The sequence below is a fragment of the Coptis chinensis genome, chromosome 3, assembly GCF_015680905.1.
Source record: "Coptis chinensis isolate HL-2020 chromosome 3, ASM1568090v1, whole genome shotgun sequence".
NCBI classification, from domain to species: Eukaryota; Viridiplantae; Streptophyta; class Magnoliopsida; order Ranunculales; family Ranunculaceae; genus Coptis; species Coptis chinensis.
Genome location: NC_141458.1, coordinates 4,144,197 through 4,216,285, shown reverse-complemented (window position 1 = coordinate 4,216,285; position 72,089 = coordinate 4,144,197). Strand labels below are relative to the sequence as shown.

At 36.3% G+C, this 72,089-nt stretch overlaps 3 protein-coding genes and 3 long non-coding RNA genes across 10 annotated transcripts; 3 read left to right on the top strand and 3 right to left on the bottom strand.

The window, feature by feature from the left end:
- Positions 1-34,289: 34,289 nt before the first annotated feature.
- LOC147507390 (uncharacterized) lies at positions 34,290-39,671 on the bottom strand. 5 transcript variants are annotated; one of them, XR_015217638.1, is made up of 6 exons: positions 39,132-39,671; positions 38,946-39,037; positions 38,709-38,804; positions 36,246-37,046; positions 36,092-36,148; positions 34,290-35,424 (listed from the first exon to the last, which is right to left on the bottom strand). It is a non-coding gene; the product is annotated as an uncharacterized LOC147507390 (long non-coding RNA). The 5 variants fall into 5 exon arrangements; XR_015217639.1 differs by lacking the exon at positions 34,290-35,424 and adding an exon at positions 35,542-35,931; XR_015217641.1 differs by lacking the exon at positions 36,092-36,148 and having other exon boundaries at positions 36,794-37,046.
- On the top strand, positions 39,358-42,722 carry LOC147507389 (uncharacterized). Its single transcript, XR_015217642.1, has 4 exons — positions 39,358-39,429; positions 40,433-40,488; positions 41,456-41,513; positions 41,612-42,722. It is a non-coding gene; the product is annotated as an uncharacterized LOC147507389 (long non-coding RNA).
- A 13,595-nt stretch (positions 42,723-56,317) lies between these two features.
- On the bottom strand, positions 56,318-61,196 carry LOC147507388 (putative uridine kinase C227.14). The gene is made up of 6 exons (XM_086596270.1): positions 61,164-61,196; positions 60,684-60,757; positions 60,343-60,429; positions 56,729-56,793; positions 56,614-56,642; positions 56,318-56,477 (listed from the first exon to the last, which is right to left on the bottom strand). The coding sequence occupies exons 1-6, from the start codon at positions 61,194-61,196 to the stop codon at positions 56,391-56,393; spliced, it is 375 nt and encodes a 124-aa protein (XP_086452396.1). The 3' UTR covers positions 56,318-56,390.
- Positions 61,197-65,473: 4,277 nt separating this feature from the next.
- LOC147507387 (protein FAR1-RELATED SEQUENCE 5-like) lies at positions 65,474-66,067 on the top strand. Its single transcript, XM_086596269.1, has one exon. The coding sequence runs from the start codon at positions 65,474-65,476 to the stop codon at positions 66,065-66,067; it is 594 nt and encodes a 197-aa protein (XP_086452395.1).
- Positions 66,068-66,439: 372 nt separating this feature from the next.
- Positions 66,440-67,801, top strand: LOC147507386 (protein FAR1-RELATED SEQUENCE 5-like). Its single transcript, XM_086596268.1, has 3 exons — positions 66,440-66,774; positions 66,959-67,641; positions 67,725-67,801. Exons 1-3 carry the CDS (start codon positions 66,440-66,442, stop codon positions 67,799-67,801), a joined length of 1,095 nt encoding a protein of 364 aa, XP_086452394.1.
- An 899-nt stretch (positions 67,802-68,700) lies between these two features.
- Positions 68,701-70,501, bottom strand: LOC147507385 (uncharacterized). Its single transcript, XR_015216189.1, has 3 exons — positions 70,393-70,501; positions 69,106-69,226; positions 68,701-68,919 (listed from the first exon to the last, which is right to left on the bottom strand). It is a non-coding gene; the product is annotated as an uncharacterized LOC147507385 (long non-coding RNA).
- Between the last annotated feature and the right edge of the window lie 1,588 nt (positions 70,502-72,089).

Here is a 72,089-nt window from a genome sequence, read left to right as displayed (position 1 = left end):
AAAAACAATTATTCAACTACTCAGAATTATTTATTCCTCTCCAAAAGATTCTTCATTTGCTTGATACTCTGCTGTCCTCATCACTTTACTCTTCATTTTTTTAGCTTTCTTTGATGGTCGAATTTCTTCAGTAATTTCTTTGGAAATCTGCTGCTTCATTTTAACATAACAATATATTGGTTATTTATTTTCTTAAAAATAGTAAATAAAATATTCAGAAGAGGAATTGTAATAAAATTTGAACATACCTTAGCATTTTCTGTCATTGATTCAACATCTTTATTATCTTCAGTTACCATATTTGTTATGGTAAACGATGGAAACTTTTCATGCATACTATATTTATTGAGTTTGACTTGAAATATCCAATGACTACCAGTATTTTTTTCAAGTTCTTTTCGAATGTCATCGAAATCTTGACCCTGCAAATTATATAATAAATAGTTAATAATAATTTAATATTGAAATAAAATTAAACGTGTTTATGCTTTACTTGCCTTTTTCTCTAAATCAAGAACTTTTGCAATTGGTACTTTCACAATATCTTCTCGCTTTGTTACCAAAAAGCTCTGGCCGCAGCCATTTCAGTTTTCATCCTCAACCCGTAGTTTTAAAAGGTATATCAGAAAATTAAAACATTTAGAATATTTGTACTCAATATCCTTTTTATTAGACATTTGTTGGAAGACTTACCTTTTTTTTTGTCTTAAATATTTGGCTCCACAATCTGTGCATGTATGTTCTGAACCACTATCAACGTGTTTTATAGTACATTTAACGCAAGTTTAAGTAGTACCGTTGGTCCCTAACAACTTAACAAATTTTCCTCTGCATGTGAAGACCTTTCCTGTAAAAGTCATAGATTACAAAACTAACTATATAAATCATATGATATTGAAAATATATGACAAATAATGTAATAGTAAATGGCTAACCTGATTTGTTGGTTCCATCCCATATCTTATGAGTTCTTCTATTGTTATCCTGTCCTTGCTCATTTTTCCTCTAATGAAATTGGTTCTTAGTTGTCTTTTCTTCTATTCCAATTTTTTTTTATCGGGGTCTTCAAATCTTCACAATTGAAAAAGAGAATCATTATAGAAAATATGAATAATTGAAAATTTTGTAAATAAAACCCGATCATAAATTACCTTTTTCTCATTTCATGAACATATTTTAAATCCAAATTTATGTAAAGCTTTGTTGCTGATGAGACACATACTTGGAATTGCACTATTAAATTGGAAATAGTTTAGTATGATAAGAATTATTTTGGAAACTAATACAAAGATGATGTTAAAGCTTAAACTTACTTCTAATCTTTTTGAGAAATAGGGATGTCAGAATGACAATAACATTTTCTTCCTTATTGCTTATATTAGCAATTGTATCGGACATTTCTCCCCATAAAGCCACGGTCTTCTCATAACCCCTGTAGATTATCTCAAATTGTCAAATACAATTTAATAATAGAAGAAAAAATTGTGTACTTATGAATTAATGTTTACCTTTAGGTCTACCAAAGTAATTTCTCTCGAAACCTTGTGGTTTTTATTACCAATTTTTTTTCAAAATTGTTATGATATCTGTATTACAAATATTGTTAGATCATTCAATATGCATTATTAAAATATACAACGATAATAAGTTTATAAAATACCTTTCAAGTCACATCTTTGAGGCATCTTCTCATTTGCAAGGAATTTTTCAATTCAACAAAAGTGAACTTGTAATTTTCAATACTCTTGTCATCTTTTCATTGGTAGGAGTTACTATAGTTGCTTTTGTAAACAAAATTTTGCAATTAAATCGCATGTGACGGTAACTCTTGTCTTCTTTGTCCACTTCAAATTTCTCAAAAGTATAAATTTTTCCCTCTTCCAGTTTTTTCTCTAAATTTGTCTTTTAGGTCATCTCCAGACCTTGGCATGGATTTGATCTCCCTATGATTTCAAAATTAAATTATTAAGTAAAAAAAGTGATTATTAATTAAATGTATATTTCTGACCTTTTCATCAATGAGAAGCATGTCTATTCCAAAAAGTTTGTTTTCTCGTTCAACGGATTAAAGGGAACCACAATCTCGCGACACGTGCTTTCACTATACACTTGTCTTTTTTGGTTGAGCTCGGCAAGTCCTGTGTATTTATTTTCCATAGTGTAATGCCTGCTAAACAATATTATAACATTGTGAATTAGTTCCTTAACAAAAAAATATCAATATATATTGATTGAGAAATTATTATGTAATAAATCACAAATAGACACTTGGGCACCGCCATCTTGAAGTTTGATGACGGCATAAGATTCACGCCCAGTTCAAAAAAAAGTATTATTATTGTTTAGTGCTTGTGCTAAGGAGTTAAACAGCTTGACCATAGGGGAAAGTAGTCAAACGGATTGAGATGCGTGGTCGCATCACCGTAAGAGATTGAGCTAATTATAGTTGAATCATCATCGATGGCGGAGGGTATGGGGAAGGAAGGAGTAGGAGTTTACCCAGCCAGGTATGCGAACCGACCGTGTCTTGCTTGCCCGCGATCTTCGATAAAACTCACCGCTTCGGAACTGCAGCGGGATTGATGTGACTCCTTTTACGCTTGATGTACCTTCAAAGATCTGCATCGATGTGCCCACGTTCGATTATTGAAAAAGCCGACACGTTCGATTGGGCCTTAATTTGATATTTCTTTTTAAGCCCACACGCTTTGTAAGAGTGGCATAAACTACTAAGGTTCTCGCTCTTAAAATCGGTCTAGGTGGTCTCTTGGCTAAGCGGTGTCCAACCGACTTCGCCCTATGCCCAAATCATTTAAAAATTGGTGGACCGATTCGGTCGGGTCTAGGTCGACTGATTAGGCATAAGATATATCAGAAATATCGAAATGGCGGCATACTCTTTGAGTATTGCTCCTCTGATGCCGATCCTTCCGTCCCCCCTATCATATAACAGGGGTAAGTGTTTGGAGAAATACCGTAAAGGGAACATCAAGTTCTTGCATGCTTTGCTCCCTTTGAGACCTTGACTCAACTTCGGATCCTTTCTTACAATCGTTCATTAATCCTTTCTTGAAACCGCAATGCATTAATCTTGCTGATATTACATGTGTTTTTAATTGTTTTATTTGGTCTTCTCACTGCTAATTCTCATTGTGCCAATGCAGAAAGATGTTCGAGTTTTTCATATAATTGTATACTATTCTCACCTATCCTTTGGTGGTAGTTTGAGAGCACATTGCAGGATTGCAGGAGCACTCAAGGCCCCCGTGGGGAGGTCGCAAGGGTGTCTCTCCCAAAGGATTACGAATCCGATGCTTTGAAGGGGTATGTAAAAATTTTCCTTGTGATTTTCTTGTTATGAGATATTATTTTGACTACAATCTACACTTGCAATGGTGGCTGTCGCGTGTAATTAAATCTAGGAATGATACAAAGCGTTAATAATAATATATTAAAAAATATTCAGATCTATTAGAAATTTAAAATAAGTTACATATCCTATCCTAAATAAAAAAAGTTACATAGAAGTTACATAAACAAAAGTTGAAGAAACAAAAGAGGAATATGTTACTTTATAAATTTTGTAAATAAGAGGAATATGTTGTACCTGTATGATTGCTTGACTTGAATTATAGAATAGCCTGCAATATACAATAGAAGAACCTTTGTTAATTTGAGGAGAGAAGCTTTGTAGATTAGTGGAGTATAGTTTTTGGTTGTGATTTATAGTTGTTTTGCTGGATAAACATCGTATTATGTATGGTTGTGTTAGTTTTAGACTTTTAATTGTATAAGAATTCTAATTGTCTAAGAACTGAGTTAGCTTTAGACTTTTAAATGTATTAGACTTCTTAAATGTTTCCTTGGAAATTATAAGCCAACGACCCAACTGAGGAGGCGAACGTACTCTCTTCAATTACGATGATAAAATTTAGGACAGCTTTCGAAGCATTTAATGCATTATTTTTAGGAAAGTATTTGAGTAAGATAAGAGGAATATGACAGCTTTCAAAAGCTAGAGATGGACAAATGTGAAATAAGAATGCCCTGGTTTTTCTTATAGAGTATAGGCAGTTTTTTACTCAGCTGTGAGGGAATGGTCTGTTGATGGGATGAATAAGGGCTTTAGAATGGTTTGCTGCTCTAGGCGTTGGGATTGTTTAGGGTTACTGAACAAAAGGAAGCTCAACTTTACAACTTTACAAAGTCTAGAAGAAATTATAACCTAATGACCCAACTGAGAAGAGCAATGTATCCTTTGCAATTACACATATCAAACTAATGAAAAATTTCAGCCACGAATAAGATGAACAAATTTATTACGATTAGAGAGCTAGGTTATTGGTTAGAGTAACTAAGAAAATAAACAAACATTAAAAAATCAAGTGCACTCTCAAGTCGAAACACATCGAATCCCAGAAGGGCTAACGCCATGACAAAGGATTCTACATAAAACCAAGGAATTTCAAGAACTTGTTCTCCTGCAGGTACTCGAGATAGTATGGGGATACTTGAGCACACACATACATAATGTGAGATGAGTAAAAGAAAATGAAATAAAAAAGATATGTGGTCAAGACTGGCTTTTCCTCGAGCTTGTTATGACAAAATATAAACAGACGGGCATCAACATTTTCTGACAAACTCACAAAAGACCTTGACATGATGATCTTAGCTGCTGAAAAACTTCTTAATCAATATACTTCACAATCAAGTACCTATTCAAGTATATATTATAGTTTCATTATTATCAGGAAGCTCATTGAGATCAAAGTTCAGCACCACACGGTCTGTCTGTTTTGGTTCAATTGATGTCATAACCAAGCTAGTAGGGATGAAGTCAACTTTAGAGTGCCTATGGAACTCCCACATGTAGCAGTTTTATTGGTGATGCGCACAAAACATGACAGTAAAATATAAAGTGAATCCACCAAGATAAACATCGAAAAAGAAAAGTTTACATCATATGCAGTTCATATGCATGTTGCATTGATAGGTTAAATTACAACATTAGGAACTACATGAAGCTCTGCAGGCTCACTAACAATTACATCTAATAAACCTATGATATAATAACTTCTCTATGAACTCTATTGTAAGTACTCATAACATCCCTCCTTGCTCTACCTTCCCAACCCCTGAGTAAGCTCTAAGGTCCGATAGATTGATTTGAGCCCCCGGGTAGCTCTTAGTTTGTTCTTGGCTGAATGGCTATAGCCGTGGGGACCCAAAGCGGAAGTCCTTATAAGTCAATCGATTCGAGTTTGTAGCCACCGGGCGGCTTATAAAAGGGCCATTCCTTACCTGCTTGCAAGGTCTTTCCCCGGTTCCTTCTCCGGTCTGCTGCTAAAGGTCGAAGAGCTATCAAGCCCGATAGAAACGAATTGGTTTCTGGTGAAGTACCGAAGGTCGAGCTTTTCTCTACTTCATGATCTTTCCTTCACCATCCCTAGTCCAAGGAAGTTTAACCCCTGGTGACTGCCTTACATAGGGGTCTTGAAGAGCCTAAGCACCCACTCCTGCCCTTACCGATTCGGTTTCTATTGAAGCGAAAGAGCTAGCCAGCAAGTAAGAAGTCGATTATCGCTTCAAGGGCTTAAGTCAAGTAGCCGGAGCTATATCCAATTCCGTTCCTTAAGGTTAAGGAGCAGGCCCATTCAATCGTTTGTTATCGGCTGAATCGCCGAAGCTGTCTGTCTACTAATCCTCCTCTTCTCCTGCTTTACCATCCCCTGTTATGTCTGCGAAGGGTCGCCATGTTAGTCCCGGCAATTCTGATTCTATCAACCGTGACTTCTTACTTTATAAGGAATTAAGGATTACAAAGAGCATAGCAAATCGAGATTGTAATAGAAGTTCATTTTACTGCTCAACTTTAGTGCTCAACTTGTTAACAACAGCAACAACAACAACAACAATGTGGCTAAGTAAAATACTCGAACTAAATTATTGACAATGAACCAATACATTCCAGCAAAGATGATGAGGTGTGTGGTGTAAACATTTCTACTACTGGGGTGTAAATCGTCTCCAAAATATATATTCATAAATGTATAGTGTTATGCATAGGTATAAACAGATTCACTTATTAATTATTAAATGAATTATGTTAATGTGTTTGGTGTTAAAGCACTTCCAAGTTGCCCAAACCAATATTTTTATGATAACTATAGAAGATAGCAACGAAGACCTTTAAATGTTGATGTCCAAAGGTGCGTTAGAAGAGGATTAGCATATGTATTGAAGGACTGCAAACTTAATAGTTTAGTTTTAACAGACGGGCATCAACATTTTCTGACAAACTCACAAAAGACCTTGACATGATGATCTTAGCTGCTGAAAAACTTCTTAATCAATATACTTCACAATCAAGTACCTATTCAAGTATATATTATAGTTTCATTATTATCGAAGCTCATTGAGATCAAAGTTCAAAGACCACACGGTGCAATGCGCTTTGGTTCAATTGATGTCACAACCAAGCTAGTAGGGATTGGAGTCTCGGACAACTGGCCAATCGACTTCGGATCACCTACCTGTGTTGTCATTGCCCAAGTAGTAGTGGTATAACTTTCAAACACCGTTGGTGAAGGCGGTGACTTCTTTTATGACCTCCAAGAGCTTGTCTGTATCAAATGACTTGCCACACACTTTGCAATCGGGTGACTGCCTCTCCCTTTGAATTAAGCCCCACTTCATCACTTCGTTGATGGTTCATTAGTCAAGGTTGCAGAAATTTCAAGATGAAGTTATCTCTGAGAGCAATCCTTGCTTCATAGCTAATAATAGTGTTCCTTAGTATTATTTAATGAACAGTCAAATAAAGTAACTTTTCATGTTGCGGTCCTTAAACCATGTTTATCATTGAAATGCAGATGTGGTCAAGCAAATGACAGCTCTTTTAGAACGTAATTATAAAATAACGGGTTTTACATCACCGAACTTGTCGAATTGTATGAAGAGATTTTGTGCTGTCTTGGAGTTTGTGAAGGCTTATAGAAAGGTCAGGTTATTGTTTTGAGATTGGGTTTCTTAAACCCCTAAGAGAACTAATATAATTGATTGTGTGCAATTGAAGTGGGTCATACCTTAAGGAATATGCGTCATTGAACTTCTGAAGAAGCCTTGTAGTATAGTTTTTCACTTTTTCCTCAATTACATACAACTTATATCTTTTACCCAGAAAAGAATACTTCCAGTCCCATAATTGGTGGTGTCGGGTACCTGGTTCCCATTTCTCAAGGTGATAAAAATAAATTTGGAACAGATATTGAGCTTAATCCTAGCAACATAATGTTTTCAAGGAATTATGATTTCTTTATCTGGATCCTACATAAACATGTACAGCAAAAATACCTGATATAAAGTGCCTCCTGACTAAATGTCTCACGGTGACTTTTAAGCATACACTCATTTTTACCACTCATAAAGTCTAGAGCCCAGACAGTACATGACAAATGGACCATGGATCACATTCTCATACTTTACATAGAAGAGGAATAAGATTCCCCATGTGGAAACTATGGGTCAATGATGTTCCTGCTGTTTCTTGGCTCTTCCGTTTACTGTGCTTCACCGCTTCAGTTGTTGTATACAGTTGTTTGTTATGTGGGTAAAGTGATTGTCCAAGTTAATAAAAGCGTCAAATTTTAAAGCAATAGGTTCAAACATGATATATAATCATTTCGTTTCGTATGCGTTTACAGGCATTGGCATTGTTTATTAGTTTTCTCTGTTTGCTTAATTACATGGATATGCACATTATTAATTGTTTTACTATTTTTTTTTACATTGTTATTAAGATTTGGAACCATATTTATGTAACTCTTACTATATCTATTAAGGTTTTGGCGACGGGTGTCTGGCTTACCACAGATATATAAGTAATTAAGCATCGTTTGATGCTTAATAAACATTTAGTTATATGCTTAGAAGCTTTATGGATTTGTTGGTACAGTTGGTCCAAATTGACAGGTTTTATGGGTTGGACTTTGTAATTATTATACTTGAAACATTAATTTAATCTGATGAAACATCTAACTTTTTTGCAGGAGAAGGCTCAAAGCGGAGGGGCCTTGAGTAGGCAAAACAAAAAGGGAGAAGAAGCTTTCCTGAAAAAGTATTATTATCTACTTGGCGATAACTTGGTATACTAAGGTAACCAAGAGTATTTTTTTCAAAAATATTTTCTACTTAAGGTATTTTTTTACTGTTCATTTTTAAAAAAAATTCGTTCTAAATCGTTAAGTGCAGATTATGAAATAGGAACATTATTCCTGTATCCAATATGATAGAATACACAAACTTTTAAATAGGCACACACAAACTTTGGAGTGAGTTATCCAAAGTAGAAAAGGGGAAAAATCTAGTAAATTCTTCCCATACTTTTATTTGTGATCAGACAATGTCACTACGGGCCATGAACTTGATGCCTAAATGTAAGCAATGACAGACAGACAAACAACAAACATGTAGTAAAACAGCTTCGGTTGTCATAAGAGACGATCAATCTAATTCCCAGGAGATCTGCTGCTATGCCATTGTATCATGCAAGAAATTAATATATATTTATTTAACTTGTTTTTATTTTTATCTTGTATGTGATTTATCTTGAATGTAAAATAGCTAAATTAGGACATACCTTGAGTTGATATCTTCATATTGAATTGAAAACTTCTTTATACACGATGTTCTTTGTGCATCCTTCGGGTTCATTTCCGTCCTTTTTTATTAGGAATTTCAATCCCTTTCTTGAGGTGGTTTCCGAGACAAAGAACATACATATAACTGGCCATGTGTGAAAATTGGTCTTGGTAAATAAACACCAACCTTATCAAAAGTTTGACCTTGACTTTTTGTTTATAGTCATAAATGAAACAAACTTTGACAGAAACCGTTTCCTCCCTCAAGGCGAAAGGCCATTTTGTGTCACTTGGACATATAATCATTCGGGAATAAAACTGGTTCTCCTATCTTTGTTCCAAAATAATTGTTGCTTCTATGACTTTTGGAGCAATATTTGTCACTGTGAGTCTAGTACCATTACAGGTCCTTCACTTTGATTCATGTTTCGCATCGGCATAATAGGGACTCCACGGCAAGCTTGATTGTGGTTGGGTACTCGGAAAATTCCAAAATTTGTTTTAAAAATTCTGTTGGATACAAAACATCTTGTTCTCACTGCGACTTTCCCCCGGGATTGGGCATAGAGAGTCCGCACTTAAAGTAGCTTTTAAATCTCCGGAAATTTTTTAACAATTGCAGAATTTATTTAGCCTCTTTGTGTCGTTCTTTGGTGCTAGAATACTCCTCTCTTTCAAATTAACTTCTGTATACTTATTCACCAAATCTGGATAAATAGTCTTGGTGATGATATCTTCAACCGAGTTGTCACTTTCTCGAAATTAGTAAGTCATCGGTATTTTGATCCAAGTCGGCTCTATTTCTTCGTTCATCGCCTTTGCGGAAGGTTCCCATCTCCTAGATCTAGAACCCATCCGCTAAATTCATCTACGAACTAACAAAGTGTCATAGTCCATCACGCCACTCTTGAGTCTCATGTTTTCACTTCAAGTGAAAAACTTGGCGATTTTTCCAAAGTTTTGATTTGTTAATGGAAGCTTTAACAACATCAATTCTTTTTACCTCTTGGTATTATTGGCAAAATCTGCAGAAATCGCCACCCATGAGAAATGTCTTTCCACCAAAATCTCTAGTATCTGGTTTTCAATAAGTCTTTCCGATACGGTCAACGGCCTCAAAGCCGTGCCTATGAGTCATTAGACTTAAGTCCCACACAATAAGGTCAGCTTTTGAAATAAGCTTGTGTAGTTTTGAACCATGAGAAATGTCACAACTTGTGGTCTCATCTGTAGGTATCATAATTTTAAACACGGAATCTTGACTTAGTCCACCCTAAAAGAAGTGATGCTATTCCCGAAGAAGCAACTGCAAGAACAATTTTACTTCGAACGGAGTTTTGAAATGATAGTCTTGTAGAGAGGTATGTTTTCCCAGTTCCCCACTTCCGTAGACAAAAAAACACCTCCAGTTAAGTCTCAAATGCATCGATTACCACAGGTTGTAAACATTTTTCTGTTCATTGTTGAGACCAGATTATAGAGGTTGATATGTTCGTTGCGGCAACTCTAGCGGTTGTAATCCAATTCTTCAAAGAATCAATTTGTTACCATAGGATGCTTGTGAAGAAATATTGAATTTAGGAAAACCTTCAATATCGTAAGTGTTTTTCCCCTACGAACCATGATATTTTCAATCTCGCAAAAGAGTATCATTCTTTTATCCGGTCATCACTTAGCCGAGACTCGGTTGTGGTTGGTTTTTCTAGAAAACAAAATATCTTCACCAAGGCTTTTCTGATGATTTTCAAAAGTATTTACGGAGATGTAACCTCCCACAAGATTAAAAGTGACAAAAAGTTCTCTTAAAAGAAGCCGGATTTGCCCACTGGCCGGGCTTCATAGCATCATTCCATTCACCGTGTCTCCTCCTCTAGCAAACCGCATGCCTCGTAATCCAAAATGAAGGATTACATAATATAAAATGAAAACTTGATAATCACATTTTAATTATCGCCAACATTACATTATCCTTATGTTTAGTATCTGAAAGGTCACAGCGATGAGATCTTGGCCCGATAAAACAAATAAATTAAGGCCATGCTTCTATTTAGTATATTATCTAGTTAATCTTTTAAGGATAAATGTAACAGACCAAGTTCAAGTTGAGATATCAAAATATTTCTAGCCGCCATTAGCGGGACTTAAAGTAGACTCTTTAGGAATGGCACATCTCGAGGCGTGAAAGCAAGTAATATTTCGCGATGAAAAACTGCCCGGTGCTTTCCTAAAAGCGTTTTTGGGGTACCCTTGGTGCATGATAGGGTTAAAGACTGCTCATCTCATTGACCTAGTTGACAAAATAAGGAAGATAGCTACAGGGTGAGAAGGTAATGTACTTTTTTTTTTCAAGGGAGAGTTGTGTTTGCTAAATCTGTTTTTTCTAAATAACCATTTACAAAATGTGTACATATATGAATTGCCAAATAGCTTGATAAAAAAATGTGAGATGATTCTAAGGTATTTGGTCTGCGGTGTTGACAAATAAAGTAGCACTGAAATGGGATTCATGTTCCAAACCTAAGGGGGGTGGGAGGAAATATCATTAAGTACGACAGAATATATATTCTGGTGTCAAATGAGATATATACTATGTCACAAAACAGTTGTTAGTAGTAGGTGGACAATTGAAGTAGTTGAAAGATTACCTGACACGCTGCTTTAAAAGTTGGATGTGGGGTTCCATTAACTGTACGAATATCTTCATAACTCCTAGGTCCTTTAACAACATTAAGCAACATTCTTAAGTAGAACCTTTCCCCTGATGTAGGATGTGCGTAGTAAACTCGTCCAACTGATATTCCTCGTTTTCTTAGAGTCCACTTATTATACTTTTTTTTTCCAAACAAATTTAGTTGGGGAAATCAACATACGTAAAGTGTCCTAGCTAATTCATACTCTTCATTTGCCTTGAACCATTCTGTAAACTTTGTTTTGGGCGCTTTTTTTCACGGCGCTTTCTACTTTTTTGGATCATCTTTCTCCACCGTAGTATACAATATTACGACCTTCAAGATGGAATGGCAAACGCCGACACTCGGATTTCTGCTTGTATATCAAAATTTAAAGCCTCCAAACTCTTTTTTCGAAAAGAAAGAAATCGGCGATCTAAGAAGTTTGATATTTCATCAACATCCCCGACAATTTGTTCCTTAAATTGTATTGTACTACCACACATTCTCAACAATCATTGCAGATGCTCTATCCTTTTCCCTTTGTTAATATACTTGAATAGGTACTTGATTGACCTTGCTTTGTTGCGGTGTTCAACATTTATGTGGGCTTGGAACTTCACAATCAAGTCCACATTGTCAATGGAATGACCCATTTGTTATCAAAGAGTTATTCCGTCTTTTTTCTTGATTAGACCATTGTCTCTCCTCATATATAGGCTGAAGTCATTTTTAAAATCAATCGTTGTCTAAGCTACGGAGGAATGGTTTCGGATAGAGTGCCTAGAACATTTTTTGATTCCCATCATCAGTTTTACCATGCAAGGAGAATCTGGTTTTAGGACCGCCACATGGACCCGTGAATCATGAATTCCACAACTGCATTATCACAACTTTGTCGGAAGTCGGACAATTCAGCAGATATAACTCTGTTGACTTGTGAAGGGGTGGAAGGCTTTTCTTTGAATTTTCCAAAACAGCAAGATATGAGCATGGGGCAATCCTCTCTTTTGGAACTCTATTGTGTAGAGCTGCAATTAATTGGAAGTTAGTATCGATTTTCATACTTTAATAATATAATATTTACTAAAAGTTAATAGTAAATATAAAGACTTTGCAACAAATTGTTTACGATGTTATGTAAAAATTTGCAAACTAACGAAAGCAATGGAAATAAACTAAGAAGTAGACCACTTCACCACTCTTTGATTGAATGTTCCTTTTGGTATATTAGTTTCAAAATGATTAATTATTCTGATTATAACTTAGCGAGAAAGCTACCACCATCATGGAGAAAAAGTTGGGACCATATAGTGGCGGAACGGCACATTGGCGAAATTACTTACAGGTGTGATCACAAGATCAGTATCGGTTCGATAGCGAGGTCCGCGTAATAATACAGGTCGTATGCAAAATACGGATTCTGAAAAGCTACCACCATCATGGAATAATTTGGCTTGGAAGCGGTAGCGGGTCCGTATCAATCGGATGTTGAAAAGGAATAGGAGGGAGTAGTTCGATATCGTCGGTTGACCTTGACCTTGCACGCATTTAGCGATGATCGTCGATAAGTGCATCGAGAACTTAGGCTCGCTGAAGTATTCGTCATAACTTTTTGTAGAGCGTGGTCGCCGGTTTTGCATAAGAACCGCAGACGGTGCCAATTATGTTTCGACCAAATATGATCAAAACACCAAGTGTTGATGAAAAAGACGAAGAACGTAGAAAAGTAATTAGAAAAATGATGGTGATCGGGAGAATGATGAGACTGTACCTTGCGGTTGCCTACGTACCCAAATTATCAGTGGGATCAAGTCTCAAGAACGTAGTTCTTTATGAAAAATAGTTTTGTATTTATATGTGTAGAGTAGAGATTTCTTGTAGCTCAAGTAATCGTAATTGAACATAACTCTTAATTGATAATTATCTCATTGATAAGAAAATGAATCTAGACATAAATTAATGTACATAAGTGGCAAGCCATGTGGCTAAGGTTGACCTTAGACACATGAGTTAATAGGCACGTACATTGATCAATGATATTGCGACCGGGCTTTAGCCCTGTCGGTCGCGAATAAAGTGGAGACCCTACTAATGGGCGTTTGCCGCGTAGGTGGGGGTGAAACACCCTCCTTTGGCATGCGAACAAAGTTCATATGGCAAAGAAGAAAGAAAAAGGCGGAAATGTATAGAAATTAATCGATGCGAAAAGAAATAATTCAAAAATTGATTTGAAAAAAAAATATAGTGAATTATCGGAACGAAATAATGTCAAACTAATGTTATCACGGGATGTATTGTAGTTAAAAATGGCTGAAAAATGCACGAAAAAAATTTGAGCGAAATTGATTGCTGAAAATCATACCGAGCAGCGTCAACGTAATAATACAAAATTTGAATTTACGATGCGTGCCAACGGAATAGCGATACTTGGATTATACCTTTGAAAATTAAACGTAGGGTAGTTTTAGTAATAATAATAATAAAATGAAGTTAAATACAAATTGGACTCAAAGTGTTGGATGAGATAAGAATTGGGATTAGAATTGAGAATAGATAAAATTGGATTAAATAAGAATTCAACCAACAATGTAAAACTAGATCTAAAAAATATTATATAAGTGCTAGCTAATCTCCATATGCAAAATAGTAGGCGTAAAAAAAATATATACAAGGATGCATGATATTGTGGTCGTGGCAAGGCGACATGCCACGGAAAATTGGAAATCAAATTTCAAATTGGTAGAGACGTTTATGCACGAGATAACGAAAAGGAAAATGTTAGTAGAACAATTTGATCGATTGATATTGTGCCAACATATTTATTCTCGTTTATCAATTAGTGGGATTCGGAGAAGATGCAAATTGAACTTTCTACCGATGATAATTGGAAGTCAGTAGTTGATAAATCAACCGATGCAAATGCCTTGCTCATCAAAGTTGTTGGGATGTTTAATGTGTTAATGAATGAAAGATGGATGACGGGTGTTGTGTGTACAAGCTTTTGATTGCGTATTAAAAAGAATAAAAAAGTAACACTTATAAGTTGGTTCATATGTTAATATGGGATGTTGTTATTCTTTTTTTGTATATTTGAATGTTGACCGATCAATTTGAGGTATCGGTACTTTTTAACTTATGTAAGTGAACCCTTCCTCACATGTAACGAAAAAAAAAATTGAGTTTTTATAGATAATGATTTCTTGTTGGAACACGATCGGTCGATCTCACAAAAATTTTTAAATCGGATTTTTTTTGTTGCGGAAGGTGTTTAGGTGTTTGCTCTCAATTTTGTTAGACTTGTTTGGTATGAAGAACTGATTTTTGACAAAAAGTTTTTTTATGTTTGTGATTTGTGCCACGGGTGAAACGACCGTATTATACGGGCAAAGATAATCTAGAATAGTAAAAATCGATGGCGATAGTAGATTTGGTGAGGTGGAAAGAATTGGTGGCGGATATAGCGAATACAGAAAGGCTGCGGCATAATCTAGCTCCGGGATCGGCGGCTTCAAATGGATTGGCTAGGATATTAAGCTTAAATTATTGAGTTTCAATAAAAATTAAATTTGGCAGTCGAAGAAGGCGAAGAAAACGGAGAAAATCACGGAGAATATGACAAAGCGGTGTTAGGAAAACCGATATGTTAGTATTTTTTTATTAGTTATCGTAAAATTTTGGTTAAGTCCGAAGAGACGACGAAAAGTTTATTCTTGTCGTCGCAGTAGAAACGGCGGCATGCGGCGGAAAAAAATTCATGAAAAGACCCATGAATAAAAGTTTAAATCTCCGCGATGATCTCAATGCCTTGGAAAAAATAAATAAGGTGAAGATAATTTTCAATCCATTCGGAAAGTTAACGTAATCACGAATTTTTTTGCATGCGGAGAAAACGGTTAGTAATGCGAAGGCAAAATATATTCACAAGGAGTCGGCGGAAAAAAGTTTTAGCGTAACAAGGTGTCAATTAATGTCGTAGAAGAATGAAAAGAAAAGCTGAAAGAAGTTTAAGTTGAGAAAGATCAACTCAATGTCTTATAAGCCCCATGAAAATAAAGTTTAACTTCGGAAAAGATTAAGCCGAAAAATCGGCTCAATGCCTTAGAAAAAAAAGAATGAAGTTGATTGAGAAAGTTTTACTTTCGGAAAGTTAAATTTCGGAAAATTTTGCTTTCGGGAAGATTGGCTCAATGAAGTCACGGAAAGATTCACTTTCGAGAAAAGATCGTCCGTTGCCTTAGACAAAATAATGAAACCGGCCGAAAATTTTTGCTTCGGAAATTTTTTTTCATTAGAAAAGATCGGCACAATGCCTTAGAAAAATAATTAAAATTTGTCATATAGTTTAGCATGAAATGGAAAGAGTTAATACGAGTTGTATAAGCAAAAAAGCGATAAGGAACCATTGGCTTTTCCCAAACCAATGAATATGTGATTGTGTGAATGTAATATCATAGAGCTAAAAATTCTTGTGATGAAAATAAAAATAAAGTATGTTTTGGCAAATGAATATAGTTGCGATGTCTGATAACATACCTGTGTAAAACTGACAATGTTGTTGGTTTATATATATGACACGAAATAGAATGAAACTCCCCCAATGCTAACTTTAAGTTTGCAAAATTAGATTAAAAGCGAAAAAATGCTTCAACGCCAGAACTACCCGAAAAACGAAGCGGGGTAACTTCATCGATGTTGTCATAAAGCGCGAAGTAACCGACTAAGCGGCGTAAAATCGTTCAATTTAGATTGACGCGAAATTAAATGTGGTAATTTAGCCAGATTTTGTCGAGCGATAGTATCGACTAAAAGCTTAACGCTAAAGCGTTCGACTTAGACCGACGAAATTAAACGTGGTAATTTCGCCCGATTTTGTTGTAGTGATAGTAACGATTAAGGCGTAAAAGCGTTCAACTTAGACTAGCGAAATTAAACGTGGTAATTTAAGCCATATTTTGTTATAGTGATAGTAACGACTAAGCGCGGCGTAAAGCGTTCAACTTAGACCCATCGAAATTAAACGTGGTAATTTAAATTGATTTTGTCGTAGTGATAGTAACGACTAAAGCGGCGTAAAAGCGTTCAACAGGTGACGAAATTAAACGTGGTAATTTAAACGATTTTTTGTAAATAGCGATAATAGTAACTAAGCGGCGTAAAGCGTTCAACTTAGACGGGCGAAATTACACGCGTGGTAATTTAGCGGATTTTGTCGTAAATAGCGATAATAACGACTAAGCGGCGTAAAAGCGTTCAACTTAGACGGCCTAAATTAAACGTGGTAATTTCGCCGGATTTTGTAAATAGCGATAATAATGACTAAGCGGCGTAAAAGCGTTCAACTTAGGCGAAATTAAACGTGGTAATTTAGGTCAAATTTTATCGTAGCGATAGTAACAACTACTAAGCCGTAAAAGCGTTCAACTTCTTAGACCCATTTAAATTAAACGTGGTAATTTAATCAGATTTTGTTGTAATAGCGATAGTAACGACTAAGCGGCGTAAAAGCGTTCAACAGGCCGACAAAATTAAACGTGATAATTTAAATTCGATTTTGTCGTGCGATAGTAATGTTGCGATGGAAACAAAATTATAACATTAGAACTCAGGTTTTCGTTCAATTTGTTAATTTTGTCCGCACATTTAGTAAAATAATTTGTTCGCGACGAGCGAAAACGAACAACTGTCGAGTATCATCGAAATAAACCAACAATGTCAAGGCCCCATTTCGTAAATGACCAAGGTTTATGGATTGGATGACGCTTCGTCGCGGGAAGTTGACCCATATCATATATCATGTGTTTGACAAGGCATACACTTCTCGGACAAACACTTAACATCCTTTGGCATGTATGGCCACCAATACCATTGGGTCATTGCTATGTGAGCGAGACTTCGCCCCCGGGAGTGGTGTTCACATAGTCCTGAATGAATTTCTTCGAGGCCTAGTAAATTGTTCGTTCTGCCCAAACAACGAAGGATAGGATTGAGACTTGTGCTGCTGTGATAAAGTTTTTATTCATTAAGAATTCCTGAGCATCGTCAGCTGCATGATCGTCGTCGGTAGATACCGAGACATTATCGATACCAAGCTTCGTTGGAATCATCTTACGGCATAAGTGGTTAATCGGTGTTGTCATAACAGTGGCGACTTGATTTTCCACGGATAAGTATCGCGATAGAATCGGGGATGCCTTTACATCATAACGCGGATCTTTGTGCGGTAATGATAGATATAAAATTTCATGCAATTCGTTGAACGAAGTTTAAATAAACGTTCATTCTATCATTGCGAGCCGCATATTATCATTCAAATTGGCTAACAACTAACTTAGAATAATTAATCGTAACTTAGTCGCCCCAAGGTGAAGAGTTGTGCGTATACCACAAATGACAGTTTCAGACTCGGCCATATTATTTGACGTGTCAAATCCCCAATGTAGAGACCTCTCAATTATGTCTTCATTCAGCTTCAAGATGACACAAACAAGACCGGAGGCGGACTTACTATGCGAACTATCGGTGTAAATCTAGCAATTAGCTGATATATCCGATATATATTTCAAGTCATCGCCCCCGGGAGGTAATGACAATTAGAGATCGACGTTTTCCTCATCGAGTAATGCTTTCGACATAGGAATATCATCAATAAGAAAATTAGTCATTAGCGAAACAAAAGTTTGTCTCTGTTTAATTGTATGAGTGTCAAAGACATTGTTGTAAACGCTAAGGTAACTTTTCCATTCTGTGACTCTATCCGTAGACGTTGCGAAAAAACTTGCGCAGCGGATATTCGACAAGTATAAATCTTCGACTATTCCTTCTTTGAAATAAACTTAAGGCGTCCCCGACAAACATGAAACAAGGCCGGTGTAATATTTTTAATACAAGAATGCATCGAGACATATGACGGACATTATCCATAATGGATGACCGAAAAGAATCGTCGAGGCAATAACCGTCTTTGAATAATTTGGCTTTCGGTGGAGCGGTAGCAGAGGTTCGTATCTGTCGGATGTTGAAAAGGAATAGGAGGGAGTAGTTCGATATCGCCCGGAGTTGACCTTGCACCGCACATTACTTCATGATCGTCGGTAAAGTGCATCGAGAACTTAGGGCTCGTCGGTATTCATTATAACTTTTGTAGAACGTGATCGTCGGTTTTGCATAAGAACGCATGACGGTGCCAATTATGTTTCGACCAAATATGATCAAAACACCAAGTGTTGATGAAAAAAGGCGAAGAACGTAGAAAAGTAATTAGAAAAATGATGGTGATCGGGGAATGATGAGACCAGACCTTGCGGTTACCCACGTCCCAAATATCGGTGGGATCAAGTCTCAAGAACGTAGTTCTTTATGAAAAATAGTTTTGTATTTATATGTATAGAGTAGAGATTTCTTGTAGCTCAAGTAATCATAATTGAACATAACTCTTAATTGATAATTATCTCATTGATAAGAAAATGAATCTAGACATAAATTAATGTACATAAGTGGCAAAGCCATGTGGCTAAGGTTCACCTTAGACACATGAGTTAATAGGCTTACATTGATCAATGATATTCTTGAATTGGGCTTTAGCCCCATCAATTAAACGAATAAAAGTGGAGACCCCTACTAATGGGCGTTTGCCCGCGTAGGTGGGGGTCAAACACATCCCAATTTATTTGTTTGTTTAGTTTGTGCATGTTGAAGTATTGGCATAATCGATTTCTACCTTTTCAAATCCTTTCTCTTTTGAAAGTGATTCTGAGCTGCTTTTTTTTTTAACAAAAAAAGAGAGGCTTAGAGGGGTAGCAGATTTAGAACACTTTTGTCTCATATCCTCTACATAAAGGTTAATTTTAGTGCATTATGTTGGTAGACACCCAAAAAATTTAGTTCATAGAGGTTAATTTTAGCCAATTTCCTTTTCCTTCACCAAAAATTAATAGACACCCAATTAATTAGTACACATCAGTTACTCATCTTTTTCCTCTCGCATACTTATTGAGAGTTAGAGCACCACTAATTATTTCCTTCCGATAGTTGCTCTCAGTTTTCCTTTCCCATTCAATAAGAGTTAATTTGATTAGTATGCAATTTCTCTACCGACTTTAGTGGTTTGTAACGCTTAATGTGTTGAAGAAAATAAATGGTGTTTAAAGCATACAACGTTATTTGTAACTTCTCTACTGTTTAAAGCATGTTTTAAAGCATCCTTTCTTTCTCAGAATCATGCATGGATACTATTTTTCTATAAAAAATAAAATCTTATGCATTCTTAACCTTCAAGAATTTAAGCACTCCCCTTTGTTTTGGAAATGTCGATTGAAGATATAGTTGAGAGTGTGTTTTCATAAATGCTAATTGCAATAAACAAATTTGACTTATAGTGGACCCACTAATGAAGTCTCATTCCCAGTCCTTCGTGAAGGTTTGACAACTTATTGGCCCTCTTGGGTCCTTCATTGCAAGATATCAAGAACTAAAGATTCCATTGCCCTCAATCTCCTCTACCAATAACGATTATGATTTTAGTTAGATATTTTTGTTATGACATTTATATATAAGGACTAATGACCACATATAGAATTCTCCTCTACCAATAACTGACTACGATTTCAGTTAGATTTCTATTATGACATTTATATGTAATGCCTAAGATTCTTTTATACAAATATCAATGAAAAGTACATGTTAATAAGCGCATTGTACAACACAAAAAATAGAATTCTTTTGGGCTCTTTTTGGTATTTATGCTCATTTTAGTTTGAGAAAAAGAATTCTTTGGGCTCAAAATAGAAGCATTCTCATAAGCAACTCAAGGGTCAAAACCCCGAAGAGGCGACCAACCCTATACGCGCCTACTGTAATCGTCATGTTCCCAAAAGCGAGAGCAAAACCTGATTCTCAGATCTAGGGATTACCTAAGCCTTATATCTAATAAGGGCATGTGAGGTGAAGAAGTGCTCTATTTACGTGTTGTACAATATGCTTAACATGAACATGTACTTTTCATTGATATTTGTGTAAGGATGTCAAGATGTTTCATACCAGTGTGGGCTTCTAAAACCAGTTTTCTTATTGGATTTTCAGCAATTATATATCTTCTTATTGTTGTCGATTTTAATTTTTATTTATTCCCAAAGAAAGGTTTTATGCATACTTCCTAATTGTTGCTGCCTATCCATACTAAACCTTTTATTCCTTTTGTTTTTGACAGGTATTAAGGTATATTGCAAGTTTGTAACTACCTTCTGTCTCCATTAAAACAAACCAATAAATTTGCAAAAGTGAAAGGGCATTGAATTAGAAGGCAACGTACTTCAAGCCGATCACGAAATGATCAAGCCAAATAGGAAAACATGTACATTTTCTTCATTTCCCTCATCGTTGGATTGAAATTCAAATTAAGGTATTGTTTCTTTCGTATACTTCCATTGGATGATTTAATTAAAATGATGCTTACTAAAAAATTGTTGTTAAGAAATCCAAGTGTCACTTTATTTGTTGAATCTATTACTATATTTGATCATTTTTCTCTATTTTGTTTTTGTTTTTGTTTTTTTTTTTTTTTTTTTTTTGTTTTTTTTTTTTATATATATTTTTTGTTGATGTTGGTAGGAAATTGTGAATTAGCCATTTAAGAGTTAATGTGTTTGTATTTTGAGTTGTTTAAACTGGAAATGGTTTATTGATTGTTTCTCCTAGCAAGGATAGTGTAAACCAAGGTACAATAGTACTTCAAAGATGAGACTAGCCTCCCAAAAAAAAATATCACCACCCCAACCAAAAAAGAAGGATATAAAAGTAGTTTTTATGGAATGCACACCAAAGAGGTTTGATCTTTTCATGTTGTGTTCAAGTGGTGTGAATAGGTAAGAGGGCATAATTTGGTGGAACCAAGTGTTGTTGCTAAAGAATTGTTTAATAGAGCGTGTTGAATTCAAGGTGCATAAATGCATAATATGTGTTTGATTTCAATTGATCCCAGCTTATACTTGCTTTTGCAATAAGCTATTCATCTATAGTATTTTTATTCTTGTAAGTTCCTTGCAGAAATTGATCTTCAATGTCCATTGAAAGTGGTCTAAGAGATGAAGATACTCGGCTCTAGGAAGCATTCTTGCATTGTATTAGTCAAGTATTTTCAGATACTTTGAAATCTTGCATACTTACTAATACAAATGACATTATTGACGAGTAGAATTGTCGTTTAGAATGTTTCACTCATACAATATTCAAGTTTCTTCCTGAAACCCTATTCGGTGGCCCTATATGGATTAGAAATTGTTGATCCCTTTATCCCTTGCTTACTATGTGAACTTGAGATATTGGATATAAGCATAAGTAAGGGTGTAAAACCGTGACAACTTCTTTAGCCTAAACAGTTAGTACTTTGAGATTTACTAGGGGGTAGATGTTCAACAATGGGTAGAGAATATTAGGGGATGTTCAACAATGGGTAGAGAATCCCATGGCCTTCTCAACCCGGAGATTCAACTTTAACTTAACAAACAAAGGGTTAGGGGTTATTGACTGCCCATATTTTAATTTCAGCTAGTCGTTGAAGCATTATAGATGGATTATCAAGTCTCGAAGGGAGTCAAACCTTTAAAAGTGCTAAATTATTTTTCAACCGTTGTAATCTGCTATAGTTAGTGTTGCCTGTGTTTTTAGGATTATTGATTGGTACATCGGTCCTTTCTTTGGATCTTTGATGATTCTCATATATTGCTTAATGCAAAATGAGTAACGAGACATCTATTACCAATGGAGTAATGAGACATTTCTTTTACAATTATGGTTTATGTTGTGCCCTCATGCGACCTCTCTTTCATCACATATGAAGTGGTTGATATATACAATTTTGAAATCCATAGATTGTGTTTAGAGTGGTAGTTCTCAAGTGATGTGTGGTTGGACCAAACTTTACGTGGTGTTCAGAAGTTTAGACAATGAGTAGAATTTATAATTAATAGTATGTAATTAGAACAAGATTGATACTATCATAAGACTAGCATGAAAAGGTGATCGAGCAACATCTTTCTTTGTTTGGAGTAATTATTACAATCAGATGCTTGCAAAGATGTTATTCCTTATTGCAAGTGAATACTAGGAATGTTACTCGGGTGTATAGTTAGAGTTCGATGTTGGGAATACGAATGTGTGCTTCTCAATACTATAATTACTTTGCAAAAACTCTTGATCGATGGGGTCTATAACACTATAAGCTCGAAGTTAGTTATTTGCCTTAATATTTAAGTTTGGAGAACTTTGATGGACTTTGATTCATTTTCCTCGGTTGGTTATTGCCTTGATACAACAAATAACACAACCAAGTTCCATTTGATAAGAGATGGTATGATGAAATATTGATGGCCGGCATGTTTCCTTGATAATTTATACCAAAGAAATTAGATTGATGGGAACATAGAAACTATAATAACACGGTTTATTTATAGGTTTCAAGAAACATCGACTCCTTTGACAAATAATGTTGTTACATAGAACTCTTCTTTAATAATGGTTGGATTTCAATTTGAACATTTAGTTCCTACTATATATACTACTTGATTGTGCCATGTTTTATATATATATATATGCTCATAGTTGTTTTGAAGACATGATAGAAAGAATACATGATCCTTGGATGCTTGGCCCTCTTTTGACAAGTCCAACATGTTTATGACTCTTGGAAGTTGAATTGATTAAAGTATGCTCTTAGTCTTATGTTGCTTTAATATGTTACTTCTAATTTTGCTCTAATATTATTTTCCTGGATGTCTAGCCAGATGTCATTTGTATTGAACAATGGGATAACTCCGAAAATAACCAACTAAATTTGTCGGCTTTTCAGAGACTATTGGGAGCTAATCAACAACTATGTTGGCTCATGAATCCACGAGAAAGAAAAGTGCTAAGATGTGTTTCAAATTTAAAAAGTTGGAAGAAAGAAAGAACAAGCACTCTAAGCTAATTACAAAGAGATGTTCCGATTCTTGTGAAGTGTAGTGTTAGATCAAGTGTAAGTTGAAATCACTTCCAATGTTTCATATTTCAAAATTTTAAAAGAAGAAAGAACGCACCCTAAGCTAATTGCAAGGAGATGTGCGATTCTTGTGAAGTCTGAGTGCTAGATCAAAACCACTTCTAATGGTAATAATCTGAACTCTTGACCTCTTGATTTAGCAATGTTACTTAATTCCTTAACTGCACTGAATGCATATTTTCTATTCGAGAAGCTTACCTTCCAGATTCAAGGTCAATAGAAGATTGATGAATGTCTTGAAAATTACCTCAAAGATACCAACTTCTGTACATATGGTGGATGTAACATCTAATGCGGCATGCAGCGAAATGTGCCAAGAAAATACATAAAGTGACACCTACATGACTTCAAATGTGGGAGAATTAGAATACTAAGTGTGAGATTTTCTTGAAATGAGTCTCATGTCAACTGGAATAAAGACGAGTAGATCTATGTTACTATCCTCCTTGATGTTAGTTGTCGAAAAAATAACTATTCTCCTTAACCACTGTAAATACTTGAACACTCAACAAAAAAAAAGTATGTGCAAACTGTGCAACTTTTAATGAACAAAAATTTTGTCGTTTCAAATATTTGCATTGTATATGCTTAGGAATTGGGTACTACCTAGGGGAACACCTTTACAGTTCTGATATAGATCGTAGATCGTGAATTCAACAAAGACCTTAGATTCAAGAATCTAAAGCATGAACTTGATTTACCTATTTATGCAAACGTCCTCTTCCTAATCGAAAGCCATGAGACTGGGTGAAAGATGTCCTCAAAAAGCCCACTGGTCGAGATAACTTCAACTTTCCATGCACTAGCCAACTCCAACCAAATTTAAAGACCGGTTAATATGTTCTAATGTGGGTGTCGAAAAGCTTTGAAGGTTCTCTTCAATACCAAATTTAAGTATATAATGAATGAATTTGATGAATCTTATTAACAAAATTAAGGGGCTATTAAATAGTTGCCAACACCTTAATTATGTGGAAGGGCTTCAATGGGTTTTGGTTTGAGTCCTTTCTTGCATGAAGAAGTGTCCATGAAGTGTCGCCCATTAAGTGAGTTTCAAGACAAATTTCTTAAAGCTTCTGAAAAAACCATGAATGTTGAAGCTTCTTAAAGCTGAAGTAGGATGCTGTTCTAATTTGGTTATAATAGAGGTACATGCTCTTCTCAAAGAACTCCTTCAATTCCTTATCATCTTTGAGTTTTTGACTGGTGTAGTACTACTGTTAGAAGAATATACTTATCAACATGTATTAACCAAAAAGGTATCCAGGGAATGTCCCCAATTCCCATTTGGTTGAGAAAAGGTTTGCATAAAATCAATAGAATGATTGGGATATAGTCATGGTAAAATGTTGTATACTGAATGCGGTAGAGTTACATTCAGTGCCACAAACAACATAATAAGCACCTCATAACCAATCGTGCCGTCGGCACGGGTTATATCTAATCTATATAATAAAGCAGTTTGGTTTTTTATGTTGTTATATCAAGCGGTCCAGAAGAAAGCAGTTTTTGGACAATCCTACGGTGATAAATCAATTTCTTTTAAAATCGAGTCCTACTTACTCTAAACTAAAGAGTCCTACATTCTTTTAAGAGTCCTACCTCTTTTCCACTTTCAATTTTAATCTATATATTTTAAGAGTCCTACCTCTTTTCCACTTTCAATTTTAATCTATATCTTTTAAGAGTCCTACTTCTTTTTCACTTTCAATTTTAATCTATATCTTTTAAGAGTCCTACTTACTATAAACTAAAGAGTTGTGTGAAGTCTACATCGGATGGCTAATAGTTAATACAATCAGTACATCTGACGGTAGACCGGCACGATTAAAGAGTAAGTTGATTCCAATTAGGAAACAATATTTATGAAAATATACTCAAAGAAATTACTACTAACATATCTAGAATTTATGAAACTTATCTAATTTATTTAAATTCTAACTTATCTAAATTTATCTGAAGTTATCTAAATTTTAACGTACTGATGATATTAGCCTTCTCCAGACTGCCCAACGCCTCCTCACAGATTACTTTCTTCTCAATCTCGATCAGCGAGCTTCGCAGGTACAATCACTTTCTTCCTTCTTCGCAAACTTTCTATAGAGTATTAGTGTGATTGGGAAACTCCCAACACTTACTATATAAACTCATATTTTGGAATTACTACCAACTTATCTAAGAATTCTTTGTTATCAACGCTAACTTATATAAAAATTCTTTGTTATCAACGCTTATTAGGGAAAGTTTATGTATTATATTGGCTTTTCATAATTCCAGTTATCAACATTGGCTGGCTTATTTGACTAAGCAAACACCAAGCAATTGATTTTTCCCTTCGCACACATAGAATTTGTGTCGTTGAGCGGCACTATACACCTGTATAAACACTGAAACCATATAAGAGAACACTTCAATTGATAAGCCTGAATCAAAATAACTTATGGAATGGAAACCGTTACTTTAGAAGTTCTTTTTACTTATTGATTAGATAGATTGTTCATAGGAAAGAAAAAAAAATGTGAAGCAAGTTAACATTCCCCAAAATATGGCTCTTGAATTTGTTGTTAGTGATTAGTATTCAATGCAGTCATATTTATTTTGTTTTTTGCTCAACAAGTTATTGATTATCAATATTTTGTAGTCTGCCAAGTTCTCATAAAAATTTTATTGTTTTCCATTTTCTCCGATCCTCAGCATGGATAAGACACAAACTACTTCTACCAGTGAACGTGCTGCATTTGGTGAGGTATTTTATCAAGTTTTTTTTTTTTCTTTTATTCTTACATGAATTGTAAAACTCCACAATCTATACAATGTTTGTTTTCTACTTACGTTAATATTGTTAATGTATTTGTATTTTTGCAGGTGGGGAGAGAAGTACGATGGGCACGGTAGCAGTATAAAATACACTGACAAGTAGGCCGAGCACTTAGAGGGTGATGGATGGACAAAATGGGGCGACAAGTGGGATGAGAATTTCAATCAATATGGCCAAGGTGTCAAGCAAGGAGAGACGTGGTGGGAAGAAAAGTATGGGAGCGGTGGAACCGTACATGGGGGGAAGGTCACAATGGCTCTGGTTGGGTGCACAAGTACGGAAAAAGTAGCTGTACGTGGAGAGCATTGGGACACTCATGTTCAGTAGGACACATGGTATGAGAGGTACCCGCATTTTGGTTTCCAACATTACTTTGAGAACTCAGTGCAGCTACGAGAAGTTCATAAACCACCACCCGAAACATCATGAACCCAAACATCTTCGCTCGATTGTAGAATACTACTTCTTACAATCTCAGGTGGAAGCATAACCGCAAAAGTAGCAATAAAGAATTTTACTTCATTCAGACTCAGTAGATGGATTCTATTCCCAAGTGGTGGTAATGGTAGTTAGGTTAATTACCACTTATAGTCTGGCTCTGTGGGGTTCAAATGAAAGTCTGGATACCACAGTAATGAGAGGCCTATCATAGGCATCACCTGATCACCATGATCAATTGCTGCTCTGTTACTTGGCACACCATATTTAGGCCATCCAGTTAAGAATCTTTAATTCATTTTTTTTCTTGGATTGTGTTTCCTAAAACTTATTGGCACCCTATTTTGCATTCGTGAGTGATGGCAAATGAATCTGTAATATTTTATATAATTTTGTTTTCTACATATCTTGCAGGTGACATTGTCTATGTAGTTAGTGACCCTAATTTTTTCAGTTGCTTGGGGAATGGAGACTATGCCTGCAACAAATAGTTGAAGTCTATATATATTAATATATGGAAAACCAAGGTTGCAACAATTGAATGTTCGATGGTGCCAAATATTCTGCATTTTGCCTCCTTTATGTGTCATTAAGTTATACTAGTATCAATTGAACATTTGAGCATTGTGAAATTGGGTTTTATGTGTTGAAGGATGTGGACACTTAATTATATTTATCTCAACATTTAGACATTTTGTGGATACTCAAAAATTTTCAAGAGCATGATACGAATAGACAATGGTACTCACTTTTTACAACATGTTATCCTTCAATTCGTGTAAGCAAATGTTCAATATGCTGATCTTATTTGCAGTGCAAGTGTGGAGGTAGGTGTTCGATAGAGAAAGGAAAATGATAATCCATGTTAAAGTGATTTGCTACTTAAGGTTTGGAAACTTAAGATGCCTCAGGAATCAATGCTCTCGATCGGGGTGGGCTGAGATAACTTAGTTCCATCGGTTGTTATCCATAAAGCTTTGTGAGCTGAGAAGAAAGAGGAGATGAATTCCAAGGTTTTATATTACTTTGTTAGATACAAAGTAAATGGTGAGAAACAAAATCAAGAATCATTCAGGTTGAAGACAAGGGTAATTTCGAGATCACGTTACTATACATTCGTATTGTAAAAATGTCATTCAAGTTAGATCAATTCTGTACAATTATTTGGAAAACCCATAATGACTTGAGTGGCGTAGCCACGGGTTAAATTCTAGTCTATATACTAAAGAATAGAGTTCTAGTTGAGATTTTTCTCTCTCCTAGGTGGCACTCTAATATCAAAGCTTTTGAGTCTGCTATGCCACGTGACACTCTAATATCAAAGATTTTGAGTCTGCTACGCCACGTGGATCTCTACCTTCCTATTCTAATTGAAACACTTCTTACGTGAAACCCTTTCTATTCTAATTGAAACACTTCCTACGTGTAATTAAGGAATAACACTACTCTAATTGAAACACTACCGAAAATCATACATACTTCTTATGTACAATATATGACAAATTTGCAAACATCACATATTCTTGATCATTTCTGCATACCAGGGTCCATGCACATTACATAACACCAAGGTTCTTTAGCGACCCGAGGAACCTCTACAGCCTTCATCAATTTTTCAGTAAGAACAGCAATTTAATAGATCCTGTGAAAAAGATATGTCATTAATCAATAAATAATTTTTTAAGTAGTGTAAAGGTGTGATTTGGCTTTCCCTTACAAACAGTCACTGGGGGACTGGAATAGGTCATTGGATGAGACCGAGTTCGACTTGAGAGCGAACTGCCTACATATCTTACTCTGGGTTGTATGGGGGAGGGTAGAATCAGGTCTGGCGTAGTTCATAGGAGGGGTATTTATAAAGATTGAGAGTGTATCCTTGCTCACCACGTGTAAAGGATGTCCCAAATGAGGGGTGGAGATTAGGATAGCACGTGAGAACTGCCCTCATAGGTCTGCTGTAATGATGGGGATTAGTAGTCTGGGCAAGTAGCTTGCGGCAGTGGTCAGTAGTTGGTGGCAGTGATTAGTAGCTTGCGGCAGTGGTTTGTGAAAGTACACCTTCGGTAATGATTGCATATGGATAAGAGATGATGTCATAAGTCGAGGCGTTCTGCATGAGATCGTCTGTTCGACCTGCGTTATCCTGGAGCGAGCTGAAATAGACCACCTACATAAGGCAAGTTGTTTATGAAGTGAGCTTTGAGGACGTTGACATGAGATCGGTGTGGTATTTCTGTTTATGCTGGACACGTGTCTAATATTCATTAGATGTGAATATTACTCCCTCACAAGTAGTATCTATTGAAATGGCGGAAAAAGAATAGGGTACCCAAAAGAATATTCAGGTGGCTTTGTTGAGGATCACTTGCGTCTGATTTTATATATGTTTTTCTAGATTAGTTTAGCTATTAGGTTTTTTTGTAATTGATATTGGATCGAAAAGTAGTATCAGAATTAAGATGTATGATTTGGGCTTGATATGGATGTCTTACCATTTGCCATGACACACTCATTTGCAATGTCTGATCCTAATTTCTGCATTCCAACGACCTTAATGAATTTTGCTACATCAGTATCATCCATGGAGGAGTAGTCCATAGTGTGTATCACCGTACCTTACCACCATAGACTTCAGGGCCTTTATTTGGTGGAAATTTCGGAATGGTTGAGATGTCGCTATACTTTCCAAGGCAATGGATCACAAGGTTTACTTGATAAAGCCGTTTCTAACGGAAGCACAATGTCAGAATATATAAAAGGGTGAACTAGTATTAACCCCCCAATAGATGAGCCAATTAGGATTTCCTCCCACTAGATGGGAAATTAGGGTCTCCTCCCTAAATACACACAAAAAAAATTCGGTCAACCCACTTTGACTTTTTTTTTGTGTGTATTTAGGGGGGAGACCCTAATTTCCCATCTAGTAGGGGGAAAATCCTAATTGGCTCATCTAGTGGGGGGGGTAATACTAGTTAACCCTATATAAAATTCAGGATATCGATTTCAGATTTAAGAAAGTAGAAATCAACTTTTTAGATTTGTAGGTTTCGAACATCAAGATCATTGTAACCAGTGCTCAGCTGGGTTACCTCAGGTGATTGCATGTAGCTGTTGTTGGCAGTAATGTTCCATTTTCCTTTTGGACTGAAGGGATCACCAGTGCCAGTCTAAAGATCCCATATAACCTTTTCTTTGTCAGACGCCCCCTCATAATCGAAATGCATGACCTTTGAATTGAATTTGATGTATCTTTTCAAGTTGAAGTGACCAGCTATGACTTGGTTATGATCAGGATAATCTTCTTTTATTGAATTAGGCCATTTGGAGTATATATATGTTGTTATTTGGGTAATATGGAAGAATAGAAATCATCACATTTTCAGGAACAAAGAATGCTCGGTATCACAAACAGTCGGGGAGATCAAAGGTGTGTCGTGGTATGGGATGTCCAATTCTAAGGAAAGGCGACAGTTGGAATTTGGTACTGGATTGGCCTTGAGTGATAATGGCCGACTCCGAGGGAGTAATATTCTAGGGATGCTATGTTCTTTTGTTTCCCTGTATGTTTTCCTTTTAGTTGCAGAACGTACTTGTGATGTTCTCATTCACTATCAACAGTGCTTGCACTTCCTTTCTAATAAAATCTACTTATAAAAACAAAAATAAAGTCTGAAGCTTCGTAGTTCATATAGTCTGATGAGCCCATACACCACCAATGCTCCTTTTCGCACAATTGGATTAAAGCCCATCTCCAAGACCTATTTACAGGAAAGAAGGCCATTAACTTTAGCTCCTATGAGCCCCACTTCATTTCTCCGTTGAAGCTGAAGAGGTAACTCCTTGCACGCTGTAGTACGTTTCAGCAAAAGACTTATAATGTGTTTCATTCTATTTTTCATTTTAAACTATGAACTCTTTATTCATCACTAGAATGTAGGATGAAAATTTAAAGATACTGATAAAGTGATAAGTGCGTGATAACAAAATGTTTGGTATGTGTTATGTGCACTTGGGCATAGGCACATAGCCCAGTTGTTGATGTGTCTAACGTTTATATCATACAAATGACAGGACATTAAATCGTGATTTTGGAAGGATAGGATAACACTATGTTCTAACACGTACAATAATTTTCTGTTAATCCTTTCATGTAGGAAATTGCAGTAAAGTGTAGGTGCACACATACGTAAGTGCGTTTTAACTAAGATTATAATTTACGTTTAGCATCTGTATGTAACGGATGATCTCAAGTGGTGACCAGCTTTTCCATGCTCACGTACTAACATAATTCAATAATTCACTATGCTGGCCACTTGGCCATGGCCAAAGAGTGAGACACATCAAAACCTTTGCCGTGCTTCCCACTTATAGGCTATAGTTTAGTTAGATTGTTAGAACTGAAATAGAATTAACACTTTTTTCCTTTTGTCATCCAAAGACAACCGCCCTTGCAACCAAGTAAACAGCACGAGACACACTTGAAAACATAGGGTCCCCATCTCTCAAGCTTTTTCCCAACATATTTGCCATGACCTCCTTCCTCGACTGGAGTTTCTCAGCATCCACATAGTCACATGAAGATTCACTGATTGTTTCAACAATTTCTGCTATACCCACATCTTCGACTTGGTCCAGCAGCTCAGTGAGTCGACCAACAGAGTTGTGTACTGCATTTTCTACATCTGCAGCACTGGTTGCTAATTTCTCACTGACAAGAATTTGCCGGAGAACCAATATACTGCACATTTCATTAAATTAACATATATACTAAAGCAGAGAGTTCTAGGTGAGAAAAGTAGAGACCTCCAATAGAAGATTTTCTCTCTCCTAGGTGGCACTCTAATATAAGAGTTAGTCTGTTCTAATAGCCCCTACAATGCCACGTAGACTTCTCTTTCAATTAAAACTCTTGACTTCTTGAGAAACCTAAATATCTCCAAATTGGCAAAGCTTTCTATACTGCCTCTGCTTATCTTTTTCTCGAGTCTCGACTTATATATATTTTTTTGACAGGGCATAAAATATTTAATATGTTGATAGAAACAATTAAAGACGGGAAGATTGGTATTGAGATTTTTTTTCAGAGATAATAAATAAGAAGATTCAATCGATTAGATGATCCTCAATGTTGATGATTAATGTTCTCTTGGTGGCTCTTCTTGCATCTTACTCTAAAGAAACACCGTCTGTTTTAGCAGTGGAAGTAGTCATCCAACGTGAAGCTATGGATATCAGATGGGCCAGTACCAACCCTGCCAACAAACATACACGCACAAAACAAGAAAAAATAAAAAAGATTAGATGAACTCCAGAAAAACTAGAGCTATGAATTATGTCATGAGGATAAAAGTGCTTGAACCTCAAAAGACCGAGTAACATTCAATCGGAAGGCGTGTAAAACTCTAAACCTTGGGTTTCCCAGCCTTCAATAAGTCTTCAGTGTATGGTACTGAACCACATAAAGTGAGATCCAAGAGTTAGTTTCCTTTCTAAACTAAAAAATGTTCCAATGACCAAGTATATATATGTGCACTGTGTGTTACTACCATAATATAGCTTAAATATCTGTACAATCTAAAACTACCAGAATATAGCCGTCTAAACCATACATACCAGATTCAAGATAACCAACATAAATGAAAATGCCAAAGAATCAAATGGTATATCATCCAGACCAAATAGGCGAGATTCTAGAGACTCGAGGCCGGGCGAAAAGTGGGGAGTCTTCAATTTTGCTCAGAAAATTATATAAGTCTGCTCCATATGCAACATCAGTAAATATACATAATCTTTACAGAGTCCACAACAAGTCAGTATCTAACTCCACTTTGAAGAAAATAGGTTCTGTACAACACAACACACATAACTTCTTTGAAGAGTTTGAGTGTATTATGGTATTTTCGGTATTTCCACTTTCTATAAAATAGGTTCTGTACAGATAGTCGAGGGGTTCGAGTGTATTTTGATATTTCCAATTTCGGTTATGTACAAGTCCAATCTCTTTTTCGGATTAATTGACAAACAAAATAATACAATTGAAATTTCTATATATATTTTTAGTCTTGCTTCTCATAAATCCCCACACAATCAAGTTCTTTACTTCGATCTTCCCATCTATACTCTCAAGAAACGACAATTTGCTCTTGTATAGGTGAGATAATAAGCTATATATATAAGATCTTTGAATGTGTAAGCTATAGATTGTATATATATAGTACGAAATTGCAACTTGCTCCCCCAAGAAAAGGTAAGATAATAAGCTATAGAAGATCCTTGAATTTGCAAGCTATATATTGTCTATAGATAGTCGATATATATTCAAGAACATCAACACTTTGAATGGGGTTTTTGTTAAGAGATAGTTGTGTAACAATATAATTTTAACTTGAATCCTCGGACTTCCTAACACTACTACAAAAATGCACATAGATAGCATTTATTCAATAGCACTTATAAAAAAACGCTATGAAATTTTTGCTGATAGCGTTTGGTGATTTAGTGCAATGAGTCTTTCTGGCTTGGACAACTTACAATTGCGTTTAACGGAAAAGAGCTATAAAATTGATCGCGTTTTTGGACATTTGCTATTGCAGGCAAGTCAATGTTTGACTTCAACGCACCCAATTTTATGCCGCTCAAAGTAAAATCCCAAATTCAAGCCCGCGGTCTTTTTTTCTATTTTCCCTCTTCCAAATTTAATAAAACACCCACAGAGAAAACCGCCACCATCACTCTCTAATCCAAACCCTATTTCCACCACCTCCAATCACCTCACCACCACGTCCAAAACCGTGCGACCACCTCCAATCATCCCACCACCATATCTACCACCACCGACCCATCAAAAATCTTTTCTCTCCTTATTTTTAACAAGAAAAGTCAATTCTTTTGAATTTTTCGAAGGTTCTTTGAATGTTTTGCAGTGAAGGCATCGCCTTTTCTGGGTTATAATCATATTCTGCAAGTAAGTTATCTTCTTCTTCTTCTTCTTGTTTTTGGTTGTGGAGTAAATTTGTTAGAACCCATGCAGCACCGTAAATGGGAACACCATATTTATGGGTAGATAATATAGACACACTCAAAATTGAGATCCAAATCTCTGAAGAGGCAGAACTTGATGTGGTTTTTGCTTCTTTGTCTGCAAAGCTGAAACTTGAAAACGAGTCAAAATTGGTCAACCAATTTTTGGGCCAGCTTCACGCATACTTTGGGTTAGGCCTTGAAGTGTGTTGCCTAGGCCTTAAGCCTAATTTAGTGTTCATCCATCATGAGCTCATGGCCTCATTCTGATGTGTTTGTGCTCATTCAGTCAAATTGAAATTGTTGATTATAGACGATTTAAGGTTTAGTAATTTTTCTTGTGCGATTATATGTTTAAGTGGACATTTACGTGAAGTTTAAAACAACTTTGTAAAAGATGAAGAATAAGTAGTGCCATATGGAACCAAATCAGGTTGTCTCTAGATGATTTTTGATCAATGAACAGTCATTGAATTTCTGTCATATATAAATTAGGATAAGAAGTTACTCTCTATGAGGTTCATTGAAATCTCAAAGAGTCAAAGAAAGAGATTGCATTCACTAGAATCTAAACGTCCAAACCACTTCTCTATGGAGTCTCATTAAATATCTCATATTTCCTACTCACGAAAAACGATGACAATTTATGATGTACAAGGATTTATAAGACCAGCCACAAATATGGTCATTTTGTGTCTATTAGTAGAGGTTAGTCATGGTTGATAAAATATGTGTTTGATATAAATGAAAGCCTTAAGTATTTTATCTTTATTGCAATTTTACTTCAATTGTTTTAAGGACCCTTTTTTTTTTAACTTAGAGGACTGCCACCAAACACATACACAAATTGTAGTTACACGGGTCAAACTTTATTTAAGGACCCTTTTTTTTTAAGCAAAGAAAATAATTGTGAAAGCAAGTTATGTCCAATAGTTTCAATTATCACTTAATAATCAACTCAAAGGAATCAAACTTAAACACCGCATACATTATAAATGAATGAGATACCACATACTGTGAAAGAAAGTGAGAAATGGAGAGTGCACAATCTTGGTGGTTAGCTTTTCTGTTTGGTGTACTACCCTTGTTTGTGTGGATACTTTGATCATGGAATGAGTTCAGGTTCTCAAGTCCTCTCAAAGCTCACTCTGGCTCTACTAAACTGAAGAAGACATACCAACTAGGCATTACATAGATAGTGGCTGCTAAAATTTAATTAATAAAGAGAGAGTTCAAGCATTAATAACTTCACTAAATAACTTACCATACATTGTGATCTAAGAAAGTGATTACTCCCCTTCCCTTCCATAACAGCAGACATTAAATTATTTTCCAGGTTAAAAGTTCTTGATTCCGAGTTTCCACTATGCCTTATAATCTACATTAGTCCTCTTCAGTTAATCCAAAGTCTAAACTACTAGTAACTAATCTTTATTGAATTCAATACCCCTTCCAGTAAATAAACAACAAATTACACTAATTGGAAAAAAGGGATTACATCCATATCTGGAACAAGGACAGTCCATTTTCAAAAGACTACAAGAGATTGGATTTTAATTAAGACTTCTGAATATTTTGGCCTAATACAAATAGAAAACAAGGCAACCCATACCTTGGAGTAATTCATGTGAAGTTTTTAAGCACATGGTCACACATGGAAGAGTCTTTATGAAAGGTTGTTATGCAAATGGGCTACAAGAAAGTTCAGGTTCACAAAGTTGGTTTCAAAGGAGCCATATACCAGTGCGTGTCTTGCACAACTCTTCCTTGCACCTTCGTTCTGCAACGAGTGGAAATAACCTGAAAGTTTCGAATATAACTAAAAAATGTCAATTTCTTTATAGTGAACATATATTCAAGGTTTCCAAACAAGAAATCAGATAAAACCTAATGCAAGAGTAGGAGATTTAGGTCTATGTTTCAAAGCTTACAGTGGTCACTATGTTTAGCCATGGTTTTAGGTGTTAAGGGAATAGTTTGACAACTTTCTTCAGCTAGAACAAAAAATTGAATGGCTAACGAACTTACTAGTAACAATGCTTAGTTCTGGTTCTTGAATTGTGCTGAAGAATGAATTCAAGGTTTGGTTAAGACGGGGTTGCCAATTGTTCTTGACAAAAACATCTGAGAACTTAACAAACATCCCTTCTGCTTTTAAAGCTTAGTGATGAGAGATTATAGGTAGAATAGAACAAAACAGATTCACCTTCATTCTTATACCAAGTTGAACCTACTAGGAATGCATTAAAACAAGACATCCAATTAATCCATCCGATATCCATTATTGTCAGTACATTTTTCATCATCCTGCTCGATCTTATAACCAATTCAAACAAATGCCGCCATATTAATATCACTTTAGAAATGCAATGAAACAGAGGCTTCACAAAAAAATTGTTGACAAATGAAATTAGGAAAGAAAGAGTTTTCAGAAAGACCAAAAGTTGCAATAGAAATCACTACTTACAAGTTCTACCTCCACCAACTTTTGGGTTCATAAATCATAATCCTTGAAAACTTGGTGCTGGTGAAGAATGAATATATTAGAAGAGTTTCAGTGATTCACAAACGAAGAGAAAGGAGAGAGATCATTTAAATTGAAGGCAGTCGAGGTCAATTACCACAAAAATTTGAAGCCATACCCAAACTCGAGTTCGATCAACGTTGATTATCCACGGTGTAGCCATAATTGAGTTAAAATGCTCCTGGATTTAGGAAACCCCAACTAAACTCGAAAGCCCCAAGGGAATAATTTATTTGATGTGTTGCCGAAAATGGAGTCTTTTGTTTTTGGTAACCGTCTAGGTGTCTAGTGAACTTGTGGTGCGGAACATAATAAGTTTGGGTAGTACTAGTTATCTACTTTTCTACTGAATCCTCTTGTAATTGTTTATCAGAAAACAGTGACTTACAAGTCTCCACACCCATCTGTATATTGTAAAAAAATATTTGGCACTGTTCACAATACACCCGTGACAAATACTTGATAAAAATAGTGACAAAAATCCTATTCTATACTAGTGTGCTATGTAGTCACGTATTAGCACAACCCGAGTGAAAAAAATCCTACACGCACTTATAGAATGAGATACATTTAACCACCAAAATAAATCTCAAATTATTTAATAAGGAACCAAAATGCAAAAAGAAGAAAAGATATAACACTTACCGATGAAAACAGATTCCAAATTTGTCACAAAACTTCTTAGCTGGTATTACTACTAATGGTGTAAGAGTGATCCAGAACCAGTTGGCGTTGCTCTTGATTTTCAACCTTAACAAACCAGATATTCAAACACAGCCACATGAAAAAAATGTCTCTAGCACCGTGAGAAGATGAATATCCCACAAGGGGAGATGGACTCAAGTGTGAGACCCAGTATGAACATTTGTGATTCCATAGAATCAATTAACTAGATTTTCTGACAAAAGTAAAAACACATTATTTCGGTAACATATCAACATAAAGTGTAGATTATTCTATCAAGGAACCAATAAATATGACTAAAAAACCAATCTGTTAAGGAGTGGAAAGTTAATTACTCAATCTAGAATACTAAGATTCCACCATGCTTCCAAGTTCAGCTTCTTATAAATTGGCCCACTCTATGTACGTTGAACTCAAAGAGTCCTCATTACTCATCAGTCAATATTTAGTGACTAAGCACCATGCTCATACATAATACCAAACCCTTTTTAATCTAGATTATAGGTCCCCCCTCTCTCTCTCTCTCTCTCTCTAACTAAGTCGTGTACCTGGGGTCGTCTTTGACACCAAATCGGCTAACGGCCAATACTCCTTCACACCCAAGTTTTCAAAAAGCGAAAAGCTATTTATTTAACCAAGAATTTCCCCTCCCCCTCCCCCTCTCTCTCTGACTAAGTCGTATTACACGGGTCGCCTTTGACACCAAATCGGCTAACGGCCAATACTCCTTCACACCCAAGTTTTCAAAAAAGCGAAAAGCTATTTATTTAACCAAGAATGCTAATAGTCAACAACCCTGCAACTATATTATACACTATATACTCATAATCAATATTTGTAAATCTAAGAACACAATCAAACACCATACATTGCAGTTGAACTGAAACCCCAATAAAAAACTAGTCATCCAAAAAGTAGTATCTGAGTTTCAGAGCACATGTTAATCTAGGATAAGTACAAGAACACTATTAAAACAGAAAAAATGAAACACCTAAAAAATACAATAACAATTATAAACTACACTAATTCGAAGTTAACATGGTCTCAAATTATAATAAATAGTCGAACTTAAGGTCAAACAACCACAAAGCTAAAAATTGAAGTTTTACGTCATTCTAGATGAATGTCAATTCTTCATTTATCGAAGCTAGAATAAAGATGATTCTAGCCAGAGTTATTTGAAGAAGTATTGATATAGGGAACTGCATTCATCTCAAAAGCACGGTTTTAAAGCCAAAGAGTCAAACTCCAGTCCCATGAACTAAATTTCTCCAACCTTCCAAAAATATCACGTTACACTAAAGCTTATTCTACCAGAACATCACAGTTGGGAAACAAAGACAAACTATACTAATGAAACTCTAGAAAGAACAATTAATACAGGAGAAAACACGTTGTCGCTTCTGAAGTCAATTCAAACATTTATAAAGTTAACGTGTAAAATCAATTCATATTAAGTTTTTAACCAATTTATCCAAAAATATCTCCGTATGCTCATAATGCATATGCACAGTTCATATGTTCTGTCTTCCACATTTCAGCCAGATCAAGAACGTTTCAAGCCAGTTATTGAATGACAGTTTAGTATAGGGAACTGCATTCATCTCTAAGGCACAAATTTAAAAACCAGAGAGTCAAACTTCAGCCCCATGGAATAAAACAGAGCAAACCTACACTTAAAAAAAACACACTATCCATGTGAAGAATACTCAACACATGCAAGGCAATCAAACAAGTAATATGTGACTCAAATACATATTTCCTGGCTTATATTAAAATCAATTTACTAACTAGAACATAATAAGCTAAACAGATGTTTGAGTGCTTATAAACTATTTTGAAATATTAAAATAAACTAGATGTGACGAAAACAAACCTGATCTTCTTCAAGCGCTCCAAATCATCTCTGAGTTTCATGTCCAATGCATTGGAAACAACTTGGGAATACCTGCCATCCTTGTAATCCTTCTTCCTGTTCAAAAACCAATCAGGGATCTTAAACTGACGAGGATTGGCAACAATCGTCATAATGTTCTCAAGCTCAGCAGCTGACAGACCACATACTTTTATGCTAGCCACCATTTTCAAAAAATTGAACCTAATAATTTGTTACCTTGGTTAAAGCAAGCTTCCTTCCATAGATAGAGCAATTTTGTGTTGAAATAATGAATAAAGGTTTGTCCTTTTGGGTAAGAAATCAACTAACTTAGAAGATCGACCAAAAAACAATTCTCATCAGTCATGAATGATAACTGAGGAAGATTAAGAAGAAAAGAAAAAGAAATGGAAGAAGAATTACCTTACACGGCTCTTGGTAGTGGCGACAGCGCCAGCAGTTCACCCCATTTTCCCCTTTTGTTTACAACTTTTCTTACTAGCTCAAGGAGTTAGGGGTAGTTGACCACTTGACCTACTAAGTGCAAGTTGAAAAAATCCCGCTGAAATTTTTGCCCTTTTTTTCTTTTTTGATTCGTCACACTTGTACATTGAAATTCATAAGTCTTTTTTGGAACATTTATTGCAGAGGAATAAGCCACAAGGAGAAGAGACAATTGAGGCAGAAACTGTTGTCACACTTGAGAGAAGAGAACCATCAGGTATATTGAGATGATAGGATGATCGATAATGCTTTGTATTCTCCTTTAGCATTCATTATAGTGTATAGATTCCAATCAGAAATTATAATTTGATACTACAATTTAAGTAATGTAGTTCCGATATCCACTAGTTAAGATATTCGTTATCTCCAACCGTGTAAGTAATGAATGGTGAATAGTTCATTATTTGTGAACATTCGTATATAGGAAAACCATAGTGAACATGTGAATTTACATTTCAATGTTTGGTGATAATCATTATTGTTGTAGTTGGATTAAGTGCAATGTATTTATGGTAGCAAATGGCTGGCTTGGTTAATGATCATTACACTATCAATTTGGACGTTATCCCATATCCAGTACATGTGCACCATCAACTCCTATTTTTGTCTTAATAAGCACCATAATCGTCCTGTCTGCATGTATTAGAGTGATTATGTTTCCAACAACACAATTTCGTTCCCCAACAGATTTTTCAATGCCATGTCTACTTTTCATACCCTTTTCTGGTTCTCAATTTTCAATGTTTGTTTTAAAATATATGGGACAATTTGTTCATGTAGCTTGCTGGTGTGTCCTTTGCTAAGGCCATTTTCATTTTTCACGTTTTTGTGTATTTGGGAAGAAACAAAGTCTAGAGATATAGAAGAGCATAACAGTAGCCTGTTAATAAATTACTCCAACCTGCAGCAAGTGTTATAGAGAGGTATAAAGAGTTTTGACTCATCACACTGAGTAGATTGTTCAGAATATTTAGCAACCAGTGAACTAGTCTCTTTTTCTCTAATTCTTTACATATTAGATAGCTCTTTCTTATTTGATCGAACTTTTTAAAGGATAGTAATTATTGCCATAGATCACAATTATATCAGTGCAAGACTTTAACTAACAAATGCTGTGATTTGTTATTTATTTCCACCTTGATAAGTTTCTTAAGTTAAAGCGTGATTCTACCATAGTGTCTTCCACAATACTCTTATGCTATGTTCTGTTTTTGCTGCAGAGACCACATTAGCTTTACTTCGACATCCAGATTATTGCATTTCTAGCTATTCATCTGTAAGTACCATTTACCTTCTAATTTGCTTAGTGGTCTGCATATGCTAAGGTTTAGTTATATCTGCTGCACATTTTAATTGAACTGCAAGTTCCTCTTTCAAATTATTAACTCCACACCCAATTAGTCAAAACTCAGAAGTAACAATCACCATGAGATGAACATTGCGTTTTTCGTATGCCGTTTGGTCAACAAGTGATTTTAATGTTTTATTAATATTTTTCTACAAGATAACTTGAATCATATTCTTTTATCATTAGAATGAGAAAATTTTATGTCCTACTCCTTCGTACTTTGTACCGAGCAAACAATTGAGGTTGATTGATGTTGTAGTTTTCTTGGTTTGTCAAAGGAAAAAATATATATTTAAGCACTTATTTCATGTATTGATGATCATTTTTTCGTGTATTGTATCTCTTTAGTGAATTATGAAGTGTGGTGTTTGTTTCTCGTTCGTATATTTGATATTTTTAATTAATTATGAATTGGGGTGTGTTTGTATGTTATGTTGAATCGTTTGTAATTAGTGAATTATGAATTGGCCGGGGTTCTATAAGTTTAAGCCAAAATCATTAGTAATTAGAGAACGTGTTGAACAGGCATCATTAGTTAAGCTAGTTTTTTTTTTTTTACTTATTTATGTATGCATGTTTATTGCTTGTCGCTACTACCAATAACTATGGTCTATGTGAATGGGTATTACAGTTACTAAATTTCACTTTTTGATTGTAGCTTTCTTTTATTTTGGTTGTAACTATTGGTGGTTCATGTTTACTTAATCTATGGTTTAATTGTTGCTGGTTCAAGTGGTGATCATTGATGGTTGTGATGATGGCTTCTAGTTTCAGCAATGTAGTTTAGCGTGCTTCTGTAGGTGTAAGCTAAATAATTAAGGAAAACTTAAATTGAGGGTTTAAATGTAGATACGTGGTATGTAGAACGACTTAATTTTTGGTTTTGTCAAATCAGGTTTGAAGTTAGTAAGTGGTAGTATAATGATGGATAAAGCTTGGGTCCATTGGAAGAGGTTCTAAAATGAACTCCCTATATTGCTTTTAGAAAATTTGATGTATGTTTACCTCACATTTTGGTGAATTTAATTTTTTTTGTTTTTATCTTTAATAGAAATACAGTAGAGTATAGAAGAGCGGTTGAGACGTTTGTTGAACTCGCGAAAAAAAGAACAGGAGAAACGAACCTGAGATGTCCTTGCAAAGTATGTCAGAACTTTCATCGTGGAAATGATGATAAGGTCATCGAACACTTGGTAATAAAAGGTATGGATTTGACGTATAAGACTTGGTTCTGGCACGGGGAATCACTGGATTCAGTGCAATCTGGTATAGAAACTACAGAGACATGTGAATTACGTGAAGCTACATTTGAGCATGAGAATGCTTTTGAACCAGAGATTATTGAAGAGAGAATGGGTGCTGAGTTTGAAGTGTTATCTGAAAATGCTGAACTCCCTCTATATCCAGGTTGCACCAAATACACAAAGTTGGCGGCAACAGTTGTCTTGTACAAGCTTAAAGTTACGTATGGTGTTTCGGATAGTTTTTGATGGGCTTCTAAGGGTATTACAAGATATGTTACCAGTAGGGAACACCATTCCTGACTCCTCATACTCAGCAGACTCTTTAATCAAGGAGTTTCAGCTCGAAGAGAAAAGGATACACGCATGTGTTAATGATTGTTGTCTTTTTACGGATGAGAAAATTGATAAGTGTCCAAAATGCAAATCTTCGCGATGGTTCGTGGATGAGAAGACCAATGAGATTAAGGAAGGTGTTCCCGCAAAGGTGTTAAGATATTTTCCTATAATACCAAGGTTTAAAAGAATGTTTCAATTGCCAAAGTTAGCTGAACAGTTAAGGTGGCATCACAACAATAAGAGTACAGATGGTAACATGCGACACCCGGTAGATTCTGAGGCATGGCAAAAGGTCGACAAGAAGTGGTCATTGTTCTCTGCAGAGCCACGCAACCTTAGACTTGGTCTTGCTGCTGATGGAGTTAACCCATTTAGTAATCTTAGTTCAACACATAGTTGTTGGCCCGTCATGTTGTGTACGTACAATCTCCCGCCATGGCTATGCATGAGAAAGGAACATTTGATGCTAGCATTATTGATTCCTGGAAAAAAGCAACCTGGAAATGAAATCGATGTATATTTGAAACCACTTATAGATGATTTAATGGAGTTGTGGAATAAGGGAGTGGAGGTTTACGATGCATTTACTAAGACTATCTTCAACTTAAAGGCAGTACTAATGTGGACTGTGAATGATTTTCCATGCTTGGGAACTTAGCCGTTTGCGACAAAGGGTAAAACTGCATGCCCTACTTGTGGTGTTAATACAAATTCAATGTGGCTGCCTTTTAGCGGTAAAACAGTTTATATGGATCATAGGTGCTTTCTCCCGCCAAATCACTCATTCCGGAAGAAAAAAAGATGGTTCAATGGAAAGAACGAGTATCGGGAGAAACCTAAAATTATGTCTGGTTCAGAAATTAAGCTTGTGGTGGACAAAATAGAAAATGACTTTGGAAAAGAAAGAAAAGAAGATGTAGGCGAAACAAAGAAGAGGAAGAGGGAAGAACCGATTCTAATGTGGAAGAAGAGGTCAATATTTTTTGACTTGCCTTATTGGGAGGTAATGCTTTACACTTTCTTTATCTATATATATTTGGAAGTAATTATTTAGAAGTCTATGTTGACCAATCTCTATGCACTAAGATGTCTATAAGAACTCATCACTACGCATTTTAGATACATGCTAGTCTTTAAAAGTTTAGAAAGTATCTTCCAGCCCCAATGGTCCTCCACCCTCTTGGATAGCCTAAGTAAGCCAACTTTATTTTTTTTTTAGCAGTAATAATCATTTTTGGATTTTTCAGCATAATCCTTTGCGTCACAATGTAGACGTAATGCACCAAGAGAAAAATTTGTGTGAAAGCATTATTGCCACATTATTTAATGTGAAGAACAAATCAAAGGACCATCTTAAGTCTCGTCAAGATTTGCAAGAATTGGGAATTAGGCATGAATTGCATCCAGAAGTTCGTGGCAAGAGAACTTATCTTCCACCGGCACCACACACACTATCAAAAGCTGAAAAAGGATCTTTTGCAAGAGATTACAAGATTTAAAGCTCCCTTATGGCTATAGCTCAAATATCGGGAGGGTTATTTCAGGGGATGAGTTTAAGATTTCAGGTCTTAAGTCCCATGATTTTCATGTTTTAATGCAACAATTGTTGGCTGTTGCGTTAAGGGGACTTCTTCCTAAAGGACCAAGGACTGCAATTTTTCACTTGTGTGCCTTTTACAATGAATTATGCAAAAAGTCGTTAATACGGAGAGACTAAAAAAGCTTGAGGGAGACGTTGCAGAGACTTTGTGCATGTTAGAAAGGTTTTTTCCTCCATCCTTCTTTGATATTATGATTCACCTAACAATTCATTTAGCACGAGAAGCGCAGCTTGGTGGACCAGTTCATTTGCGTTGGATGTATGCGTTTGAAAGGTGAATTGAAACTCATTTATAAAACTTTAATGATTATATTCCAATACTTGTTTCTTGTTTACTATTAATGTTATTTCTTGTCTTTAGATACATGAAAGATTTGAAAGGATTTGTCAGAAACTTTGCAAGGCCTGAGGGTTCCATTGCAAAGTGCTATCTTGCGGAAGAGGGCATGAGATTTTGTAGTGAATTTATGAAACGGACCGTTGAGATAACTAATCGGGCTAAGTAAAATGATGGTTTTGCAAAGCGATGCAATACTTGATGGAAGGCCAAATTCTAAAGGAGTCTCGATTAGATTAAGTGAAGAAAGGTTGCATGCTGCCCATCTATATGTGTTGTTCAATACAACTGTAGTCGAGCCATATTTTGAGTGAGTATGGTAATAATTATTGAAATTTAGAGTTTTGAAATGATGCACCTTACCTTTTTCCATTTTTTTTTGTTTAGGATGCACATGGATGAGTTACGGAAGAAAAACAAACAACTCTCAAGAAATAGAAATTTGTTGTGGAAGAGACATGTGGAGAATTTTTCTAAATGGCTACGTGAGAAGGTTCAATTGTGACTTCTGTGTGTTTTTTTGTTACCCTTTTTACATATATACATAGATAATAATCATATGATATTTGTGCATGAATTTGGGCAGATTGTAGACGACACTAGTGAAAATATCTCACAGACATTAAGGTGGATTGCTAATGGACCGAGAAAGCTTGCAATGTCATATTCTTCTTTTATTGTCAAAGGTCAACGCTACCACAAGAAAAGTGATGAGAAGTCCAACCAAAATAGTGGTGTTTCACTTGAGTCAACAACCATGTGTAGATCTAGTTCAAAGGACAGAAACCAAGTCATGAACAATGTTTCTTACTATGGGGTCATCAAAGATATAATTTTGCTCGACTACATTGGCTTTCAAGTCCCTCTTTTTTACTGTGATTGGGCAAATGTAGGAAATGGTGTCAAGGTGGAAGATGGATTTACTTTGGTTAACCTCCATCAAGGACAACGCCAACTCGAAAAAGAACCATTCATTTTAGCATCACAAGCGAAACAAGTGTTTTATTCAAGGGACAGCAGCGATTCGAATTGGTATGTTGTATTACAAGCACCGCCAAGAGGCCGTCATGACTTGGATATGTATGAGGAGAATGTGGATATATTCTCAGTACCATTAGATGTTTCGAGAATTGACAAGAACATTGCTGATGAAGATGGTAGCTATGTTAGAAAGGACTGTGAGGGGGACTATGTGTAGCGCATGTACTTTCGGCAAATTAGTAAAATATTTTTTGGATTAATATTTCTGGTTATGAGTTATGGTTGTTTTTCCTATTAATATCAGTATTTGATTTGTTTGGAACTTGGGTTGTTTGTGCGTATTAGTATGAGAATCGGTTATTTGTTCCTATTAATATGTGTTGTGATCTGTTTTTGGCACTTGGGCATATCAGTTTTGTGTCCTGATGTTTTCTGCCACATTATGCGTCGTTGTCATTTTAGGATTTTGACAAGGAAGTTAGGACTTAGGACACTTCAAACCAAATGTCGAAAGCGGAGGTAAGATTTTTTTGTTGATCATGTTTGTATATACACATGTTTCTCATTTAACATCATTTTTGTTGGTATGTTGACAGAGTTCAAAACAAGCTAATAAAAGGAAACTGAAGGAAAAAAGAGCTATTGTAGCTGCTCTTAGGAATTCCTCAAATGGTGGGATACGCGATATCGATTTAAATGATGGTAGCCCACTAACCTCTCAAACCAATGACTTCCACTTGTCAAAGAAAAATCATGTGTATCGAGAAAGTCTAATTCTAAGAAGAAGAATAAGGTAAAGACACATGTCCTTTTATGAAACGCATATTAGTGCACACATAGAAGTATTCAACACCCACACAAGCATCCCCCAATGCAGCACACACACACAAGCATTCCCAATCCCAATTCACTCCCAATCCCCGATGTTGCACTTTAATTCGATCTAAGTGTGTTTTATGTTAACAGAGTGTAAAAGGAGCAACTAAACGATCTAAGATGAGTAAAATGGCCAGCCGAGATACTAACGACGTTGATCCCACTGATGGGGACTTTAGCGCGGAAGAAGATGCCCATGATTTCAGTGAAGACGACGAAATAATCCCAAATTCTTATTCTCATGGTAGTAGAAAGAACCCTACTTCAAATGAATCTCACAAATCAACAAAGGAGGGGGGTTCTACAAAGTCTAAGGTGTTGTTTAAATATGTTTTGCTTAATATTTTTGTTTATATATGTTAGCTATTCGTGTTTCTTTTGTTAAGTGTTGTTTATAACTTACTATAATCTTTTGTTTTCATTTAATGGGGTTTTATCATAGAGTTTCAAAAAAGTTGAAAAAAGATCTAGGACAAAAATGGATTCTTCTCATGACTCAAGTGATGAAGATTATTGTAGCGAATTTTAGGATGGAAGTAAGGGTACTGCCAACCGAGCCAAGTCAAAGGGACCACTGATTGAAGAAGAGAGTGAAGGAGATTCTAGTGATGAGGATGCTGCTATCGGCTCGGATGAAGAATCTGAAAGTGATGAGGATGATCCTTATACCAAAGAATCTCACCAATCAAGCAAGACACCAAGAGGTCTTTGTAGATCCAAGGTAATGGCAACCGATAGTGGATGTAAGTTACCGTGACCTTCAATGCGATTGGGCAGCTGTAGGAGAAAATTCGCACAAGTTTTCTTCTTATTTGGGAAGTATTGCATCTGAGATGGTGCCACTAACTTATAGTGATTGGAGGGTAATCGAGAAAAAGTACAAAGATCCTCAGATTGGCAATCGGTTTTGGTAAGCACAAGTGTTTTTGTTTATTTTTTACTTTGCTTTTCAATAAATATATATAGTTATGATGGTGGGGTTGTCAAAACATTTTACGTACTATTTCTTATTTCTTGTAGCAAAAATTTATCTTAGATGAAGGGCGCAGAACTTATGCCCTCCAACAAATTGGAAGGTTGTGGCGGGCGCATAAATCAAGATTGAGGGGAAAGATAAGAATTTATAAAAAAAAAAGAAGAAGGACATTGCATGTCTCAAGCCAACAGACTGTGGTTTACCAGAATGGGAGATGTTTCTTAAGCAAATGTCAAGGAGAAAGTTCATTGTGAGTGACTTTGGTGATACTTTGAATATCCTCATAGTTTGAAATATGTTATTTAACTCTTTTGTACTGCAGCTGAAGAGCCAAAAGTTTCAAGAAATGAGGGAAAATCAAGAACTCCCTCACACATGTAGTCGACAGGGCTATGCACGCCTAGAATACCAAATGGTAATTAACTATCATATTTGCGCAACTTTGTTTTTGTGTATGTATCTTGATTGTGGAAATTCTTATCATGTAGCAAAAGGAGAGTCCAAATCCCTCCTCTATAACTAGAGTTGATGTTTGGTGCAAAGGACACACTAAGAAAAGTGGCGAACCATCAAATAATATCGTTGCAGAACGAATGGTAAGAATAGTTAAATTTTCTAACTAGAATTATAGCCATAATATATATCAATGATACCTATTTGTTGAGCTTTGCTAAATTCTATATATTAACGTATCAAATGTGATTGGTGTAGAAAAAGATGAAAGAAATTAGAGATTCAGCAACATCAGATTCTTTTAACCACTCCATACAAAATGATGCCCTTTCACAAGTACTTGGACCTGATCGTTATAGTCGTGTGAGAGGTAAAGGAGCTAGATTAACTCCTTCAAAATTAGGTGTGGTGTCACAAGACAAACAAATGGTCACTCAACTTCAAAAGGAGGTACTAACGGTCAAGAAGGATTTGGTTCAAATGGCCAATTTGGTGAATACTCAAAGTGAACTTATAAGAAACTTACTTGCTGCTATGAATACTCAAAAGGCAAGTGACTGATGTACAAATACAATAGCTGATTTGATATTTGTTGTCTCGGTAGTGTACTCGACTTGACAATCTTAATATATCTGTGTAGGGTGAAAGTCAAAAGTTGGATCGAAAGCAAGTGATATGATCAACTAGTGCTCCAATTACTTCACTTTCACAGGTATTTTTTTTAGAATCTTTAAAGAAAAGTACTGCATATCTTAATTAGTAGACTAACAACTAACTAATGGTTCAATCTTTCTGGTTAGGGTCAAGGCATAGGTAGTGGTGATCAGGGGATACAAACTACTCCACAGGTAAACTATTTATTTTTGCAAGCATGGGTAATTTGTGGCTTACTTGGTATGGCGTGATATTTTATCGAGTTAAAAAGGTCATTATGATGCACTAGGGCTGTAAGATTAGAGTTAGTGTTCTTAAGGTGTTGGTGAAATTATGAACTAGGTATAATATCAATGAAGCTCATAGTAGGTACATTTGTGGCCAGTGCCTCTGCTCTTGTTATGTTTTCCCTATACACATGTATTAAGGAAAGAAAAACAAGTTCTGCTTGCATGTCTTGTATGCTCTTCCTCCGTTTCTTTGCTTGCCTTAGGTATCTCATACCCAGCACTCTAATGTTCCAGCAGGCCATATTACTCATTTAAGGTTATTAGGCATGGCCCTCACCACTCATTTAAGGTTATTAGGCGTGGCACTTGTACCAGGAGCAAATACTGCTCATTCACGATCATTTTCAGCAGAGACTTCGAGGGGGGGCGCGCTTATAAGTATGGTTGCCCATCCACCATTGTTGGCTTGATATATTCCAAGTTCTCCTTCCCTACTGCCTTGCGGCCAATCACTTCCGCCCATTAGACTGCCTCCCCATAGCAAACCCACCTATTTCGGGAGTGGGATTTCTGACGAGAAGCCCTGGTCGCTTCTAGTGACCCTCAGTGGGATTGACTCGGACCCTCAGTGGTTCTCTGGGGAAACTTCAGACTCATCCGTTCAGCTCTAGCGACGTGAAGATCATCAATTGCTGTCTGACGAGAAGCCCTGCTCGCTTCTAGTGAAGCCCTGGTCTCGGAAACCTTCTGGCTAGCCCCCGCTAAAAACCATAATTCATTTGGAATAGTCGTTGTTCGACCTTCCCCATCTCCCCTCCTGGGACCGGATCATCGTAGAAAGTCGATCTTTCGAGGCCTCAAAGTCCTAAACGAAGTATACAGACTTTGAGAGCATGCCTCTAGATCATCTAAAGTCCGATTAGTCTCCAATGTCTTCGTCGGTGAGTAGGCATAGTGGAGCTAGCCATTGAGGAACTCAATCGCTAGCGGTGGCAAGGCAAGAAGAAAACACTTGCAGCAACTCCTTCAGAACGAAGCAGCCATGCACAATCACTTAAGATGTTACGTTCCGGGCCTCTCTTTGGGGAGAGCTCCTTCGCTACACTCCATCAGATTCAACACTTAGCAGCCAACTCTCTGACAACTCAAAGGCGCACCTAGGAGCTAACTACACAACCGGATAGAGGAATACCAATTAGGCCTACACTCCCCTTGACCCTAGCTGTCGAAAACACATAGCTTATATGAATCACACAACTGTAGATCATGTTCGGAAACAAGATGGTGCCACGCTAGATAAAACCACAGTGCCCTTTCTCACGACGAAAAGAAGATAGAATCTATTCACGATTTGTAGCGGCATATCTTGACAGAACAAAACTTAACTTTACAGTGATTTGTAGCGGCATATTCGAAGAGACAGGAAGCTGTCCCTACTTCCTATTAGCAATCGACAAGTTAGAACCCGAAAAAGAAAAGATACTAGAAATAGACAAGAGAACAGAACCTGAAAACCCACCTTGATTCGTATGATTCTTTCATTACTCGGCGGTTGCTTGGCTATTGCGGAAAGTCACTTGGTCTATCTCAACAGAGCCTTTGACAAGATACACACCACGACTCTATTAGTCCGAGTCTTATAGTAGAGTCTTTGTGTATAGTAGTTACTATTGTCATTTTTAGTAAAACGTAGAAGTAGAGTTCATTAATAGTGCCTATTCTTGTCTTTAAATTAAAGGCTTGGTCTCTCTTTCTCATTTGGTTAGATTTTTGGTAGCCTTGTGTGTGTGCTCGACCGATTATTCAACTATATCAATGTGCATTTCCCGGTTACTGATTCAAGAAGCTCTAAAGTAGCTTATCTATCTCCCCGAGCATTAGGCTAAATCAAGTGGCTTAGCTTGAACTTTTGTTAAAGTTACAATCCCTGCAGACCTCGGAGGAGATCGACCTCAAGCGCCGAAGAAAGACTCTTGCTTCATGCGTTCCACCAATCATATTCCTACGCCAACCAATAGTGAAGTTGAGTCGCCATCGAGTTAGCAAGCGTCACGATTTCAAAAACTACGCAAATGGAGGATCTTTGCTTCATCCGCCGGATGCCATCCTTGCCTCTTAGGAAACTAGATCAACCGCTTTAAGCTTACTATCCGGTCCGGTCGAGCTCTCTTGCTGCAGATCCGTGCCGTATAAAGACCTCTATATAGAAGCTTTCTCTCTTACGTTACACATCTTGAGTCCCTTTCGCACACTAAGTGACTTCATCCTTGCTTATGCCCCGTTGTTTGCTTGGCCTCGGCCTCCTATGTTTGCTCAGTAGTTTAGTTTGCTTAGTGGGGCACTCCTGCTTCAAAGCCGGTAGGTGTCGCGCTAGTTCCGTACCTTTAAAGTTCCCCGCTTTCACCCATTAAGAAGTCGGGGTGCCAGTTCCCAGCCCGGAATTACTGACCCAGGAAGGGAGGCAAGGGCCCACTCACCAATCTCAAAACCAGTGAACCTAAGGCCGATTCGTTTGCATAGTTGTAGGCAGAGCGACCCGGCAAGAATTCATCAACCACTAGCTAGCAAGGAGAGAGCTTTTACAGCAGCTTCTTGCACAAAGACTTCCTACGCATAAGACTGATACAGCGACTAACAGCTACTCACACCGGCTAACGGCTACTAACTTCGCCCATTAGCGGCAACAAAAAGACGGTAACACGGCTATACTAACACACCGGTGACAAACTGGAACTCCTAGAGAGGAGTTTACTCCCTTGACAAAACTACACCTAAAAAGAACAAGCTAAAGATGAACTCTACCCAAAGAAGAAAACGGTTAGCGTTAAGCAATTCCACAACGTCGTATAACGCCAAGGTTTGGGGCACTTTGCCGAAGTCTGGTATAATCATGTATTTGTGTTCTTCCCTCCACCTTCTCCTCCTTCGATCCGATATAGTTCTGCTGGGCTTCTAATGCTTGTTCTTCACTTGCGATTTGCGGTTCCCGAACTATCTTCCCCAGCCTGCCGATATCGTCATCAGCCCAAAGAGCTCTTCGGCATTTGGTGGTTGTTTGCTCTCTCTGCGTTTCCGGTAATGTTCTTGTTTCTGGATGTAATGTTTCTCGAGTTCGTACTCCTGGTCCTTCAAACCCGCAAACTTTATTCATCGTGTCTCTTGCGTTTCTTGTTTAAACTTGCGTTTCCTCTGGCTGGATCTTTCTCTCATTCCCGATCACTCCTCCCTCCACGTCTGTTAAGTTGTATCTAATTGACTCCTTCTGCTCATTCTCTTGACCTTCATACAGTCCTAAGACAATTTCCAAACCGATCTTTTCGGTCTTCTTTGTTGGTTACCCAACTCTCATCAGGTCCGACTTCTGTTAGGTTTAGCTAGCCTTCTCCTAAATCTCTCCAGCGATCCTACTCCATACTTAATGAGCCGACTTAATCAAATGACCCGATCAGGGGCTCGATCCATTGAGTTCAGAGCGGGTTATTTGGGTATGTTTGTTTCTTTAGTTATTTCTTAGCATGTGGTTTCGGTTGGAATATTCTTTTGCAAGTAGATTTTAGGAAGTATTATTATTCTAGTGTAGGATGATTAATAGATTGGATATTATTGATGACCTATTGACTTCGTTTCAGAACATAGAGCTTAGTTTGAAATTATTTTGTATTCCATTCTTGTACTACTACTTTCCATTTCTCTTATATATTTTCTTCAGGTTCACTTTGGAGTTAATAGTGGTGCAACAAGGTTTGCATTAGAGCAACAGGCAGTAAATGAAGCTACTTTTCGTTGCCCTGATGAGTTTGGATGGAAACCCCAGGTTAGTTAGTTCCCTTGTTGGCCATTGCATGATGTATTGCATTATTTAGTTCACTATTCTCCATATTTCATTTAACATTGATGAAGTACTTGTGTTTTAATAAAATCCAGAAAGCCCCAATCGTTCCTACAGATGGAAGTATAATCCGAACACGAGAGGTACGTGGTGCAATCTTAATTAGTTCATTTTGTGTATTGTATACTGTTTCCTTGGCAATGTTAATTCGTTCATGCTTGTGAGGCCATTTTGTGCGAACTAACGGCGGCTAGCTAGAGATCGAATGCTTAAGAAGATTGGTAGGGAGAATATATGCAAGTTGGTTGTGTATGGTCCGTCGGCAAACTCTCATTGTGCACTTCAAAAGGCTGCAAGCTTATGGATATATTTTTTTAATTTGTAGGGTCAAGACATAGGGAGGCATCATGGAATACAAAGTAATCCTCCATCTACTCTTCCAAATATAATATATATATATATATATATATATATATATATATATATATATATATATATATATATATATATCCCTAACCTTTGCTTCAGTTGAACTCTCGATCTGCAATAATCCACAAGCAGGTTTGCAACCATATGATTATCTCCACTCACATGCAAAACTTGAAACATGAGAGGACATAAGGAGTTATTATACTTAACCCTAGCCTTTGTTATTATACTGACTTTCTTTTTGTTTGGGTAGGGTCAAGGCATAGGGAGTAATGATCAGGGTTTACAAACTACTCCTTCAACCACTCTTCTGAGTAAAATATTTCTTTATGCAAGAGTTTGTCATATTTGATGTTAACTTATGGTTTGTATATTGAAATTAGTTAAACTTCATAAGGCAAGTCCCATCTAGAGGTTTAATGTATAATGGTGTAATGTAATATGTGCCTAAGACTATTCTTTTGTTTTGGAAATGTAGTCACATGGACGACAATGCAAATTGTTGAATTAAGGCTCCCATATGAATTAGTTGCTAAAGGACGTTGGGAGAGTGGCGATCCTTTTAAACCGGTGCATGGTGTACCTCTTGGAGATAATGCATCCAAAGTTTGGGTAGAGGAAGTTGTGAACGCAGAACCACGTCTTTGGAGAGAAAATTCTGAATTGCAGTTAGTGGGAGATGCTAAAGGGACCGCAATTGCATGGCCTTCAAAGCACATAATATTTACTGATCACCACACGAAGTAAGTCGACTGTAGCATTTTCTTTCCTTACTGAAAGAAACTTTTGTGAAAACTTGAATCACACTTTTTGTTTTTTTTGTCCTTGTACAGAATTGAATACTATCACATTTTTTGTTGTTTTGTCCTTGTACAGTGGAATTGAATACTATATTTTAGCTATTAATGAATGAAGTTAATTTTGTTTACCGTGTATTAGATTTTAAAGTGTATTTGCATAGTTGGTTACAACAATAATTCAAATAAAACTGAAAATGTTTATTTGCACAGGTGCATAGGTCTCTAAAATTTATAATTGAAAAAAAAAACTATGGAAATAGGGATAGCGCCTAAAGAAAACGCAATTGAATTAATTCATAGCGCTTATATAAAAACGCTATCAAAATTTTTATTGCGCTAAACTAAAGCGCTATCATATTTATAGCACTTATAATAAAACGCTATCAAAATTTACATTGCGCTAAGATAAAGCGCTATCATATTTATAGCACTTATATGAAAACGCTATAGATATATTCACAAGCTAAAAAAACAAACGCGCATTAAAAAATAATAGCGTTTAAAACAAAATCTTATCAAATACATTGCGTTGTTTAGAAAAACGCTATTAATAAAAGGATAGCATAGCCTTTAATAACGTTTTGTAAACGCTATCAAATGAAATTGATAGCGTTTTTGGCATGCCATCTATGCACTTTTCTGTAGTAGTGTAAGAAATCTTTCATAATCTACTATCAACAGAACGAACAGTTCATAAAAATTTCTCATATGCTATAGCTTAGACGTAGATGATGGTTTAGAGTTGGGGCCGTAATTAGCTTTTTTAGATCCCCCTAACCCCGGCCGAGAGATCTCAATATTATCCCCTTTGTTGCCACAAGAATCATCTAACTTAATCTGTCCAAATAAGCACAAAGACTCCAAGTAAGGCACTTGAAACTGCCTTAGCTTCAAACAATAACTCCGCTAAACTGGAGGTCAACCATGGGAATAGGCAAACAGTTGTTCCTCCGTGAAGTCTAAATAGTCCATCAAACACAGAAGTCATTGATTACATTATTTTTTTTTTAAAAGGCAATGTTTATGAGCTGGGAACTTTTGATATAAACCTTTACATAGGAGAGTATGCATAAACGTCTATTGGGATCCTCAGAAATTGTTGACCTTAACTCTTCACAATTTTTTTTTTTTTTTTTATCTTCACCACTGGTAATGCATAACCGACGACAAAGAAGAATTCATCATTATTAGCGATGATTATTGAAGATTTGCATTGTTTCAATTATTAGTTTGTTTGTTTACTTAAATTTATACAAAACAAGAGTCAATTAAAGAAATTATATTGTACGTTCAAAAATAGTCTAGACACTATGTTCTCTGCATTAAATCTTTTCCATCAAAAAGTGCTAGACCAAAACCACAACTGGAAATGGATGCCTTACCTGGACTGCATAGGACACATGTGATAGATTGATAGAGTACACATTGGAGCATAGAACATATTTGATCTTAATAGTGTTTCAGTACATAAACAATGTTAGAATATTGCGATCTATATACGCAAAATACCTAAAAGATCTCGGGCGTATGCCCGGGGTTCAAAATCTAGTTCTAACTATACTAAAGCGCTCCACGTCATGAATTTTGATATTTTGCATACTTTTTTCTCTCCCTCATGATATCATATTTTGCATGTTGTTCATCTTTAGGCGGACATGAATATCTAAGGAGATACTGATATATTTGATTTTCATTTTTAAATGTCTACCCAAAGTCATCCCTGTTGAAGTTATTGAGTTTCCATTGCTTAATGGTAGCATAGCACACAGTGAGTTCTTCGATACTGGACATCTCATTTTATTTAGTGTTATCAAAGAAAAAACTACTCATATCTTGCTTAAAAAGTCCACTACAAACCACAGCACGATTTAGGCAAATGAATCATTAACAAGCATCATGCGCTAGCTGCTAGAGTTGTGAACACCATGGTTTCCTAGCAGAAGCTTTATGTGAAGACACACTCATAACCCTCTCAAAACACAGGATTTAAGACACCCAGATTTTGGTTTTAGATCTTTCACTACCAAGCAAGACCACCAATACAGTACAAATGCATTTAGTTTTCGTTGCTGCTACGCACCCCCCACCCACCCACCACCCCCCCCCCCCCCCACACACACACACACACACACTCAGCAACCTGCTATTTGCTGAAGATCGAGAACTTCTTTTTGTTGTTGTTGGCAGACAAAATACACCACTTCCCACACTCAGCAACCTGCTATTTGCTGAAGATCGAGAACTTCTTTTGTTGTTGTTGGCAGACAAAATATAAGCCCCCACCCCCCACCCCACCCCACACACACAACACAACACAACACACACACAAACCAGCCTGCTATTTGATGAAGAGAACATAGCTGCTCTCCCTAACCACACCCCAAACCCTGATAAGTTGTTGGAGATTAATTATTGTTCACAGGACGGTAACTGTTAATATTTTAATTGAAGTTTTTCTCAACAGATTTACACAAAAGTCACCACACATTGATTATTTTTTAACTTTCAACAAAGTGCACCAAGAATGAAAGTGTTCCAAACAAGTCTTTTGTACTCATTTTTCTGTTCTTTTACATACCCCTCCGTCCCTCTCTTTATAGTTTTGCACGGGCGTAGACGCGTAGTACATGTTTATTAGTAAGTTTGCAACTAACTTGTGTGGATACTGGATAGAGAGTTATATAGGGGTCCACTATAATTCTTCTGGGCCCAACAGAGGCCACTCTGAAGTCTGAATAGTGGCCATTATATGGGGCATAATATAGTGTCAATGCGTCATTATGCAAGAACTGAAACCTTTTCTGTGTAATGGCTGTCATAAACTCATAATCGATCAAGTCGAATTTGCAAGATGCTTGTAACATTAGCGCGATGTACTATCAACTCAACTGTTTCAACTCTCAAAATCAACAAACACTAGCATCCATACAAGTCTCAGCAAGGAGGAGACATTAACAAGAAAACATGTTATTAAAAAGTATAACTTAGGTCGACCTGTACAACACAGCCATGTAAAGAAGACTGCAATAACTACATTTTTTTCAATCATAGGTTTCCTCACTGTTGAAGTTACATAATAGTAAGATTACAAGTTCACTGACCTAATTACAAGATCTGCATTCTTCTTGGACTTGTTAATAATCTCTGCATTTGGTCGGTCATTGTACTCACTCTGAAGTTGAGGTATAACTGTATAATTAAGGGAAGAAAAATATTATTACAGGGCCAAAAGGTAAGAGATGTAAAGCAAATTTCCAACATCATAAAACTAGAGTTTAAGCTGAGATTGCGCTGAGTATTAAACTTACCCGCCATTTCGCAGTATCTAGTGGTAATCCTGAAAATAAAGACAGAAATAACATGAGACTTCTACTTATCTGTCTATAGTTATTTGTTGTTGAACATATGTTGGCATGAACTTACTCATCTCCGAAGTAAACCTCTTCAGGACTCGCTGCATAGCTGTTACAATGTCAACCTCAAGGAACCTTTACATAGTCAAACAAGGGTTATAAGAAATTTGAAGAACCTTTCGAGTTCTCCGCTGAAGACTATAAAGAATGCTTCACTGTTTGACAGTACTCTATTTTCAACACTTTGGTAGGAATACCTTTCCTTTTAATTGTTACAACTACTTCTGTTCATTTTAACCAAGGATCAAAATATCGAATTCGGTGAATATATCGGTGTATTCAAAAACCGATATATATCGGATATATCCAGTTTTTTTGTGACCAGTCCAAACTATCTAAAATATCAGAAATATCGGAGGACATAATAGCAACATTTATTTATCAAGAAAATCATAAAAAAATATTGACAAATAATTAACCATAATGTCATAATCTAATGTACTCAAAGTCTCAAATTACAAAATAAGATAAATAAGTTACATCAATACATAAACGAGTGACGTGGCTGGTCAACTTCCATACCCCATTCTTGAATCCTAACTGCTTCACAATACCCTACCCAAGTGTATACAGAGTTATACCCACCGTCGAGAAATTGTCGAACATATCACTCATATTTTTGTGTTGGAAATTCTAACATGATTCCAATTCGAGGAGTGTTGGTGTAAGTATACATTGGGCACAATGAAACAAATCCAGGTACAATTCCAACAGATTCATAACTTGGATAGAGTTGTCCATATGTTGGTTCAGATTGTGGTGCGCCATAAGGTTGTTGATCAACCCCCATCCAATATCCATATAAAGAACCATATGACGCACTACTCGTAGAGTGACTGATCATGCCACTAGAAGAATCGTTATCTCTTGATTGGTTGTATCCCCAACCACTACCATATATCGGAAATATCGGATATCTCGCCGATATATATCAGATATATCGGAAATCTTTATATTAAAAAATGGTCAAAAAATCGAACGATATATATCGTAAATATTGCATATATCGGTTATATCGGCGATATAAAGTTTTATATCGGAAATTCCGATATATATCGGGAAAAAAGGGTTCTATATTCGGTGGATATATCGATGTCGGTGTACCAAAAAAATGATATATATATATATCGGATATATCGGTGATATTTTGTTCCTTGATTTTAAGAACTAAACCGTCCTTCCCAAGTGAAGGTGGGAATCAAAACCCAAGACCTTGGGCCCAACCCCCCAGGGCTTGACCCGATTGGTCACCTTTTGAGATTAGGTCGCCACGAAAGAGCACATGCTCATACAGAATTCCAGGTTCTATTTTTTTGCTAGGTAATTTTAAAGAAAGATTTAGCAAGTTGTTTTTATTGATTTCTTTCAGTGAAAGTGTTGGACTTATATAGACTCCATACTCAAGCAATCTCTACAGGATATCTAAGAGTTATCTCTTAAGTTGTTATAGAAAATAGGATCTACTGACACTTGTATAAGACCAAGTCTTCCAAGTCATTGAGCTGTAGATTAACACACAACAGTGTGTTCTGTGCTCTATTACTCCCCTTCAAACTTGACGTGGGTTGGAGCCAAAGTTCAAGTTTTCTTTTAAATCCTTCAAAGACAGCTCGAGACAGAGGTTTTGTGAAAATATCTGCGAGTTGTTTTGTTGAAGGAACAAATCTAGTAACGAGTGTGCCGAGAGCAACTTTCTCACGAACGAAATGATAATCAATAGCTATGTGTTTGGTTCGAGCATGGAACACTGGATTGATTGATATGTGAAGTGCTGAGATATTATCACATAATAGAACTTGTGGTTTTGACTGGAAAATTCCAAGGTCACGTAGGATGAAAGAAATCCATGTGAGTTCAGCAGCTGTAGATGCCATTGCTCGATATTCAGCTTCCGCACTAGAACGTGATACGGTAGGCTGCTTCTTAGCACTCCAGGAGATACAATTAGACCCCAGAAAAGTACAGAAACTAGTAGTAGATCGTCTAGTAAGGGGGCACCCAGCCTAATCAGTGTCGGAAATAGCATAGAGATCAAGACTGCTATGCTTGAGTATCATAAACCAAGTAGAGATAGTTCCTTTGATGTAATGGAGTATTCTTTTAACCATCCGGAAGTGTGCATTGGTAGGTGCATGCATATGTTGACAAAACGATTAACTCCACAAAGATAGTTCAAATCGGGTCGTGTCAAGGTGAGATACTGAAGTGTGCCGACGATCTTTCGATACTCGGTAACATCAGGATAGAGAGCTTCACCATTTGAAATGAGAACAGGTTTAGCAGCCATAGGAGCAGATGTCGGTTTGCAATCAGTCATCTTTGTATTATGAAGCAAGTCCAGCATATATTTTGTTTGAGATAGAAAGAGTCCATCTTTGAAATATTGTACTTGTACTCCGAGAAAGTAACTAAGAGGGCCAAGATCCTTTATGGAGAATTGAGCCCGAAGTTCCTCAACAACAAATTTATCTAATAAAATATTATTGTCACCAGTGAGTACTATATCATCAACATATACCAGTAGAACCATTATATTAACACCATTGTTGAAAATGAATAATGATGAGTCAACTGGGCTGCATCTAAAACCATACTCAATGAGATAAGAACTGAATCTATCAAACCAGGCCCGTGGAGCCTGTTTTAAACAATACAACGTTCGTTGGAGCTGACACACATGATTTGGCAATAGTTCATCTACAAAGCCGGGGGGTTGTTCAATGAAAATTGTGGTTTGAAGATGTCCATGTAAAAAAGCATTCTTAACATTAAGTTGCCGGAAATTCCAACCTTTAACAGTTGCAATGGTGAGAACAGTCCTGATAGTAGCAGGTTTTATTACCGGACTGAATGTTTCGAGAAAGTCGACTCCTTCCCTTTGGTTATAGCCTTTCGCTACAAGTCTTGATTTCAGCCGATCCAATGAACCATCAGATTTGAGTTTGGCTATAAACACCCACCGACAATCAATGACATTCATGTAGAGTTGTCGTGGAACAAGTACCCATGTCTCATTGTGTGAGAGAGCACTCATTTCTTCTAGCATAGCAGAATTCCATCCTGGGTGACTAAGAGCACTTTTTGTGGATTTTGGTGTGGTGAGGATAGGAGTAGTAGTAGCAAGTAATCCATAAAGAAAGATTTAGCAAGTTGTTTTATTGATTTCTTTTTCAGTGAAAGTGTTGGACTTATATAAATTTTTGATTGTATTCAAATTCTCAATTTAATGATAATGGGGGAATATGATACAAGACTTACGAATATCCACACATTTTTGCTAGAGAAAACATGAGAGTTTTGATTTGCCACTTCTGCACCGCATTCTTCAAGTGTGCATTCAAAATTGCACCATTTGTTACTACATAGTTGATAATTTAATAGAGTAAAATTTTATTTATATTGTGTGTGTGTGGTGTGTGTGGGTGGGGAGGGGAGGGGGAGTGATTAACTATCCCCTTATACTAGTTTCTCTGGCATTAAATAACTATCCCCTTACTACATAGTTGATAATTTAATATTGAGTAAAATTTTATTTATATTGTGTGTGTGTGGTGTGTGTGGGTGGGGAGGGGAGGGGGAGTGATTGCCAAACACAACATTTAACATTTCAGACTTGAGGCTTACCATTTCTCATCAAATATAGAGGAAACTTCGTTCCAGATACCCTCTTCCAAAAGTAAGTAATTCCCCTCTACTATCACTACTTTATGCCTGGAGAGGAGCAAGAAAGAGGAACGTCATAAGAAAATCCAGGACTACTAAATGACAACCATACAAAATAAAGAGACCTGCCAATATTTTCAGAAAAGATAAACGTCACTGAGCCTACAGGGTAAATGTAAGGGGGAATCAGAAAAACCACGAGCTTGTGTATATCCAGTTTGTATAGAAAATTATATTGTTGGATTTAATGTAGATGATCTGGATGACTCAAGTACTTGAAGAAAATGACTTACTGTCGTTACTGAAGGCTCACAAAAATATCATTTTCCACTGTATCTCCAACGCCGTGGTCAAAAGATGGAACATAAACTGATCCCTGAAATAAACATTGTTCACTATTAACCAATGTACAAAAATCCCAATCTTTGGTTTGGACTTTCGATTAATGATAGAAGATTTTATAGGTATTTCCTGACACGTGTCCGACATGCAAGGATTTGGAGTGGATATACCCACTCGAACAAGGACAAATTATATTCACTATTATTAATTTTTTTAATATTTTTTTTTATCACCTCTAGCCTAGTATAGAGAGTAGATATTAGCCTTAGATTCATCTTGTAAGTCTATTTTTACGAGTAGAGTAACTTTTGAGTCATATAACTATCCCCTATATATATACCCTGACACCACTAAATGACACCCCGAATTGACACCCATACCAAAAAGTGCACTTTTACAATGACTTAATAGTTGATCTTTTGTGGAGATGACTCTCTTACCATGTTGATTATGTCGGCAAAATATCGATTCATTTTGATATCTCTAGTCTTGTCAAATTTATTTACAAAACTGAAAAATTATAAATCGTTGAAAAAATTGCAAGCTTCGACACAACTTTTGACATGATTAAACATATTGAAATGAGTTGAATTTTTTTGGAGATCATATCTACCAAAAATCAGTCATTAAATCATTGTGTTTGGCAGGAGTGTCTATTTGGAGTGTCATTTAGGGGTGTTAATGTAGCCTGACCGAGGTAGGTTCCGTTTACAACACTTTTTATTCAACGTTTTATACAATACCCCCCACCGGACCCTTCAAGATATTTTAAGGGCTAATTTTTTGTGGATAAGATATTTTCACTCTGGATATGACCTCCACAAAAAATCAGATCCTTTGAACATTTTTAAGTTTGCCAGAAAAGGGTTACAAAATCGATATTTTTAGACCGTTGATAAAATTCATAGGTTGAGAACAATTTTTCTCATGGTTAGGAGTTTTCAAATGAGCTAAATTTTTGTAGAGATAATATCTATGGCGTGAAGATCATATCTACATGGAATCATGGCTCAATTCATATTTTCAAGAGATATTGTATAAAACATTGCAAATATATATATATATATATATATAGGATGTGGCTAGGCCGTTGGGGTATGTTGGAAAAGTCTAGTTATCCCTAATATACTAATATCACTATTGGTTGCGGGTTGGTAAGAATTATGCACTTAAGCGTGTTCAGTGAGCGTAATTTCAAGATAGTGACCTCCTGAGAAGTCTCGTAGGTTAAGATCAGTTCGTAAGCTTATCACTTGGGTTAATTAGTTACAGAACTTTTGATGTATATCTTGTAAGGTGATTCATGTATATTTTTTAAGTTGTAAACCAGTTTCTATAAATACAATACGTCTTTTAGGCTGAGTCCAATGACTCTGCACTCTCCATCTCTATCCCTCCAAAAAACAGTGTTATACGGATAGAGAGTAGGTTTTGTTGAATCAATGATCTGAACAATCCTACGCCACTTGAACTGGCGCGGTTTGAAACCCACATTTTTTTCAACGCCACTTCGACTAGTGCAAAATGAAAACAAAATAATAATAATATTTTTTACATTCCATTCCCCACTTCAAGTGGCGTCGCCATTTGGGTTTTTACAAACCACGACATTTCAACTCGCGTGGAATCCACTCTTCCTTCCTTAATAATACTCTCAATATATAGAGAGTTAAATATGGATAGGGAGAGAAAACCACCGCAACTCTCATCGATTTTGAGGGAATGCAGAGCCATTGCACCCAGCCTTAGTCTAACCTCAAGTTGAGGAAAGCACCAACTCATTCGTTTTAAGTTTTCTTATGGTATTAGAGCCCCTCTAATCTTTCATCTCGTTTATCATTTTTTTTTATTGCCTCAATTCTTTTTTTTTTTTCCGAAAATAAGCTAGGGATGGGTAGACCTTCACATGTATTAAATTAGAACTATAGTCTAGTGTACAACTGACCAGAGGCATCTTCCTCCACTATTATTGCCTCAATTCTTAGTCATGGCAAATGAGCTAGAATAATGAAGTTTTAGTTGGTGTCGCCAAAACTCAAGAAAGCAATGATCCGTTCTTCGTTCATCATTATAACAATCCTACGACAATTCTGGTATATCTACTACTCTCCTGAGATAACTATGATACTTGGATTCATGCAATAACCATGGCATTTCGGGCAAATTATCTTCACTATTATTAATTTTTCTAATATCTTTTTTTCATTAAAAAAAATACATTGATATATAGATTATTTCCGATAAAGAGTAACAAGGCATGGCTAGGGCGGCGGGGGTATGTTGCGGGGGTGGATCTATGATCGAGTTGGTTGTCTGGGGCTATAGCCCCCCTAACTTTGCCACACACACACACGTGTATATATATATATATATATATATACAGGCCGACTCTTAAACGGACGTCCGTTTACGGACTTATTATATAGTGTCTTCTTGAAGCTTATATAATGTCTTGCACAGCTTATATATAGTGTCACATATAAACATAAATTAAAAAGTTAATAAGTGTAAATTAAAAAAGTTGTTCAAGACACTATATAAGTTGTTCACGACACTATATAAGCTGTTCAAGACACAAATCCGTAAACGGACTAGTCCGTTTAAGAGCCGGGCTATATATATATATATATCGGGTCGGCTACCTTGACATACTATTCTAACATACCATCTTGACATACCTAGCCAACCGTCAGATTTAGATTGAATCTAGTGATCAAATCTAGATTTGTTTTAACAGAGAAACATAAAAAGAGTAACAATGTCATTTAGGCTTTTAAGCTTTCTTCTTCCCAAACTAAACGTGCCCTCTCTAACAAACTTAACCCAGCTCCCAACTCTCTCTCTCTACAAAAATAGGACGCCTCTAAAAATCTCATTTTTCTCCCTGGAATCGACTCCATGATAAAAAAGAAATCAACTCCACGAAAAAAATTCATAAAGAAACGAAGCTCTCCGGCTCTCCCACAATGAAGAAGAACTCAATCAAAGCTTTAGTACCACCGTCCAAGAAGAAAAAATTGACTTAAATGGTTCTCTCTTGTCTCCCTCGATTCTGAAGTTCTAACCGATAATGAAATAATTAGTTTGGAGAACTGGGTAGATTTGATTTCGTAGGTTTCTTTTTGAAAAATAGTGATTTTGGCTTGAATGGTTGCTGCTATTGTCCTTTGGTGCAGATGAGTTGAGATGGTAAATAATACATGTGTAGGTGTAATTCAGTTTTTGGGATGTAGTTTTCAATGTGTGACTCAATTTTCGGTTAGAACACTTAGATCCCAGAAACCATGAATGGCTATATGTAGATACAGACGGAATTCTTGTTTCTCAAACCAAGTTATCGGTCTGAAATGGCTTAGCTTTAGTTGCAATCACGTTATAATCCATACATTGTATAATCACCAGTAGCTCATCATTTGTGTATTGTTAGCTTGCTTGATGTTTAAACTGTTTCTTATAACCGGCTTTCTCATTTTTCTAAGATTAAAAAATGCCAGTGTAACTATATAAACACTTGTGACTGTTTTTGATGGGTATATTTTTTGGTAATAAACAAAATGAATTCAACTTCCACAAGGCAATAACGTCAATGGTGATACCACGTTCACTTCAGCATTAAGCTTGTCAAGATGTCTAGTGGTTCTTGACTTCCCAAAGGGGAACCAATAACAACAATGCTTATATGGATATATTCTCCATTACCCATAGCTGCCTTTAGTTCAAACTTCAAAGCAAACAACAAAGAAGTTGAGAAGAGAACTTTCTTGGCGGCTTTGACAAAGATCTCGTAAAAGAAACATGAATGAAGAAGAAAAAGATAGAAAAAGATCGAATTTCTTTTTGAGAAAAAATGGAAATGTCACTTTTGTCCCACCCCACTTTTTTATTTGTTTGGTTTCCATACACGCATATCTGGACATTAGATTATGTAAAATCTGACGGTTGGGTAGGTATGTCAAGATAGTATGTTAGAATAGTATGTCAAGGTAGCCGGCCCGTGTATATATATATATATATACAGTTTTGCTCTAGTCAGGACTTCTCGGATAAAAAAACTTCCGGACCAAACAAATTCACGTGACTTTTTTTCTCTCTCCTTTCTCTCCACTTTTTTCTCCAACCCCACTCTTTCTCTCTCCTCTCTCTCTCTCTACTTTATTGATTTTCTTTGACCCCACACACTCTCTTTCTCTCTCTCCTCTCTCCCATTTTATCTCCACTCTTTTATCAAACAATTTCAACCCTACACATACTTTTTTTATCAAACAATTTCCTTTTTTTCTCTCTCCTTTCTCTCCACTTTTTTCTCCAACCCCACCTTTTCTCTCTCCTCTCTCTTTACTTTATTGATTTTCTTTGACCCCACACACTCTCATTCTCTCTCCACTTTATCAAACAATTTCACGTGCCTTTTTTATTCTCCTCAATTTTTTCTCTCATGCCTCTCTCCTCTCTATCTTTTAATTTCTTTTTCGACACTTCCCAATTTTTAAGAGTGTTCCAACGTGGAACAAAATAGTCAACACTATACTATTGCTTTTCAGCATCAGTACACAAGTAAGCTCAATTTTTTTCCTGTTTTTTTTTTCTCTCAAATTTTTATTATTAAATGTTAATTAATTATATTCCGTTTTTAACATATTGGGTGGTATGCTCAATTTATATACATTTAATTTCTTAAGAATTATTATTAAATGCCAACTAATTATAATGCTGCTCATATTTTGAAATTGATATGTGTAGCATCTATTGAATGGATATGGAGTTTGAACATTTGGACTCAGATGAAGAAGAACAGTCTGATATGGTTTATATGCATGAAGTAAAAGAAGATTGCAAACCGAAAATAGGACAAGAATTTCTCTCTTTGGATGAAGCTTATGAATTTTACAATACTTATGCAAAAGTGGCTGGATTTAGTATACGAAGTAATTCTACTAAGAAGGATAAAGAAGACAATGAAATAACTAGGAAGGAGTACTGTTGTTTCAAAGAAGGGAAACCTAAACAGAAAAATAAGAGAGAAAAGAAAAGGCGACGGGGGATTGTTCGTGAGGGTTGCAAGGCAAAATTGTCAGTTTTGAAGAATAAATTGAAGTCGGGTTACAGCGTCAGCCAATTTATCGAGGTCCACAACCACTCACTTTCAACCCCTCATAAAGTATATCTGTTGAGATCTCACCGTGGCATATCTGATACAAAAAAGTCATTGTCTAATCTTTTATCATCTGCTAATATACCTATAAACCAGCAAATTAGTATTCTTTCAATGGAAGCGGGTGGAATAGAAAATATTGGTTGTACAAAAAAAGACCTTAGAAATTTTGTTAGAGATTCAAAAGCTTAGTAGATGGGCATGATTCAGAGATATTGATGGAATATTTTTTGTCAGAGCAAGAAAAAAATTCTTCATTTTCTTTTAAAACTGAGATCGACGAAGAAAATAGGTTAACTCATTGTTTCTGGGCTGATGCAAAGGCAATAAGGGCGTACAAGCTTTACGGTGATGTAGTAGTGTTTGATACAACTTACAAAACCAATAAATATGGTATGATATTTGCACCATTTGTAGGGGTGAATAAACATAATCAGACTGTAATATTTGGTTGTGCATTCCTGTGTGACGAGACGACAGAATCATTCATTTGGCTACTCCAAAATGGATGGAAGTAATGTCGATTTAGCCCTCCCAAAATGATTATCACCGATCAAGACCCTGATGTCAAAAGCTATTGCTCAAGCTCTTCCAAATACATATCACCGGTATTGCATTTGGCATATTCTGAACAAGTTTTCTGAAAAATTAGATGCAATCATTTATAGAGATCACTATACTGCGTTTCAAAAATGCATTTGGAATACAGAGTCTGGGGAAGAGTTTGAGGCAATGTGGCAAGAAACAATAGGGAAGAGCGAACTAAAAGATAACACTTGGTTAGCTGCATTGTATGGTATGCGGTCCAGGTGGGTTCCGTCATTTGTGAAACACATTTTCATTTTAGCCGCATGTCAAGTAGTCAACGGGTGGGAAAGTTCACATGCATTTTTCAAGAGGTATGTCTCTAAAGAAAATTCTTTAAATGAATTTGTTCTGCGCGATTTAATAGGGCACTTGAATACCAAATACATAAAGAATTGCAAGCGATCATGTTGATAGCAATGAGCGACCCGTGATGAAAACCCCAATTTCTATGGAGAAGCAGATGGCAGATATTTATACATTGTCTATTTTTCTTAGATTTCAGAATGAGTTGTGGGAGAGTTTGGAGTATTTTATTGAAAGTTCGGTAGAAAATGAAAAGCAGGTTGTCTACATGGTGAAAAGGCCAAGTGCAAGAGATTCTAGACCGCGAAAAATTGTATATGATATGGCTCTAAATTTTGCTACATGTAGCTGCAAGAAATTTGAATTTGAAGGAATTCCTTGTAGACACATTTTGGCTTACTTGAAAGTTAGTCAAATTGTTTACTTGCCGGATGCTTATATACTGAGTAGATGGAAGAAAGACACAAAATTGGAAGAAATAATATCAGATGGTGGGAAAGAGGTGAAAGAAAATAGTAACAACGACTTTATGTTGTTGAGGCACACAAAATTATCTCATCTTACTTCAAGGGTACTTGATGACGCTGTAGCTTGTGAAGAGGCAAGTGAAGTATATGAAGAACATTTGAAAGTGGTACATGAAAAGATTAAGGAAGTGCTGGCTATTAAAGGAGTTGGAATTTCTCCAACAGAAAAAACGCATCGACATGTGACTTTGAATGAGCCTAATCCTGTTAAAGCAAAAGGCAATGGAAAACATAGATTACAAGGGGGAAAAGAGAAGGCACAGGTTCAAGCAAGTCAACTAAGGCGTTGTAATGGATGTGGACTTACTGGGCAATCACATGACAAAAGAAAATGTCCGAAGTTGATTGGTAATTTTCGATTGCTTACTATTTTTATTTAATACGTACTCTTTTATTTTTATTTGTACTGAGCTTAATATTGGATGTTATAGGTTCAACTGGCACTCAAAGTCCGGCTGATGGTGGTGGTAACTCGTCAGCCTCTACAGAAGTTGAACGCTTGCCTTGAGTGGACCATATAGTGAACTGGTGGCGCTATCCATTTGTGAAATGGAGTTAGTAGTTTTTTTTCTTCAGTAAATTAAATGGGGTTTGTAACTAGAATTAGCACTGTTCTTTAGTATATGAATTGAGGTGTTTCTATTTTATTTTTTAAAGCTAATGAATTTTTAAACTTCTAACTTTTAATGACATTCAGCTAGTTCTCTGTACAAGTTTGTTAAAGAATTTTATTCGAAGTTTCCAACCAAAGGACTATTCACTGTTTCCTTGTTCCACTGTTTCTGACATAAGTTTCTGACAGCACAAATTGGTTGTCACAAAAAGTTCCACACCAAGAGTACAGTTGTAGTCCCACACCTTTTCCCCCAACTCCTTCAAAGCCTTGGTAAATTTGAACGTACTTCAAACAGACACACACACACACCAGCAACTGATACGGGTGAAGTTAATCTATTAAAAGTTTTATTATTGTTTTTTGTGTGATCTAGTGAAAGTTAGTGATTTTTTTGTTTGTGCAATCAACAGCAACAGCAACAGCAGGCTTCTTGAAACAATAAAGCCCTCTTTCCCAGCAACAGAGTCTGTAAAAGTTATCCCTGTTTAGTGATCACAGTCTGTACTCTGTAGTAAGTATACCCTGAAATTGCCAAATTTCTCCAGAACTGTGTCATATAATCATATCGCCATATCCGAGTTATAGGCCACAAGTCAGGCATATCACAATCCTAGTGTCTAAGATCTAACTCAATCCAACATTACTCGTGAAATAAATTAAAGCTCCTGAACAAGTATCATTCTACCCACTCAGAAAAAGAAAGAAAATTTCAAGAACAAAGAAAATACACTGTTTGACATCACCACAATTTAGTAGTTTACACACAAAAAATCCAAAAAAACACGTTTTGAAAATCAAGTCTCGTTTGGTCCAGACCATATGATATCACATTAGGATTCATAGAACATCAATAAAAATCACATTATGGTAAAAGTGCCTCTGTTCATAGAACATCAATGAAAATCACATTATGGTACAAGTGACTGGCTCGTGGTACCCGTCCTTCCATTCGTTGGTACATGTTCGATTCAGACGGTTTGTATGTGAAGTCAGATGTATCAAAGCACATACTGCTTATGCAACAGAGAACACAGAGATTAGAGAAGGGTTTTGTAGTAAGAATTGCAAGAAATTGACTATAACAATGAAATCCAATGTAGACTGCAGTTCACTAAGAATGCACAGAAAAATGACTCCCTACATATTTGCCTCAAGTGTAAATAGAAATGCAAGGAATTTATGGAAGTAAAGCACACCTTTTCCCTCGTCCGTGCGCTCCAAGCATTATTTCTATTTGGGCGATCAAGGGTGCCAACTGCAGGTTCGCCTGTAGCAGGAGCTCCCTGCCTGTTTCTGAGTGGTTGTGGAACTTGACACCTGGAAATTACAAGGTGCTTGTCATCACTTTCATAACTTCAAAATTCACACAAATATAAAATGTAGGATAGTAACAAACGACAAGTGACAACCTGCTTTTCATTTTCTACTTACGTGTATTGGTGGATACGTCAGGTGAGGCTTTGGTTTTCATTGGTAACAGATAATTCTAAACAATGTAAAAAACTTATGATTTCTATTCAGGTGGAATTAGAGTGGCCTTTATCTCTTAATTGACTAGAATAGTTAATTTAATGAGTGAAAGATACAACCAGAACCCCCACTTTTGGGATGGAGTAGAGGTTTAGCTTTGCAGATCTTGTGATCACACCGTAGTAATTTAAGCCAATGTGTCGTTCCGCCACTATATGGTCCCAACTTTTCTCCATGATGGTGGTAGCTTTTCAGTAAGTTATAATCATGATAGTTTGTAGTCTGCCGAAAGAACTCCACTAACAGGAATGTCACCAATGAGCAGAATTCCATTACCTTTACTAGACAGTTAGACACCAAGAAACTTGTAGCAGGGTCACTCCATTTTTTAAATTTCTCTAATTCAGACACTGTTTTGTTTCCCACCTTTTAAGAATGCATGTGGGCACACTAAAGCACGATTGTGTATCAGGTATCTTTGGGTCATTCTGTGTGACACTAATGTGTTGAACTCTCACCCTGTCATTTTATGGGGTTTATGTATGCGCCTGTTATGGACATGCATATTTTTCAAACTAAACAAGATACCTCCAACATGCTGATTTACCAAAAAGTTACTACTGCCTTAATCATGCGGTTATTAATTAAGAAAAAGCAGAATGAAAAAGAAGATGATGCTTGGATTGTCGCTCATAAAGTCATAACTCATAAGTAGACTGGATCCGGACTCGTAGAGTGTTTGTTGATGTGTTATATTCTTCCTAATTTCTCTTAAAATGAAGCACTTATTTCAATGTTCTATCTATAGACTAGATACTTGGACCAAGAGGGTTTATTACCAAAAGCCGTAACCATTTATGTCTTAGGAATGAACTTACGGGATTTTTCTTGTTGCCGATGCTTTCAAGAGCACCGGTTGAGAGTACTCGAGAACTCTAAGATTGCCTACGCATTTGCATGAGGTTAAGCTTAATAAGGAATGCAAAGATAAGGTTGGAAGAGAAAGGAATTACCCCATCAATAGCAGTAAGCAAATTATTCCTCTTCTGATTGTATTTTGTTGCCCAAATTTCTTCCTCCGTTTGCGGTTCTATCTTACATAAACTTCTTTCCTTACCGGAGAATCGCGAGAAAGCCTAAATATGTCCTAAAAAGAAAATTAGGAATGCTACCGAGGTACTAAATATGGGAAATTAATTTTTTCGACAAATCATAATCAAGCTAGCACTATTTCCATCCTTTCCAAGTTTCCTTAAAAGAATACTCTCTCCTCAGGGCAACAAGTAAGGTATTCTCATTGGACGGGGAGGCCTTCCCATCTCTTAATCCTTTTAAAAGCATCGAGGGAACCCGAGAATTTAGGATTCTTGTAATTATCCACTTGAATCACACTCTTGACAAAATCGATTAGGGTATACCATAAGCCAAAATAAGGCTCCGACCATATCTCCAAAGAACAATCATGAACTGCCTCCTTAACCCCGAAGTGTCATGTCCACACTGCGATTAATTGCTTGACACCAAACATTGCAACATTTCCAGGGAATTTCGCGATGCAAAGGTATGCCTTTGAAGATGCCTCTCAAACCACCTTCGGATCTTAGCAACATCCATTGGACCACCATACTTCACTCCCCACCGGATGAACATTACAATGGTTGTTCCACCCATTTCCCCGAAGCCACTTTAACATGAGTAATGGTCTATACTATAGTTTCAGGATCAGCCACCTCTCCTCCAAGCTCCCGACAATGTTATAGACAAATCGAGTGTGTTTTGCCTGCAAAAAATCAGGAAGTGTCTTCTTTTGCACAAATCTCTTTAACCAACCACGAACCCCAAAAAATTAAAAGTTTACTCCATTGGAAAGCAGAGGTACAGAAAGAGTGATTGAGTTGCAAAGCTTCAAAGAGAGGGATTGAGACATTGAGGTGAGACGTGAGAGAGAAAGTGTGGCAACAAAACACAAGAGAGAGAGAGAGATAGAGGGCGTGAGAAAAGTAGTAAAAGTGGAGAGTTTGTGTGGGCCAAGGGGGAAAAGTGGAGAGAGAGAGAGGGGAGAGAAAAAAAAGTTGCGTGAATTTGTTTAGGACTATTTTTTAGTGAAGAGAAAGAATAGGAAAGAGAAAAAAAAAATAAGAGAGAGAAAAGAGAAGTCAAGTGTTGTTTTTAAGTCCTGATTTTATTTTGTGCGGACTGGTCCTGACTAGAGCAAAACTATATATATATATATTGTGCTCATCTATGTTTGGATGTTCCACGTGCCCGTGCATGAAGCTAATGTCACTCATTTGACATGTTTTTTTTCTCCCCAAAGAGGGTTTATCAGGTTAGGAGAAGAAGTACATATGGTATAACAACCCCAATTTTTAAACAACATAAATGACATTATTTGATTGAAAATAACTATTATATTATGAAGTCTAGCTTATTCTAGAATTTGTTTGGCTATTGTTGATTTTTAAAAATTTCATGTTTTTACTTGAATTGTTTGTTAGAACTTGTGTGGGTATTTTATAATCATTTTGGGCTTGAAAACATTGTTAAAATGTACTCATTCATATAGGTATGGACCTTGGGTGTTTTTAAACCCATTTGAGGCCCATATGTTAACTTAAACAGACTTAAAACATGGAATAAAGAGGACCTGGGAATTTTCTCTGTAAAAAAGATGATTCTTCAAAAAAACAAAACCCTAACCTCCAATAAA

Coding starts and splice junctions, on each gene's coding strand:
- LOC147507388 (XM_086596270.1), bottom strand. CDS start 61,196: ATGAATCGATATTTTGCCGACATAATCAACATG. Junction 60,430..60,683: donor GATATTTTTGTGAGCCTTCA/GTAACGACAGTA, acceptor GCTCCTCTCCAG/GCATAAAGTAGTGATAGTAG. Junction 56,643..56,728: donor GAGGTTTACTTCGGAGATGA/GTAAGTTCATGC, acceptor CTTTATTTTCAG/GATTACCACTAGATACTGCG.
- LOC147507387 (XM_086596269.1), top strand. CDS start 65,474: ATGGATATGGAGTTTGAACATTTGGACTCAGATGAAGAAGAACAGTCT.
- LOC147507386 (XM_086596268.1), top strand. CDS start 66,440: ATGTCAAAAGCTATTGCTCAAGCTCTTCCAAATACATATCACCGGTAT. Junction 66,775..66,958: donor TCACATGCATTTTTCAAGAG/GTATGTCTCTAA, acceptor TATTTTTCTTAG/ATTTCAGAATGAGTTGTGGG. Junction 67,642..67,724: donor AAAATGTCCGAAGTTGATTG/GTAATTTTCGAT, acceptor TGGATGTTATAG/GTTCAACTGGCACTCAAAGT.